At 51.6% G+C, this 64,482-nt stretch overlaps 2 protein-coding genes across 2 annotated transcripts; one reads left to right on the top strand and one right to left on the bottom strand.

Annotated features, from left to right (window-relative positions):
- The first annotated feature begins 11,111 nt into the window (after window positions 1–11,111).
- LOC128279002 (uncharacterized) lies at window positions 11,112–28,103 on the top strand. Its single transcript, XM_053017724.1, has 10 exons — window positions 11,112–11,148; window positions 11,942–12,534; window positions 12,981–14,545; window positions 14,708–14,783; window positions 17,825–17,881; window positions 17,929–20,357; window positions 20,505–22,833; window positions 23,025–23,275; window positions 24,998–25,231; window positions 25,299–28,103. Exons 1-10 carry the CDS (start codon window positions 11,112–11,114, stop codon window positions 27,424–27,426), a joined length of 9,699 nt encoding a protein of 3,232 aa, XP_052873684.1. The 3' UTR covers window positions 27,427–28,103.
- Window positions 28,104–28,320: 217 nt separating this feature from the next.
- LOC128277361 (semaphorin-1A) lies at window positions 28,321–39,864 on the bottom strand. Its single transcript, XM_053015809.1, has 6 exons — window positions 39,714–39,864; window positions 33,711–34,457; window positions 32,576–33,631; window positions 31,511–31,682; window positions 31,184–31,433; window positions 28,321–30,262 (listed from the first exon to the last, which is right to left on the bottom strand). The coding sequence occupies exons 1-6, from the start codon at window positions 39,844–39,846 to the stop codon at window positions 30,227–30,229; spliced, it is 2,394 nt and encodes a 797-aa protein (XP_052871769.1). The 5' UTR covers window positions 39,847–39,864; the 3' UTR covers window positions 28,321–30,226.
- Window positions 39,865–64,482: the final 24,618 nt, after the last annotated feature.

Genomic DNA, 64,482 nt, shown 5'->3' with positions numbered 1-64,482 from the left:
AAAGTCCAGTTTACTTCGGAACAGACCGTGTATTAGCATGTGGGCCTCATTGGAAAGCAACAGCTAGTCAGCGGGCCGCACCACATAAAGAAAATGTTTTTTCATCAAATTTTACGCACCCTGATTTAGTTTGGATTTGAAATAAATCGTATCGGCCACATCTGTGACGGCAGCTGAACCGACAAGAAGCATTTTTTGTGATTTTTTGCGACTATCCTGACTAGTATAACGTAATTATATACTCCGCGGACGTGGCCGTGGGCCGCACAAAACAGTGTGAACCACCAGTTTGAGACCACTGATCTAAACTGTATTACTCATTTTGTTCGAAAAAAATGGTGCGCTACGAAAAAAGAATCAAAAAGGTGGGAATTCAAGAGCAAAATTTATGAGTTTTTCTTAAAGCTTTAATGAAAACCCTTTCTGTTTGTCTTCCATTGTAACTGTGATGCCACACGGCGCATAACTGTAACACGTAACTTAGTGTCAAATCTGTTCTGCGCCCTGTATAACGTCGTGTTATAGGATCTGCAGAGTCATAACGCTTTTGACGCCTGGTCGCTGTACTATCGAAATTGTTATATGAGGCTGTTATATCTGCTGTTATGCACCGTGTGGCAAGCGCAGTCACGAATTCTTAAAATACTTAAAATACTCGAAGTTTTAGGAGCTCAAAACGGCAATTAGAAAGCCTAGAAATGGTAAGCTGCAAATAATGCAAATAGATGTTGAATACAGAATAAAAACTACCGATAAACTGATTAATCGGATAAGTTTTGCTGTAGCGACTAGTTGCTCATACTTTGACTCATACTATCAATCAATAAGAGTAGCCTCGCTGTCTGTCGATGCACAAACAAAATCCTACCGCAGATAATAGGCTGCAAGCGGAGAAAAACGTTGCGCGAGAATCGTGAGCGAACCCACACGATCACGAGACACGAGTTGTGTCCGTGTCGACGTTTTCCGAACGCCAAACGAAACGGCCTACCGGATGCAAGAGAGTTTTCCTTCGGTTCGTGTCACGAAAAAAGAAATCAGAACCGAGTTGGCGGAGACCATCGGACATCGGAAACCGACGACGACGAACGGTGCACGATCGGTTTCTGTTCTTCCTTTTCTTTCCTTCGATCCGGTGGCGAATCTTTTCTTTGCCTTTAATTTTTCCTCTTGATTGGATGAAATGTTAAGATTTGATGAAAAAGTTCAACGGTTGTTTTGAAAAGCCAAAAGCATCCTTTGGGATTGTTCGCGTCGCAAGGTGCCCTTTGGGAGCGTCTGCTGTCATTCGAACTTACACACTATCTCAGAATGTTTACATTTTACAATTGTTTACGCGCCATCACTTTGACATCAAATCGTCGAACTGTGTGTACCTTCGCGAGTTTCTGAAATCTTCAGCCTTATCACACTTTCTTTTACTAAATGTTCGTAATGAGCAATCATAATCATAACACACGGCAGCGCACAGCCAGCAGCGATGTCAAGCTAATGCGAATCAAGAAAGAAGAACCAGAGTTCGAGGCATTATCCGAGCAGAAACACCAACCAACAACAGAAACAATAGCAGCAACCACATCATCATCATCATCAATAGCAGCATGGCTGCCGTTGGACGCTACAAAATTACCGCAATTTGAACGGTACGCCAAGGGCAAGGAGAAGGAGTTAGGGGCCGAAACGGCTAAATACTTCAATGGCGGCCCGATCAAATTGAAAAAAATTAACAAATACGCAGAAGACATCATGAAAAAAAATTTGAACAAGTTTTTCACAAAACAACTTATTGCTGATTCTACTTTAGATAACAAATCGAAGATAAAACCCTTTCGCTTGAGTATGTTTCCAAGTACTTTGCTAGTTTTTCAACATGCAATAGGTTCTTTTCTCAGGAAGGAGTATTCGTATATAGATTTTACAAAACGGTTGCGTGGCTACACCAAACAACCGCGTGATCCGAAAACTTGAATCGGTTAGCGGAAAACTCGCGAATGAAAGCGAATGAAATACAACGTCAAAATGTTTTCAAAGATGCGTACAAGATTTATTTATTTGTCGCTGTTATCTGGTGTACCCGCTGATTGACCGTTGAGTCAGCAAGCGTTTCTGCTCTGTTCCGTTGTTTTCGCCAACTCTTTAGATGTTTCCGAGTGCGTTGCGCGTTATCGTTGGTGGCATCCGCGTCGGCATCCTGGAAAGTACACTGATTTCGTTAATCTGCTAGCATATTCGTACGTTAACCTGCAGTATTCGCGAAATTCGTATCGAAGTTTCCTGCTTCTCTGTGCGTCGCGTCCAATGAGTGTAACAATGGCCGTTTGTGGGGACTGTTCGCTAGAAATAGCCGGTGATTTTATTATCTGCAGTGGCTGGCAAGGGGGAAATTCGTGCACCCGGTTTCATCCAGGTTGCCTTAAACTGGGAAAGGCTTGCACGAAAAAGCTATTAGCAAACTAATCATCATGAATCACTAACATTTGTAGCAACCTAACGCCACAAAAAAAATCGGATATACCTAGCTCTTGGAAAATCCAATTTCGCAAATCTTTTTGATCATCCCTCGAATGTTTATGCGTATACACAAAAAACCGATTCGTAACTATTTCTGCTCAGACAATACTACACATGCCTCAAATTTTTTGGTGGAATGTATCGATTCTATCACCAAAATATACTACTATCTACTTTGGAGAAATTCAGACAATTTCATCTAACCGTTTTTATATTAGGTTGGGGAAAAAGAAATCCATTATTTTTGGGTGAAATTCAAAACATTATTTAAGATACTTCCGATGGTCCGATTTTCGTCAAATATGTATGGTTTTGTTGGAAAATTTGTTGTTTTTTCAAAGGTTAGCTTGTAATGCCTCTCTTGTAAATGGGTTAGTCGTTATTGGCGAAAATCTCGAGCAATCCATTTTCACAATCCTTTCTTGATCTCAGTTTTTCACCACTCAGGAAATTTTGTAATGTCCGAAAAAGGTGTCAATCGCTCGATGCAAGGTCCGAACTATACGGTGGATGCAATAAAACTTCCCAACCAAGCTCCCGGACTTTCTGGCGAGTCGCTAAAGACGTGCGTCACATTTCGTTGTCCTGTTGGAACACAAAACCCCTTTCGTTGGCCGATTCTGGTCGTTTCTGGTCAATTGCTAGCTTCGAACGGTACAGTAATTGACAATAGAGATCTGAATTTTATGTTTGACCACACGAAAGCAACTCACAATAAACGGTTCCTCTCAAGTCCCACCATAAACCCAATAGAACCTTACTGGCCGTAAGTTCTGGTTTGACCACCCTGTAAGCTGCTTCACCACGCTTAGACCACGATCATTTTCACACAGTATTGTCGTATGTATCCCATTTCACATCCCCAGTACTCATCCGTTTACGAAATGGGTCGATTTCATTCCGTTTGGCCAAAATTGCGCAGATGGAAATTCGCGCCATCATGTTTTTAGGTGTAAATATGGTAACGTCCAAACATCGAGCTTCTTTGTGGATCCAGCTTTGCGCAAATGGCTTAAAACTGTCTGATGGTTAATCTTTAGCTCCTGGCCGATGCTCTGACTACTAACATGCCGACCAACTTTGATTATTTCTGTGATTTTGTCAACATTTTCGATGACGTGTCTGCCTGGGTGAAATGCATCTTTAACATCAAAAATAACTGAAACGGGTCAACGAAACCAAAATTTATCACAACTAGCTGTTAGAGTATTGGCACCATAAACAATATGCAAAATTTCAGCCACCTAGCTTAAACTTTCGCCTCTTTCAAAGAAAAATTGTAAAATGTAAGTTATGTTTCTTTCGATGTGAAACGCTGATCGAAACGCACGGTTCGGCTGTTAGGACAAGACTGGTGTATTTTCTATTGCTTTGTTCTTATATAATTTTCTACTTCATCTCTAATATTCCTGTTTTTATCTAACGGTTTCTCTTATCTGTTGTGATTCATGATGTTATCGCTCTAACGTGGTTCCTGAAGTTTATCGTGACGATGATTATCTTGTTATGTACCTGATGTTGGTGATCGCTGATATTATGCTGGATGCCTGATGCATGTTGGTACCTGATGGAGATGTGTGGTGTACCCGTTCGCGTTGACTCAGAGGACTGGACGCTTGCTGTATTGCCGTTATCAGCAAGTGTTCGTCATCGTCGCTATTGGTTTCGTTGTAACTGGTGAGGCAAGCGTGAACTTGGAGAACTTGCCATAACTTGTACCGTATTTTCTCTATGGTTACTTCCATTGTTAACACCCTGTAACTCACAAACGAATAGAACAAACAATAAACAGTGACAGCATTTTTTTAAGTGGATAGTATCAGCTTTAAAACGAGCCTAAATTTGAAACTGTACGATCGATACTTCACAAGATATCGATCACTAAAGTCATCAACTGAGAAAATAATGGATTTCTTTTTCCCCAACCTAATATAATGAAGCATTTTAGAACCAAATAGTATGTGCGCGCATACAAAGAACCGATGAGGGTTAAGAGATAAACCTCTCACGGTATTCTTTTGGCTCTTGGAGATCCTCTTTGTCGTTGGTTGTCCACACGTCTAGCCCAATTGGATTTTTGAAACGATGTTTCCCACTCCTGCGGTGTTTGGTTTCGGGTTTTCCGTACACCACAAAAGGCTCACCCGTTTTAACTGAAATAAACTTTACCACTATGCCGCGGCTCACAGTATCGTCCTGGTCCGAGCCCGGTGCTAAAAATCTGCTATCTGGATCGTTATCTGGATTGTCAGAGGCTTTCAAAAGGAAATGTTTTCTGATTTTCACCATACGTCCTCCGGGATATATTACGGGATAATTATTCTCAGTCCGAGTCTTTACACGTGCACATTCCTGCTGCCACCTGCTGTACCGGCGACTCGTCCTTAGTGAGGTCAACAATGTCTTTTAGGACACTAAGGAATCCGTGGACAGCAGCGGCAGCGGCCCAAATCTCTCCACCCTCATGCACGAGATGGTGTTGGAGGTGTTGTGTTTTGCAGGTGACCATTGATGAAATGGTAGCCTTACGAAGTCTTGTAATAGCTGCTTAGTTCTTTTCCGGTAGTCTGCCCATCGGGCACGTCATGGGCTCGTCCTTACGTTTCGTTTTCGTTGAAGAAGAAAACGCATTTTCGACGGCGTTTTCCTGGAATGGTGTATTTTTGGCACCCATATTCGCTTGATTGTTGTACTGTTGATCGGGCGGCAGCATCTCCCAGCACAGTCCGTGATTTCACCTTTAGTCTTCGACCATTGGCCAATAGTGTAGCAATCAACTGAGCCACAGAATCGCACACAGAGCCAAGGGACTGGTGAATCGGTGGCTTACCCTCGCCACAAAACACGGTGAGCACAAAAGGATAGCCCGGCGGTTTTCTGGTTTCGAGTAACCTGCCTAAAATAACCCATAAAGTCAACTTAGGTTGCGATGCCTGGCTTATTATCCACTTTGACGTCCTGCTCCTCCACTTCCCACGATCCGTGGAACGCGGATCGGGCATCCCTGGACATACCAGTATAATCTGGGCCCAGTATGCACATAATCTGGCCGAGACATGCGTCAAACGGCGTACCACCTCCGCCATCCTGCCTCGCTCCTGCTCCGGGACAGATTCGAAAACTCGTCGGTAGTTATCGTTGATAGCCATCTTTGGCTCACTGTCGCTGGTATCGATCTCGTAGTATCGATCCAAATCAAGATTACTGTCGATCGATCGACACTTCGAGCTCGGAACTGACTCGATCCTCGTTTGCGTAGGGAATACAGAGACATCTGCGACAATGAGAAAAAACATTACTCTAACCATGTTAACCATTGCTAACCATTACTCGCTCACATGGTGTTGCGAATGCAACTGGTAGCCAAGTAGATGGGAAAAAAGGTAGAAAAGCGATGTTAGGTTTCTTAATCTCCGCTTAGTTTCGGGAGTTTCTGGAGTTAAAAAACTCGTGTATTTCTCGCAATTTCTAACACTTGACTCCTTCTGACTCGCTCGCTTGCCCCTCTTGGCTCGACCTTTTTATCTCCTGGTCCGAATAACACTCCCCGCGGGTCTCGCAAGCGCCCCGAACGTGGCGCCTATGGCGCTCAGTCGGAGCGCTCGGTCGGGAGCCGATCGATCGCTCGGTCGATCGGGAGCCGCTGGGTTGCATTTGCAACACATGGGTCATTAATTTATGGCGTCGCCAGTTACAGTTTACAGATCGTCTACGTTGAGAGCAAGGATTTCGTTGGAACCGAAACACGAAAGAACATGAATTTCGGGCTCCACTGAGAACAATGCGAACGGAGCAGACGGTTTTTTCTTTTTCTTGCTGTTCGAAAACACGTCAGGCTCGATTCGAGCAAGGAAAGTAATAACACACACATGTAAGAAAGAGAAATACACCAATACAGTGGACCGGGGGGGCAGTGCGCGCGCGCGCCTCGCTCTCGTTGAATTCATTCACGCAATCACGCACGCACGGCGGTACCGTGACAGCGCAGCGCATATCAACCCCCCGTCAGTTGGGGTTGCGACTGCCAGCGGTTCCGATCCGGTTGCCGATGCGTGGCTCACCGGAAGCACAGTGGTCCTGCTCGGTGCCTATGGCACAGTTCTTCATCGACAAGAATTGTACTTGCAATCGTTAGTGACACCGAACCGGAAGTGCCCTCTCGAGCACGCGAGCGGAGTGATCGGATACGAATCCCGTCGATTGTACAGTGGAAGGTGACAGTTACTACTCCGATTATCGGCTTATTTTGTTAATTAAAAGTAATAGAAATTCGAAACACCGCAGAACGAAGCAAAACCCGAGAGGATGTGGTGTCGGTGAGCGAGTGGTACGCTATAAATAAGCACCTTGGGCGACATACGCGCAACACAGCCGATAAATAGAGCGGCACCAATCGGAATCTGTAGGTTTTCCTGTTTTTTTTTTCCTACAAAGTGCCAGGACGAAATAGGACGCAGAACAACTCCGGTGACATCGGCGAGAGTGAGAAAGAGTGTGTGAGAGAGAGAGAGAGCGCCCGAGATCACGATCGTGAACGAGAAAAAAGCAGTGACACAAAAACAAAACGAAAAGTGAGGTTAATTTGGGAAAATAGCGAGAAAAATACAACCCACACCCGGTGTGCACCCTGTGCAACCGGATGGGACCCCAGCTCCGACGACGATCCGGTGGCCATCGATGAAGCGGATCGAGTAGTGCGAAAATTGTGAAAACAAAATAAACAACATGGATACCACCGACTCCGCGGCGAAAGGTAAGCGTGTGTGTTAGGTTAGGCCGGATCTCTAGCCTTTTAGTGGCCGCTTTTCCCGCTCCCCACCGGAGAAGCTTCGACCGGATTCAGCAGAGGTGGACACGACCTCTTGTGACCTTAAAACCCTTATCCTTCTCACTGTGCCCCCGATCTCCAAGAACCCCGTACGGTGCGCGGGTAGCACCTGTTGTGGGTACGATACGAACCTCTGGCCGTCTTGTGCCGTGTTGACTGATTTTCCAACATTTTCCACTCCGTGACATTATTAATAATTGCGGGAACGTCGTCGTTACTCCCACAATCCGCGGCCAGTGTGCGGGAGTGTGTCGGGCCGGTGTCATCTTCATTACACAACTCTCGCTCTCGCGCTCTCCGTGGCCCGCCCGATCTTTGGCTATATTTAACCCACACACGGTCCAACAGGGTGGCCACCCGAAAGTGAGGTTAAATCGGAACGGGCAGCTCGCCAAACGCCAGCACAGCGTGGAACACCACTAGGTCGGGGGACACAGAAAGCGGGAGGGATAACAATCTTTTTTTTTGACACAGTCCAATTTGCCCCAAAGCGCACCACTCTGGTTGATTAGTTCTAGAGGGACCCTAAGGGGGATGGAATGCAATCCAGCGCAACAGACGTTCGTCGGCACGAATCACTGCAATTGATGCACGGTGACGATCCGCCTTCGAAAAGCGATCGAACAGCCGTAAATTCCGGTGCACGCCGATCGTGTCACCGACATTCTTCGGTAAAAATAGCAGCCTAAATTCCTAAGTCCTCCTAAGTAATGTGCTGAAGACGAAGCTTGGAGAACGAAACCCCAATCGAAAACATGCAAGCGATCGAGAGTTTGCCCATTGTCAGTAGATAAACTGCTAGCTGACACCAAGCAATGCGTCGCGGCAGAATGCACGGTTCGTTGATTTATGAGTCTCCAAAGATCCCGGGCACCCAAAAAAACCTGATGCACAAAAAACGCCACGCCAGACGATCGAACCTAAGGCCGCTAACGCTGCGAAAGAAAATCTGTTTCTCCCGAAATCATCGTGCCATCTGCTGGCCGGGGGGCCGTGAAAAGCTAGGTGGCCGTCGGTCGGTGCATAAAACCCGACATCCAACCATAAGCAATCTTCGTTCCCAGCATGATCTTCGTTTCGGCGGTTATTTTCTGTGTGAATGGTCCCGAAGGTCTTCGAGTCCCGATCTGCGGACTGATTTATGTGGAGTTTCAAGTTGATCTTCGACAGTATGACAAACAGCGGCCGCGGCCGCGTTTACACTACTGTCGACCGGGACGGACGGTGGTAGTGTTTCGCAAGAATTGCGCCGACCTTGACCGCGTCAATGGCGGTTCTTGATGGGAATTTATGCGTATGCCCAATGTGACCCTTTGTCGGGGTTTTATTCGAATTAAAACTGCGTTTCGTTTCGGAGGATGGACGCACAATTATGAAAACTTGTTTTAGGATTTTGGGTAAAAAGCAATAACAGACTAACTGATCAATATGATGCGTAGAATTGATCAATCTCAACAACAGATGCAGGACAGATGCAGTTACATCTTAGAAAAAGCTTTGATTGCGGTTCTATTTGAAAGAGGAAATTTATTACTCTTTGGTCAGCTTACGGAGGCTTTTTTACTGGAGGGCCACACGAAGCGTAAATAAACGATTTGACATTAATCTTTAACGTCAAATCGTTTATAAGTCTGTGGATTCATATACGATTTGACATAAGCGGGATCGATTTGACATTTTTACGCTCGGATTTACGGTTCGTTTGGCCTCCAATTATGCTACCACTCTATGTTCTCCTGTTGCTTTTTCTTATAATTAAATTTAACGTTGGAAAGGAAACTCTCGGGACTAGATCAAGCGGGAGCGGGGAAACTCTCGGGACTAGTAACGCATTTCACGAGTAGCTATTTGACTCAAATTAATAATAAACTCTGTTTCTTTAGCTAAACATCCAGCGATTGGATTAACGGCCTAATTCAAATATTTTTTTTCGGGAATTTCCCAGACTCAAAGAGTCCTTCATCTGCCCAAGCGGACCTTCGGTTACATGGACACTATTTTCCGTCCACTGTTATGGTAACAACGGAACGCTTTTTGGGATTTACGTTCTTTTTATTCAAATACATTACCCAACCGTTCTAAAATAATACCAAGAAACGCAAGAAACTACGAAAGCCAAACATGTTTCGATCGTGTAACGCAATTTACAAAAATGTCGGTTCATTTGCCGTCATCAAACCGTCCAACGCGGCTCTGCCAACGATGCTCGGGGGAGCAGGACCAACAAAAAAAGCAAAACGCTCGGTACTTGGCCGGAAAGTAAATTATTTTTTACCATGCGCCATGACATCATGCTCGCTGGCTGTGTGAATAAATAAATAAATAGAGCCGGTCACATGCTCCAATCGCAGGGAGCAGCAACTGGTGCTCCAATCTCACTGCGCCGACCGTAACCACTTCCGGAAGATCTGGGGATCCGGGAAAACCGGCGATCATGATTTCGGATTCTAATCTTGATGGGCCACACGCTTACGGATGCATCATTAGCCGAACCTAGTTCACCGAGCGTGTTACGGTTCGATGGCTACATTGAATCGCAATTTGTTTGTCATGCCTCACCGGATCGAAGTTGAATGTTTTCCGCTTCCGCGATCATGTTGACGATCCATTCGGTAGGATCGTCCCTCTTGAAGAACCTTCCAGAAGAACTGCGATCGATACGTCTGTCGACAGTCCACTTTCGCTGCGGCGAAGATCTCGCTACTCCGACACAAACTCCGGCTGGCCGCGATGCGCCCAATTGTCATCACGACGACGATCGTGACGATCCGCTACCGGCCCAAATTCAGCACCAGCCTGTGACAAAGTGTTTTGCAAAAACGGTAACGTGTTGAGTGGCAGTTTAAAAATAGCTACCAACAGGATTCGCCCAAAAAACGGCCTCCCTCTCGGATATGTGTGCATGTTCGTTTCGTCCTACCACCCCGACGGGCGCCCTCCATGGCGCTCCGATGCAAACGACGCGTCAAGGACAGTGAGTCTACGTCACTCGGCAGCACCCACCATCCTCCGGGACGGCAGGATCCGATCGATCGGTGAAGATGGCCACAGAACCGACCACCGTTTGAGGCATTCTGTGGGACGGAGAAATAGAGAGAGAGCGAGAGAGAGCGAAAGAGAGAGCGAGAGCGAGAGCGAGAGACATCGTAATCTTTTGCTAAGAATAAGATCTTTTCTAACCAAAAAAGCGCACGCTTAGAAGTGACCGTAAGCGCAAGCGTAACGCCCGTAACGCGGGGCCCCCGTTTCGTAACACACGGAGTGAGCTTTCCGGAAGGGGCGATGCCGGCGCGCGAAACATCGATCGTTGGCGCAGTCGATCGACGGGCGTGTGTCTTTCCGGTTGGGGTGGTTCGGTCTCTCGCGAGAGGGTGTTCTGTGTGCGTCACGAGTTGTGAACTTGTCCAAAAATATATAGAAAAAAAACAGATACCAGCTGGTCGTGACGAGCCGGAGTCGTTAACGACAGACACACATACTGCGCGGCCAGGGCGCTTATCATTATGTAAATATTTGGCTGACCTACGCACCGGGCCCCGGGGCTGCATTCGCCGGTCCAATGTGCCGCGGGTTGGCCAAGACTACCCAGGAACCGCGTGTACCGAAGAACGTTTTTATCGGTGACAGCAGGTGGCATTCGGATCGGAAACGCGTGTGTGCGATATTATCGAACACAGGAAACAGTGTGTGACCAACCGAGATTTCTTCTACACGGCACGTGCACTGCTGCTGCCGCTGCGAGAGAGAGAGAGAGAGAGAGCCGAGATATGAGATGATCGTGCTGTTCTTCGTCGTGATGGCGAACTACGGTAAATGGTTACGGCTTTTCGTGGGGATCATGCGCAACACCGGCATCCCAAACCCTCGGGCCCGATAGAGAGGGATTGTCCTGTCCAGTTCCGGCCGATTGATGCATCCGCGGGGGATGCATCAGCCGAAGGTTGTGTTGTGTTTGTGTGCCCGCAAGAGCCGGCTTTTCCGGGAGTCGTAGAGCGGCAAGCGAACGGGCAACATCCGCGCGCCAAGATGAGTCCGAACGGTCGTATAGGGTTGAGGATATTTTATGCGCTTCGAAAATGTAATACTTACCGGGGGCCGTGATTGTTTACTGTGCATCCGGTGAAGTGCATCGGCATTCGGCTGGCGGTCACTCTGTGAGACGGGAACTGTGGGATTTGTTTGTCATAACTTCATCACCCAAAACACATTCGCATGCCATCGTTCGATTCTCTCTTTGTGTGCGTGTGTGTGTGCGTGATTTGGCCGCCTGGTCGGCGGAGTTCTTCCGATGTCTGTCCGACGGTGCCGGAGTTTTGAGGGCACCAAAATAAACATTCGCTCGCGCGCGCCTTGTTTTGACAGCCACAGTCAATAAATATATTAGCGCCACGGAGCCATAAACGTGCATTACGAAAATGCCCCCCCCCCCCCCCGTCCCGCGGACACTTGCTTTCCACTCCAAACACCAACGTGTTAACCACGACTTCAACACCCTTGGCACTTAACAAGCACTCATGGGGGTGTAGTAGTAGTTAGCGACCCCCCTGGTGGACATACTATTGATCCGGGTGTTCTTCTTGGTCCCATTCTTCCTTGTTACAGTGTCCCTGCGAAGCCCTGGAGAGCCGGAACAGACGGTGCTGGAAGGGCAACGGTCCGGTATCGTTAGCGAGCTGACGGCGGTGTCGGCGGTCGTCGAAGCGGCCGCATCTTCCAAGTCCACCAACGACAGTGACACCTTCGCCGGGAACCTGCAGGCCACGGTTCAATCGAAAGCCGACCCGGTTCAGAAACGGCTCTCCGAGGAGGAGGAACTAGTGGAGGAGGAAGTTGAAGAGGAGGAGGAAGTAGTGGAAGAAGAAGAAGTGGAGGAAGAGTCGGACGGAGAACTTGCGGCCGCAAAGCCTGTGGTGGTCGCTAGTGAAACGCACGAACCGAAGCCCGTCACCGAGAAGGAAGAGCAACCGCCAGCCTCAGCGATCGAAACGAAACCAGCCGCGTCCGAGGACACTCCTGCCACAGCATCGCCCGGGGAGGCAAAGCCCGGGGACGTGGAGTCCACAGGAGCGACGAGCGACGGAGGCGACACAGCAGCATCGACGACGACGACGACGGATTCCAAAGACCATGGCGAGAAACCGTCGGTGCCACCGCAGACTTATCTCTGGGAGGAGGTCAAGAAGTCCAAGGAACAGGTAAGCGATGTAAGGTATCGGCCAATTCGTAAGATGTCCCACAGGGAGTGTTTGCTGCTTTGGTCTTGGTCCAACACCCGACACTCGGAGCTCCGGAGGCGCGATCGTTAGTGTGGCGGTGGTTGAGAAGTAGGCTCACGCCGTTTAACACTTGGACGTCAAAAAGTGAACGCCTACCTTGACGCCACCGGCACTGACGACGCAACCGCCGCAGCCTCCGTCGGGTGTGAACTTTGACGCTTTTACGATAACGCAATGCCGTGCCAGCGCTCCTAACCCCTACGGAACCGGACATTCTGAACTGTTTGGCCACCTGACTGCTTCGTATTTGTAGCTTTCTCTATCTCTTGCCTGCCATTGGTATCACCACGGATCTCACAGGTGGTGCTCCGTAGTGATCCTTCAACTGATGGGTCTGTTCCGTTTCTATTCCGTTCCCTCATTAGGGAGGCTACCCGTGGACGCATCTGTACAAGGACGAGTGTGAGAGTGGAACGGAGCAAGGAGAACAGCAGCAGAAAGCAGACCAGACCGCAGACGAAGAAACCGTCCGGATGGAAAAGACGGTGCACCAGAACGGTCATCACGTTGACGGGACAACCGGTGATGATTCCGTTGCCATCGAGGTCTCGAATGGACACTGCGCCGAACAACCGACAGCCACTGGGGTAGGTGAGGCTCCCAGTACCGAGTCTCCTCGTCGAAGCCGGAAGCGGGCCGCTTCACATGAACCCGAAACATCCCGCCGTCCCGAGGGACGGCACTCGGTGAAGGACGAGATCAAGCACTTCCTCGACGAGCACCCGGCGCTGCGGAACTTCAGCAACAGTCTCACCCGGAAGGGTAAGCGGACGCGAACGTTCGTGAGCCGATCGCTCGAGCGCGCCAAGTCGATGGCCGATCGGAGTATCGATCGGGCGCGGGTCCAGGTCACGAACACGCTCCGCCGGAAGAAGGCCGCTTCGGAGCCGCCCGAGAGCTCCCGGCAGAAGATCCTTAACCTGCGCGAGTCGCCACGGCTCAACAATCGCGAAATTCCGGCCTACATCGTGCGGCAACCGAGTGACGAAGTGGTCGACCGGGAGGAAACGATCGTGAAGGTGACGGTCGAACCGGACGTGGTACCAAGTACGGTCGTGGTGCCGGACGAAATCATTCCGATTCCGTCGCCATCGGCCATCAAACCGATGGAAGTCACGGAGCCGGAACCGGAACCGGTGATGGTTGTGGAAGTGGCCGCACCGACCACGGCCGTACCTCCGCCGGTGGAGGACGATCGGTATGAAGTGATCGAAGCACCGACTGAAGCCGCCAGCCGCCAGGTGGTCCCGGTTCCGGAATCACCGATCGTACCCGTGAAGGCGATGGCACCACAGAAGGCTCCGCGAAAGAAGAAAGACCACCACTACGAGGATATCGAGGACTACAAGCCATCGGAGGTGGAAGAGGACACGGCGCCAGCGGATGCGAAACTGAAGCGCCAGGAGCACATCCAGGAGGGTGTGGATCCGATTCTCGGTGAGATGCTGGGAAACGAGAAGATCAAAATATCGCTGCAGCTGCAGGACGAGAAGTTCGTCGACGACATGTTCGGCCGACGGAAGCACCTGGACGAGATTCTGCAGCAGTCATCGGAGGAAGAGCGCGAACCGGTTAAGGCACCGATCGGCAGCAAGGGACTGCTGGCTCCGATCTCTTCCGTCGACTCGACGTCTTCCGACGAGGAAGCCAGGCGTACCGCGCTGTCGACGTTGGCTGAGGAAAGTGACACCGGCAGCGTCGATGGTGGACCTTCGCCCGCCAAGAAGCAGGACTCGCTGAAGGAAACCCTGGACCTACCGACGGTGGCCGAGTGCAGCAAGGAGCTGGAGTTGACACCGGCCGAAGAGCACCTTCTTGCGGAGCGGGAACAGCCAGAGCAACCGCAGCCAGAGTCATCCGCCGGGGCGCAAACTCCGGTGACTACCGAAACGGACCAATCGAAGGTTGACACTCGCTGGTCAAAAATGAGGTACGTACCGGGTTGTTTCCGCTCGCTTGCCCACCGCTTGCCACTGTGCTGCTGCTGTAGAGCGAACCACTAGGGGGTCGTGCGTGAAGTACCACAGGGGTCCCGGTAACGGACATATCGGGACGCTCAGGGGGGGCATCTCTTGCGTCAACATGCTTTTAGCGGAGAGTCGGTTAATCGGTCCGTGGCAGACGATCGCCCGTTACTAGACGCGACCAAGTTACTAAGAATAACCGGCGTAGGTACGCCGAATCCTCTACACAGCCGTTTCCCCCAGTTGGAGATGAGCTATTTTCGTGGTTGAGCGAAAACAAAAAACCCCTTCAAACACCCTGAACGCCAAACTTCGAGTGAGGTGCTCGAAGGTTTCCATCCTCTCGTTCTGGCGGGATGTTGTTTCGCAAAACTGGCCCTCGGCAAAGCGGGCCGAGCCAAAAGTGTTTGGTTCCGCACTCGGCGATCCTCGACGCGGTCGCTTGGTACACCCAATGAATGGGGGCTCTTTGGGGCGATCTTGCTGGTGTATCTGAGAACGTGCACATTTTGATGAACCACTGACACGGTAAGGGCTTGGCAACCCTCTCTCTCTCTCTCTTTCTCTAAGTGGAGCCCCTCTGAGCTACCTGCAACGGAAGTGTGGAGATGACTCAGCGTGCTACGAGGTGTCGGGAACGGTGCCAAAACCGGTGCCTCTGGCTGTACCGTTTCTGGCACCATTTACGCTCTGCCTGCTCCTCACGGTGGAGCACGTCTTAAAGGGTCTTTTGAGTGGTTTGCTAATTGAACGCACTAGGGCGTACCCATTCACGAGATACTGTTTTAGATAAATTACCCGCCATTTGTCAAGTCTCGGCTTACCGGCCTAAGAATGACTGTACAGAGAGCCTAATACGAATATGTTTGATGATCGTTGGTGTAGTTCTTTATATGGTACTGTTTCGTAAAATGAATGAACCTTAAACGTTAAATATTTTCTTGCAACGATTTTCTTTACGACTTTCTATCATAACCTCAAATTTTGCGAAAAATAACCGCACCGAGCGGGTCATCTGTCACCCCGCGTACAGCGTTGGCCACGGTAATTTATCAATCCGCAATCGCGTAGATCCTCGTAAAAACACAACAACGGCAGCCTGTCGGCGGCATACGGATGCACCGCCACGCGTTTCATTGTCGAGGATCGTTGTGAGCGGCGCAGGGTCGGCGCAGATTTGGCCATTCCGTGCACCGTTCGTGCACGGGAGCGTGTGTTTCCGCTCGGGAATGAATCTCTCTGAACCAAAGCACAATTAAAAAAACCCGCAAAACGAGTGGCCACGGCGCACTGTGGGGAATTTGTATGGGATAGACGGACATATTTGGTTTCGGGAAGAATCTAACGATCGAGGCGCTTTAGCCGTTGCGTTTGTGGGAATTTAAAAACAAGCAGGAAGCATCCAACCCATGAACTATTATTTAAACGTTTGATACTTATTCCTAATAGTCTATTCAAGCCTAAATCGACATTATCTACATGATGAAAGATCGCGACAATCGCGGTGAAGATAAAAAATCATAAAAGCAATATATTTTTTATGGCCATTTCACTACATAAATACCAGGCGCCTCCTTATGCATCAGGAAGAGTTTTCTTAAAATAAGTCTAGCGGACACGGACGTGCAAAACTTACTGGAAATAGTTTAAAATTACCTAAATTTTAATTACTATGCCCCGTTTAGGTGAAGCAACGCGAAGCAAGTTGAAAAAACTGTAATTTATTGTAGTTTTCTATACTAATTTCCATTAAAAATGTACAAACAAATGCCAAACGTATTTAATTATTTCATGGCAAAGAAGGATCTATTGCCTTCCTAATGACGCATAATATAGGTACATTAACCGTTGCAGAACTGTGCTAACGATCGCGTTAAAGTAGCTGAGAAATGTTAGTTTTTAAGAGCCATTTTTATAACTCTTTCGATTTTGACAGATGAATTCACGGAATCTACGCAATGCGGAAGGCTATTTTAGGAAAATATAACTAAAATCCCCATTTTTTAAGTTCGCTAATGACCGCCTGTTCCCCATAGTGCGGCGTTGCCCGTATCTCGCTTTCGCCTCAAATCCCGAGACCCGAGATCTGAGGGACGGTCCGACGGGATGTTCTTAAATATAGCTACGTACACGACGCGACTACCACCGCGCGCGAGATGGAGGCGCAAAAATCGTGAAAAACCCATTCGTTCGTTCGTTCGTTCGTGTGTCCCACACACACACACAACCTGGCGGTGGTATGGCCGGGATGGCAGTGGCCACCCCGGGACCAGTGCCAGTGTCGAACGGAAAATGTTGGCGTTCACAACAACGACAGGGCCGCTGCTACGCTGCTGCTGCTACTGAAGATCCGCGCGAACAGTCTTCGAACGATCGCTTTCCGTTTCCGTTCCGTAGTTTAATCCGTTCGAGTTTTTCCATTTGTTTTGGTTTTTCATTTGTGTGTGTGTGTTTCCGCGACTTCCGCATCCGATAGATCGGGGCCATTGGGGCCTAGTGATGTAAGGGAAGGGATTCCACCCAGTGAAGTAGTGTCCAGGGGGCTGTATCGGAGCTCGATGCAGAAGCAGTGGCACAAAATAAACAAAGTGGATGACAGTTTAGTGACACTCCCTTGGAAAGATCCTCGGATTAGCTTCGTAACTTTAATTTGTGTCCCTGGCAAACGAATCACTGCGCCCGTATTTCTGGCTGCCCGAAGCTAGATAGTAAATTGCGATCGCGTATCTTCTTCGCACTTCATCCTGTCCACGGTGCTCGACTCGCCGCTGTACTCACTCGCTCCTCACTGACGGCCGTCATTTGACGCACACTCGGAGCGCTTTCGATCAAATCGTGCGCGATCGAGTGAGAGGCGCAGCGAGTGACACACACGGACGGGAAGAGATAGTGTGGCCGCCGGCCAACGGGGGCCGGGGCCAGCCACAGAGAGCTCGGTCCTCAGCGATCCAAAAATAAGTCCCATTCTCGGTGCCCCCGGTGTGTGTCCGGTGGTTGACAAGTTTGCTTTTTGTGTGGCGAGAGCAAACGGGGCTCCGACTTTTTTTGTTGTTTCCGTTACTCTTCTGGGGGCTGGGTCACGAAAATAAAACACACCAAAGTATCGTCCATTCTTTGCCCGATGAAACGAAGCCGTGTTGGTGCACTTTATTCGATGCGATCGATCGATCAGTTTCGGGTCCCCAACTCTAGATGATTGGTTCGCTCCGTAATGTCGATCTCCGAATCTCCAAAACCCCCCACAGCACACGACAACGACCTGTTCCCCGCTATCCGCAAGTGATAGTGACAGCAGTGCCACAGTGAAGTGAAGTGAACCGACGCAAACGACACCGACATGTCCATGCAGGCCCTGAACGCACAGCAGCGTCCGTCGCTGCTGGCCCGCTACCAACCGAAGGGGGGCTCACAGGATCCACTAGGCACCCCGGCCGCCCCGGTCGGGGACAATCCGGTGCACCCGATCACGAAGTCGACGAGCCAGCGAAGTCTCCAGAACTCGTCGCTACTCCAGCGCTATCAGCCGAAACCGCTGGGAGCTGCGGCCACCACCGGTCGAACACCGAGCCAGCGTAGCCTGGACCAATCGAGGCTGCTGCGCCGTTACTACCAGCCGCACTCGCTGGATGATGGCCAGTCACCGGCCAGCCCGTCAACACCGGCCGACTCCACGCAACTGCTGCAACAACCGACGCAACCGCAACGCTACAGCAGCCAGAAGAGTCTCGAGGGCTCGAAGCTGCTGCAGCGCTACAGCAACACGGTCAACAATTCGCAGGAGTTTACGGGACTGTCAGGGCGCGAGAGTACCCCGGTGGCGGGTTTCGCCCGTGCCGCCAGCCTGGAACCGGAGCGAAGCGTCCAGCGATCGTCGCTGCTGTCAAAGTATACGCCCCGGTTTGGTAAGTCACTCGATCGGAACCAGGTGCCACCGCCGGCGGCGGCGGCTGCTGCGGGTTACGGTAGCCAGCAGCATCTGCCCCAGCGTACGGTTCCGGAGCGAGCGGCCCAGAGTTTGGCCTCATCCCGGGCCGAAATTGCCGACTACGGAGCGGACCATTTCGATCAGTACAGGGACAGTGCCGTGCGTAGCCGCTCCTCCAGTGTGTCCCGCGGTGGACCGACCCCGAAGAAAGGTGGTTCCTTGCCACGGGGCTCACTCCGTAAGCTTCCCGCAGTGGACGCGGAGTGGGCCACGCCGGTCACACCGGAAACGCTGCCGATGGTTGGTGCCGTCGAGGAACCGGTTGTTGGCAGCATTGCGTCCGCGATGCCCCTCCCGATGGTGAGCGTGATCCCACCGACACCGGCCATCGGGACGGAAGTGGGCAGTGCTGCGAGGATGCTGCCAACAACCGGCCTTACTCCGACGGTGGCACCGGTGGCAGCACCGGTGGCAGTACCCCCCATAAAGCCGGTCCGTAAGGATCTGCCGGCGCAGCACATCGTGAGTATAGCCATTCCCAACATCACCACGGCACTCGCCGCACCATCCGTCAAGCAATCCGTGTCCAAACCGAAAGAACCATCACCACCATTGTTCAGCACCCGCGACCGCCTGGACCATTACGGAAGCGCTTCGAATCCGGACCCGGCACCCTCATCCCCGGCACCGACCAAGACACCGACGACCACGAGACTGACCAAGACGACGATCACGACGCTGCAGCTGCCGGCGATCAACGACCTCAGCAGCCGGCGCAGCATCACCGACCTGCGGGGCGTGACCGGGAACGGATCATCCCCGGCGACGTTCGAAGTGTCCGAATTTACGGACCGAGCCGAGCTGAGGCAACTAGCGAACCAGCGCCATCACCACGCCCCGGTCCGCCACACTCTGGCCAGCGCGTTCGAGCAGCTGGCCGTCCTGTCGGTCCCGCAGGCAAAGCTCGACGACGAGCTGGAGGAGCGCATCGAAGCCATGCCGCCCGATCGGAAGCTCAAGAAGCGAGACTTCACCTACCACCCGTCGTTCGTGCCGAAGCAACCCGCCTCCAGTTCGTCCGCCGAAAAGCGTGCCCACGACGAGGACGAACGGCACCGACGGGAGGACGAAAAGCGCCGCCGGGAGGATGAACGACGGGTCCGCGATGAAGAGGATCGCGCCCGCAAGGACGCCGAACGCCAGCGGAAGGAAGACGAACGGCGGGCGCGCGACGAGGAGAAGCGTAAAGAGCGCGAGGAAAAGAAACGACTGAAAGATGAAAAGAAAAAACAGAAGTTGGCCGGGAAAGCTGGCCCTGCGGTCCCGTTGCCCGAAGCCGTGGAGCTGCCGGGAGCGCCCGCCGAGGAGATGATGGGCCTGGCGAGTCACCTCGATCACTACAGCGTGGCCACGATGCAGCAGACTCAGCAGCAGCAACGCAGCGTCTCCCTCGGGCGTCCGCGGGCCTCAGAAACGCCTCACGGAAGCCACGGGGCACTGGCACCAGGGCGGGGCCTTCTTTCGAGCAGCTACCAAAGTCTGGACCGAGCCAGTGCCACTTCCGGCCAGCGGCAATCGAAGTTACTTCAACGCTACGGACCGAAGGCTGGATCGCAGGAGGCTCTGGGGAGTGCTGCGGTGGTCCCCCGAGAGTTGCACCGGAGCCAGGGCAGTCTGGACCACCGGAAGCCAGCCCGGGCGTCCCTGCTGGACAAGTACACACCCCGACCGCTAAGCGCGTCGACCGCCGCGCCTCAGCCTCGATCCGCGAGCCAACGTAGCTTGGAGCGATCCTCGCTGCTGCAGCGCTACAAACCGGCCGCCACTCCGCGGCACGATCCGTACGAGCATCGGTAAGGGTGGGGAAGGGACTGGGAAGGGTGGTACATCACGTTGCACAGCGCAGTTCACTAACCTCACCCTGCTTGGCACGCTAACCTGCGTCCGATCGTGGTCCTCGAACCCTGTTACTTAATCTCTTCTTTGCCGCTCTTTTCCAGTGATCACGAGTACGAGCCCATCGGAGACCCGGTTGACGCTGCGGTTCCGCCAGCCAAACCATCGCGACTACTACCCGATGCCGAGTCTTCGGCCACCGCCACCGGACAGGAGCGGAAACTCTCGAACGCCTCGTTCCTACGCGTCCCGGCCGACGACGGCGATACGATCAGCATGGAGGAGCTCCAGCGGTCGATCGAGGATCGATACTTTAACCTACCGTCCCCGCCAGCGACGGGCACGGCTACAACCGGAACCGCCAGTGCCGGTCCGACGGAAGAAGGCGCTGCTGCCGGTGAGCAATCGGCCGAGGCTGAGCCGAGGTCACCGGGCAAAGTGAAGGCGGCCATGGCGAAAGCCCAAAGCAGTGGCCGGCAGGCGATGGCAAAGGCCCAGACCAGTGGCCGACAGGCGATGGCCAAAGCGCAGGAGGGCGGCAAAAACCTGCAGAAGAAGCTGCTCCAGCAGACCGATCGGTTCAAGACGAAGATGTCCCACATGAAGGCGAAGAAACCGGGCGAAGTGGAGGTACAGGACGTGGCCGCGCCACTGGCTAGCCCGGAGGCCGTCACCACGCCGGAGCTGGAGCAGCTCGACTTTACGCTCGCCACACCACAGGACGACGAAGAAGAACCGAAGCCGGAAGCCTCCGATCCCACGAAGCCGGGCCACAAGTTTGCCAACCGCATGAAGAACATGCACATGCCCAAGCTGCAGCGGCCCGACTTCAAGCGGCCCGAGTTCACGAAGAAGCTGCCGAAGCTGCGCGGTCCGGACATTAGCATGCCCAAGTTCAAGCGCCCCGAGATGCCCAAGTTCCTCACCGAGCGGCCCGACTTTGGCAAGATGTCGGACCGGATGAAGTTGACGCGCAGTCGGTCGATGAAGGAGACGGCGCCGGATAGCCGTGCCAGTGCGGCCTCACCATCCGACGTGTCGACGATCGGACCGCAGGACGATCCTGTGGACCTGCGGACGACGAAGGTCAACTACACTGACTTCCGCACGTACCCGCGGCTGTTCGACAAGCTCAAGAAGAAGGCACCGGCCCCAAGCGGGCAGACCAGTGTCCGGGCAGGCACGCCACCACCGCTCGAGTTTACCAAGGCGTCCGCGAAAACGACGCCCCAAGTCACGGCCCGCTGGACATCCGACAAGTCGTCGGAAGACGCCACGGGAAGCAACAGGTTCCTGGCGGGCAGCGAGCTGGACGAACGTGAGACGTCCGTCGAGCGGCGGATGCGCCAGGAGTTGGAGCGGGCCGAGTTCGAGGGCCCCGAGCTGGCCGTCACCGCCGAGCAGCGGCAGCTGGAGGAGTACGATAAGGAGAACCGTGCGATCCACCAGGTGTCGGCGGCCCGGCACGATGAGTTCTTGCGCCGCAAACCACCGATGGAACGCCAGGAGTCGGATCTGGCTTCGGAGGAGGAGAAACAGTTCTGGGCGAGCTCGCTGGGGCAGAAAATCCGCCAGAACATTGACATGAACAGCAACGATCTGGACTTTCTGGATGAGGAGGAACGCCTGCTTGTGACGCGCGAGAACCGGGAAGCGGAAGTGGACCGGGAGGCGCGCGAGCAGGCTCAGTACCTGCTCGAGCTAAGCCGGCAGCGGGAGGCAGCGGAAGCGGGTCGCTTGGACGAGCGGCGCTCTTCGACCCCGTACACCAACCAGGAATGCCAGTCGTCCGGTAGCTCGGGCGTACGACGCCGGAAGGGCGTGCTGGAGGAGATTGACGACGACGAGTTCTTCCTGCGCCAGAAGGGCATCTCGAAGGACAACATCCAGATGGGCGAGTACATTAGCAGCGCCATCAAGGAGGGCCTTAGCCAGCAGCCGAAGAATGCGTTGGCCGACCTGGACCGCTACGACCGCTACTACGACGACGACGAAAGGGAAGGGGGGCTGCGGCGCTACTATCAACCCAGCTTCGAGTCGGATGACGTGTCGAGCCGACAGGAAGACCTTCCCTCGAGCTACGGGCGAACGTTCCCTCCCGATCGACCGAACCGGCGGGCCAAGAAGGGTGGCCAGATGTACGGCGACGAGTACGGGGACGAGGAGGGCGACGAGGACTTGTCGTTCTACGATCGTCCGCGCCGCTCGAATCGCTACGGCAGTGAACAGCCGGAGCTCCTGCGGACGGCCCGCTACATGGACGAAGACTTGGAGTTCGAGGACGACCAGCTGGCGGCGGGCTCCGTGGTGCCGCCGACTCCGCCGACGCGCCGCCGCAAGAAGCGCTTCCGTGATGTGACACCCTCCGACGTCGACCTAGAGGTGGTGCAGGCCACCTCCAATCACTTCATCACCGCCGGCTCGCTCCCCACGGTAATCGTCCACTCATCCACACTGACTGACCCCGTGTACCTAACCTCCTCCCTCCCATTAGCGCATTGGACCCATACCCTGGTAACCTCCCTCGACCGTGTTGGGGTCACTAATCGCATTCTCTGTTCTTTCTCACCCTTCATCCACACCCTTTCATCCTCTTGGGGTGGGCTCTCCGTTTCTTCACACAGCGCGTCGCGACGTACCGTGCGGCGGAGGAAGTTCCGTTGGCACGGGAGGAGAGTTTCGGCACCATACCGACGTCCGCGACACCGAGCCGGGAACGGTTGCGGTCCCAGCTGGACGCGAAGGGGCTGCGCGATGACAACGATGACGGTGCGGACCGAGTGTCGCGGGGGGCCGAGTCGCTGATCGGGGGCATCATCGATGCCGCGCCCGGCGCAAGAGGAGCGTACCCGTACGAAGTTTCCGAAAACAACGGGTAAGTGCACGGCGGCACGGGCTTCGGTTCCTGACTACCCTAAAGTTTTTGAATATATCCATCAAACAAAGTGTCAAACTTTTAGATGAATGTCTGCCATTTTAGAAAAGGAATCATTTAACAACGGAACAACAATTACTAAAACTTACTAAAAAACTGCAGGTTCTAATGTAAATACATTTCGAGCCATTAGAAGTGACTTTGGTCGTCATTAGATATTCGTTTTAGATATTCAGCGGTCTTTACATCATCGTAACGTACGCACAGCTGAAAATATTTCCGCTGTAAGTTGCACGTGTGGCCGAAAACCCAAATTTGTCGATCGCATGTCGTGCTCAAAAAATGAACTTTTCTTACCGGTCGTTATGGTGAATTTTGCATCTGGAATTGCATTAGTATGAAGTCCAGCTAACACAACAATTGAAGTCTACAATTGAAGGTTATCAATAACGAAGACAATAAGCCGATTTCTGGGTTCTTGCGCAACAGACCAACAATGCTAATTTTTCCAACAAAATGTTCTTTAGCGACGAGAGAAATTTTTAACTTGGGGGCCACGCAGACAAGTAAAATTGACGCATCTGGAGCACTGAAAAACCTTATCGATAGAAGAGGGGCCGTTATATCTAGAAAAGGTGACTGTATGGTGCGCATTATGAGCTGGTGATGTCATAGGACCCCATTTTTTGGAACACAAAACGAAGGGATCAGTACCGTCAATTCCGAGCTGTACCGTGAGATGATAACAAGTGTTTTTTGGCCAGCAATTGAAGATATGGACTTAAAAGATATGGTTTGGTGATGTCAATTGGCCACCAAGACAATGGGAATTGACACCGTTGTACTTTTTCTTGCGGGGCTACGCAAAAGATCGTCTTTATGCTGGTACTTCTGTAACTTTGAAGCTTTGCTTGTAACTTTGCCATAGATGCCGAGACAGCCATCTGAACGATATTATATAGGGTAGTTCATCTAGTGTTTGGATTCCGAAGGCGGGGCGCAAACAATCGATCGTGGCTGTCGCTGAATGGCACGTAGCGCCGTCCTGTTGAAACCAAACGTCGTCCAAGTCTTCAGCTTCAATGTCGTCGAACCAATCAACATTTCTCGGTAGCGTACGCCATCGACGGCTCCTTCTTCATTTTCGAAGAAAAATGGGCCGATGATCCCACCAGACCAAAATCCGCACCAAACAGTCAGTCAGTCAGTCAGTCATTTTGGGTGTATTGGCTTCTCTTGCACGACTTGTAAAGGTTACCAAATCCCAAAACATAACCACCGAGGTGAAAACTAGCTTTTCAAATTTCGTTCAGTTTGAGTTGAAGACTCACCACTTTGGACTTACAGGGTTGTTAGGTTGCTACACATGTCAGTGACTTATGGTGTCTTCACCATGGTGGTGGTCGGCCATTTTGAGTAATCGGTCAATTTTTGGTAGCTGATTTGCTTGGATAAGATTTGGCTCATCGGTGATGCCGTCTTTAACTCCTAAATCTTTCATGCCCTCCTTAAGTTTCCGGAAAAAGAAAAAGTCACAGGGGACCAGATCTAGGGAATAGGGTAGCTTTGGCATCATTAGAGTGCTGTTTTTTGCCACAAAATCGCGCAAAACCACGATGTGTTAGCAGGAGGGCGACAACCAATTTTGGGTTTCCCACAAATCCGAGCAGTCGGATCGGATGGGAACACTTCTGACAATTTCGTTTCCCCTTCCTCCGCCAGCTATGCCATCGTACGCAAGGAAGCTCCACCGCGGCCACCGGCTCCGATGCGCCGCCGCAAGTCGACCCGCTCGCTCGACGCCCCACCAAGCGCACCGGTGCGCCAGTTCCACACGCTGCCCAGTTACTCGGTGTCGCCGGTGCGCCCGCAGCGCAACTACAGCACGATCAGCCCGAACCGACCGCCGCGCCGGAAGTCCGTCTCGAGTCTCACCGGTAGCCAGCAGCAGCTGGGGTAAGTCCTTCGCCGTCGCCGGAACTATCCCTTCGGCCGATTGTTGCTAACTACCGTTCCATTCCAGGAAGTCCACGCTCGGCGAAGTGGCACCGTACGAGGATGTGCTGGACGCAGGTCCGACACAGGCACCAGCTCCACCACGACCACCGCCACCGGCGACCAAGCTGAAATCGGGTGACGTGGTCAACCGGATGAAGGACCGTCCACTGCCGGCACCGCCTCGTCCAACGAGGAAAACGCGTCGCCCCGACGGTACGTTCGACCACCACCAAGACTTGGACGGTGGAGCGGAACGCATGGTGTCCGCGGGCGAAGTGGAAACGGCCACCCAAACCGACCCGCTGTCGGACGACTTTGGGCTGGACGCGGAAATAGCGGCCGTGACGGCCGCCGCCAGTCGGGCCACCGACACGGAGGTGCTCGAGGGAGCCCTGAGTCGGTTCCGCGACGGTAACGCCCGGGCGCTATCCGACCGGCCCAAGTCGTCCCGCTCCGGAAGCCGCCCGGAGACACCCGCGTCGATCCTAATCGAACGCAAGGTGTCGACGCCTTCGCTGACGCACGAGTCCGTCGTCGAGGCGTCACTCACGGTGCAGCCGCTCGATGGCGAGTTCGATGACGACCAATACATTGCGGAGCTGGTCAAAAAGTACGTCTCGGACGAGGCCCGCAAACCGGAGCCCCGCAAAACCGAGCGAAGCGATCGCTTCCGCAAGAGCACCAGCAGTCTGGGGCGCTCCGAGGATCCAATCGATCCGGTCGCTGTGGGTGGTAGTTCCGCCCTGCGTCCAGCCTCGCTCCGGTCGACGAGCCGCAGCTCGGTCGACGGGCGACTCTTGGCGATCACACCGGAGCCTCTGCGCAACGTGGAGATCTCGCCGACCGTCATCGAGGAGATCGTGGAACGGTTGCGGACCACCGAGCAGCTCCATATCGACGAGTTACACCGGCTGCACCAGCAGCAGCTCGAGGACCTGCGCCGGCAGCACGAGGACCAGAAGCGCCAGCAGGAGCAACGGCTCGAGCAGCAACAGCGCCAGCTGCTGGACCAGCAAAGCCAGCAGCTGAACGAAACGCAAAAGCTAAAGGAACAGATCGTCCAGCAGCAGAACCAACAACAGTTGCTGCTGACCCAGCAACAGAACCAACAGCAACTGTTGCTGGTCGCCCAGCAGCAACAGCAGCTACTGATGGAGCAGCAGGACAAGGAGCGCGAGTTGCAGCGCGAAAAGGAGCGCGAGCTGCTGCGGGAACGCGAGCTGGAGCTAGAGCGGGCCCGGGAGCGGGAACGGGAGCTGCACCTCGCACGGGAAGCGGAACTGCAGCGGGCCCGCGAAGTGGAACAGCAGCGGCTGCGCGACCTGGAGCTGCAGCGTGCGATCGAGGCGGAAAAAGTCCGCCAGGATCGGGGCCTGCGTGAGCTCGAGCTGCAGCGGGCCATCGAGGCGGAACAGGCCCGTCACCGGGAGGCAGCCCAAGCCCAAGCAGCCCATGAAGCTGCGGTTGCCAGGGAACAAGCAGGAGCAGCAGCCCATGAATCGCAGGTTGCCAAGGAAACGGCGCCCACAGCAAGCGAACCCCCGACAGAGGGCGCCACCGTGGATGTGGTCGATGGAGCTACCGTCCCCGTGGTTACCCCGCAGGAACAGCCACCGGTGCCCGTGCGTCCGCCACTACCACTGCCACCCTTCGCCTACCATCCGGACTACCTGGCGTACGGTGTTTCACCGTCTGCGGCCGCCGCAGCTGCCGCTGCCGCTTCGTCCTACCTCATGCGAGCCAATGCACCGCCGTCGGAGGAGGACGGTATGGCTCCGCTGGCACCGCAGCGCCGCCGCCGGCATCATCGCTCGCGGCGCGAGTCCACCTCGGAGGAGGACCAGCAGCTCCACCGGGAGCGGGAGCGCCGTCAGCACCGGCACGCAACCCGCTCACCCGAACCCTCGATCCAGTCGCTCGGCGGCCAGCTGATGCGGGCGTGCGGGACGTCCCTGCGTCAGACCGGCGACGACCTGATGTCGATGCTGCGGGCCAGCAGCAAGGACGAGAACAAGCGCGATCTGCACATTGCCATCATCGTCCTGATCGTGATCGTGGCCGGCCTGATGGCGCTCGGTATGAGCGGCGAGAAGGCGGTCCACCACCACCACTGGGACTACTTCAGCCCACCCGGGCACGGTAGCAGCGCTTAGGGCTCGGGTTCCCATTTTCGTTTTGTTTTGTTTTGTTTGTTGAAGCACTGCATTTCACACGATCGCATCGCACTCACACACACACACACGCAACAGATTTGATCTTTACTCTAGTAGCACCGTGCACCGTGCGATTGTCATTAGGAGTTCTTAGTCTCGTTCATACCCACCACCCAGTGTTGGATCGTTGGGTGGTGATCTTTCGACAGCTACGATACCAAATAGGACTCCAGCCCCAGCAGCCTCCAGCCCGGTGGTGTGGGTTCCGTTCCGTTTTCGTCCCCCCAAGTTTTGCCTTTGCGTTCCCGGAGTGACCGGAAACGGTCGAGAGTTTGTGTCTAGTCATGTCATGTAGCCAGTTAGCACCACTGTTATCGTGCGCGCCAAGTTAGGTGTTAGTGTGTTTACGTTCACGTTGGTCCCGCCGTCTGCCCTCCCGATCATCCGCCCTACGCCATTCTTCGCCTTTGGTTTTTGATTTTAATCTTTGTTTTGCGTTAACCTCCCCCACCTCTTATTTATTGGCCGTCCTTTTTCGAAGGGGAACTCGGTCGGCCGAACGCGCCACCGTCAGAGCGTGTTCGGGAAGCCGAAGCGAAGGGAACTAGTTTTAAACATAAATAGTTGCATTCTTACCAATGATTCATTGACGATGAAATACAGAACGATAATTGTTACTTTTACTAAACGTCTACCGGCTCTTTATTGAACGTCCGTCGATCCGTCCGAAAATGAGGGTGATTCTCAAGTGATGGTCCAATGGCCGAACCAACCCAAGGGCGAAAAGTGCATTCAGTACACTCACTCACTGTAAGGAAGAACGTTTTGTACACTTTTGTCTGCTTTTTATTCTCTTTATTTCATTTTATTAAATCGAATATATACAATTCGTCGTTTTTATTGTTTTTTTTTTCAGGCACAACAGCTAACTTATTTACCTCGCTGAAAAGGCCAAGGTCGATGCCAGTTTGTCGGATCGATCTGTCCTTCCCTCTTCTAACCCTAATTCCATTCGCGATCTGGCTCTACTAGGCTACGCTTACGCTAGAGTAAAGTTAAAATAGCAAACAAAATAAAAATACAGCAAACCGGACGCGCACCCTCTGCCACGGGGGGCGCATCCGTTCGTCCCTCGAGCTCCCCTGGCGGGATAAAAGAAATAAAATCGCAAAATAATTAAATACTCATTTTTATCACATGTTTTGCCTCGTTTCTCGCATAAGCTTAAAAAAAACTGCGCCCCAGACGACGCTGGGGCACTGATAATATTGCTCCATTTTGTTCGATAAGTTCCGGGTTCTTTCAGTAGCTGCATTTTTAGGGTCGGGGTCTCTACACTCTATAGCACAATATATCATCGGTGGTTGGCGGTCATTAAAAAAACTCAAATTAATACCGTTATAACACTATTCTGAGTCGTTGGCGGCGTATTGGACCTCGATCGTAGTCAAACGATCAGCAAACAAGGTGGGATACTACACGTATATAACTGAACTTTTCCGTTTAAAATGTCAAATCATTAAAAAAGTTGCGGTTGGTTGGCGCTTGCTTCGTTATCCAAAGCACACGGTCGAGAGTGAGTATTGGTCGGTTTGTGGACGGCGACCGTGTTTTGTTCGACAGGAGATTCTTGGGCGTTTGCCGGCCCCTTTCCGATGCTTCATTTCTTATGGGCGTAAGGCTAACGATTGTATACCTACATTAGATCTAAGTTCCTAGTTCCTAGCCTAGCGAGTTCGTCAGCGAATGTCACGGGGAAAGAGAAAAAATTTCAAAATATTTAGCTAAAACTCCCCGTTTCGCGATCTCTCACTCACTACCTCTCTCTTTCTCTTTTGTTTCCCTATGTACAATATCCTCTACTTCTGTCACTCATCATCGTGAATGAATGTCATTAATGTAATGAAAAATAAAAGATCAATTCGATGATTGCTTCTAATACGTGGTCGCTCACGGTTGGAAGCTCATTTGAACGTTTCGTGTGTTTCGATTTTTAACAACGCTACAACGAGATCCTCTCCGTCCTCGAGGTGTTCCGTTTTTTTTGCAGTTACACTTAATTCATTACCCTACGTACGAGCTCGGCTCGCGTTTTGATTGGAACGCATAAATTTACGACGGACACGGCGAGGAAGAATTAGCCGGCCCCGGTCCCTATTCTCGCCGCTCGGATGATCGTGGTGCATCCTATTTAACTATCATTGATCAACGACCGAACGAGCGATCATCTGTTTCGTTTGCAACCGCACTCTAATCGAATCGTATCTCCGTCGTTCCTTAAGGCCACTTCTGGTCGAGCTCAGGCGGTCGTCCTGCCGTTCGGCGTCACATTCTAAGGCGTGTCCGATTGCTCTCTGTCACTGATTGCCCTACCACCGTAACAGGGGTCAGTGCCGATCGAACGTGGCTTCTTGATCGGAAAATATCTAGGGCAGGCCACCGTAAGGTTTGTGCTAGGCACACAGTCTCACTCTCGTGTCACTAACCGTGTACACATTGTTTCCCTATCGATCGTATCGTGGTTCGTTGTGTAGGGTTTTCTTTCTTCATCATCTTCCTCTCGTCTTTCATCGGTTATTGGGGGCGATGTGTCGTGTCCCTGTCGTGTTGATGTACCACCCACTCCTCCTCTTCTCTCCTTCGCCGGTGATCTCTGTTTCCCCTTTCTTTCACACTACACACTGCCGTTCCGGCTTCCCTAAGCCAGTCCGTGCGGAACAATGGGACCGGGAAATGGCAACAACAATTGGTATCTCCTTTTCGGAGGGACGATTCGTTCGGTTTCGATGGTGGCCATTTTCTACGGCTTAAACGTCTTCAAGTGGCGCGTCTGCGTCTGGTGGTGGTGTATGTAACGGGATGGAGAAACAAAACGAGTGGATTTGTAAAAAAAACGATGGGATTCAAAGGCTCTTGTCATGCATCCGTCCGCGCCGCATTATTATTATTGCACGTGAGACAAACCACCACAGTAGTGAAGGCAATCCGAAGGAGAGCATCGGTGGCCATTAGTTGCAGGGCCTTTCCTCGGTTGGCACAAGGAAGAAGGAAGTGCTGATACCGATCGGACGGAGGGCACATAAAAAGCGTAAGGATGAAGCACAGTGATCAGGTGGTGGTTAGCGAACACCGCAGTTGGACGGAGAGAGGTCCTGCCTCCCTTTTCGGGCATGTCGATCCACGATCCACGGCACGGGACAAACGCGTTATCCAACCGGAGGCGGAAAGGCAGAGGTTCATGCATTCGGTTTTGAAGCAGATAGAATGATTCCTTCGTCGATCGTGCTTCGTGCGTTTGGTGACGACGATCAGTCTCGGACCATTCGATTCTCTTCCTCCGGTCATAGAGTTAAACTAAAACACGCAGGAGGGCATACAGCTTTTGTGTGTGTGTGTGTGTTAAAGACGCGTAACAACAAGTACCAACCACCAGAAAAAGCGCCAGATTTGTTCCGTTTTGCAGTAGTGTAGAGATTGCACCGAAATAGTGGCCGAATCGCTGTTTCTGCTCAGCAGGAAGGAACCGGCAGGAAGAGAGAGCGAGCGAGCGAGAGAAAGAGAGAGGTAGGTGGGACAGACATGAGAGACCAACGGACCAACAACCCAACCCAACACCCGGATCGATCTCCGCCGCCAGCAGCGGATCGTTCCGCGCGCGCGCGCGCTTACGCACTCAGACGGGCGGTGGCACCGACGAGACGAGACGGTCGGTATTGTGTTTTAACCCGCAACCGAATCATATGTACGTCTTCTTCACCTTCTGCAGTGTGCCCATCCCTTTGCTGATGTCCTTCTCGAGGTTTTCGGTCGAGTTTTTGCACTCCACGCTCCGATCCTTGTAGTCGAAGTCGATGTTGTCCTTGCAGTTGTTCTGATGGTGCTGCTGGAGCTGCTGCACGATCGCTTGCTGCTGCGTGTGGTACTGGTTCGTGGTGTTCATCAGCAGATTGACGTCCTTACCGCTGGTGCGACTCTGGGACAGCACACCTATGCTCTTCTCGTTGAGCCTGTGAACAATTTTGCTAGAAGACCCGAAGTTAGCGACCCGGAATTTGCAACAACTCCAACAACGTGTCTCACTTACCTATTCAGCTGATTGCGCTGCCGCTCGCCTACGGGGAGAGACTTTTTTGTGATACTATGCCGGGTAAGCATACAGCCGACCAGTATGCCGATCACCAGTATGATAAAGGCGGCCACCAAATAGATCGCCCAGTTGATCGAGGCTATCTGCACGTTCTCTTTCACGAACGTATCTGCGTGTGGGGACATAAAACTCAATTAATAAACCGATTCACGAAACACACGCGCAGTAGGCTATTGCACCGCTGCACCGTCTGTACCGTTTGGGAAGCGAATTGGGAGCAGCAGCGAGCGCATATAACGCGCGGTGGGGTGGGCTCATGACCCAAAAAAAGCGGCACCACACCGCCAAAGAGCATGTCAAACGAATGGGCGGTTTCGTGTTTTGCAAATAAATATTGTGACAGAAAAGAAGAAAAAAAACCGTACCCGGGGCCCTAGGTGCATGAATTAACGAATCGGTTCTACATTTGCATTGCGCGTTGCCAAACGGAACGGAAAAACGAAACCAAAGCAACCCGGCAATCGGCATGCAATCGATAGGAAGTTTGTGGCTGCTAAAAAACAAACCCGAGGGCACTGTATTTAACTCGCAAGTGCATAAACGCCACTTTTCTGGCCCGTTGGATCGCTCCCCGACCAAAAGTGGGCCACTCACTCGGGGCGCTCGGGGTGGCAAACCACAACAAACCTACGCCGGAGCTGGGGCTTTGCATACAAAACAGGCCCACAGGTGAGCCGTGTTTCGTGTTTGCAAACCACTCGCCGGCCCGGGTGGAGCTGGTTTTAGGGTGTGCGGACACACCGTTTTTCATTCATGCCAGGCCGAAAAACCGGACCGCGGTGGAACCTACCCTTCGAGCGCCGTTTAAAGTAGGTAGATGGTGAAAGAGAAGGTGTTAAAACCCGGCCCACAACAAAAATGAGCTCGAGTTGACAAAACGTAATTGTAGCAGCGCACCTTTGGCCGACTTTCATCCGCGCTCGCGTCGGAAAGTGTCACGCCACACCCTGGCCATCAATCATCAGCCCGGGGCCGTGATGCTTGCGCCGCCCAGACACTTACCCGTCTTGCTGTGGTACTGGTGCGTGTTGACGATCCGGTTCGTCAGATCGTCACTTTCGATCGACGACATCGATATCTCGTTGTCGATGTCCTCCGGCCCGACGGACGCCACCGTGCCGTGGTTCGAGTGCACGATCAGCACGTTCCGCTGGTCGTACGTTTTGTCCGGCTTCTCGACCGCACCCGACCCATCGATCCGCGTGTAGATGTCGTTGTCCTCGTACGCGTGCACCGTCGGCTCCTGGTGGTCGTACTTCCGGCAGATCTCACCGATGCGCTCCCCGTCCAGCCGCTGGTAGAACTGATCGATGGGCGCTCCCGACGCGTGCACCTCGTCGATCGTCTTGCACTCCCGGTTCACGTCGTCCCACGCGCAGTACGGGTCCTGAAGATCCAAACACTTGCGGCACGTCTTGAACCCATGCTCGTGGCACGTGTGCAGTGGCAGCGAAACGATCTTGCCCGCACTGAGCACCACCAGGACCGCGTTGCGCTTCGAGATGGTCAACTCGTTGATCTTGGTGCCGGGTGGGAACGCTTGCGTTTCGCTGATCACCACCGTCCGCACGTCCTCCGAGCTGTTCGCCGACAGGATGTTCACGAACTTGATCACCTTGCCGTCGTTCGTGCCAACGAAGATCACATCGTACCGGTGGCCGTCGAGCGCTTTCACCTGCGTATCGACAGCGATCGCCGTCAGCCGATAGTACAAGCTGACGCGCGTAAAGACGGGCCTCGAGTGTAGCGATCGCACCGCACTGTCCATCAGGTTGTTGGTCTTGACGAAGTTCACCGAAGCCTTCGGGAGTGTGCGGCTATCGTCGACACACTTGCCGGGCCGCGGTTCGGGCACCGCGGCCGGCGGAACCTGCAGCCAGTTGGAGTGCATATCCCGTTGCGCTTTGAATGGTCCCTCGAACGCGTCCAGAATGTCCCGGATGGAGAAGGCGCACACGGCCGACCCGCCGATCGCGTTCTCCGGTGTCGTCATGATCGCGTAGATGATCTTGTTCCGCTCGCCCCCGTACAGTCCACTGATTGCGCCCGTCGTTGCCTCTGTTCGTGGAAGAATAGGGAGAAACATCAGTCAGTGGTCAGAATCAGAGTCGTTGGGTCACACACACGGGCTACTTACGGATCTCATCGAAGTAGAACGGGTACTCGCCCGGGATGGAACAATTGAGGCGCGCCTTCAGGTACGAGGTCCACCGGTCCTGGAAGGGGTACGGTCCCCCCTTGTCGTTCTTGCAGACGCGCGCCACGCGCGAGTAGATTGCCTTGCCGCAGTTCATGTACTCGATCGCGACCTCGCGGAAGAAGAACATCACGTAGCCGCCGTACTCGATCGCGTTCACGAACGCCGGCTGATTCAGCTGCTTGCTGTCGTACTGTTCGGTGCGCTGCGTTTCGCGGTAGATCAGCGCATCGGCGCCGGAAAAGTCGGCCACCGTCGCCGAGTACAGCTGACCGTCGCCCGTGTACACGTAGGTGCTGTTGTGCTGCGGGTTGTACGGGCAGCGTCCCTGCGCCTCCAGCTCGTTGTTGTCGAACACGACCGTCCCGTTGCCGGGCAGCACGTTGTAGTACCGGCAGAGCGGCTTGTACGAGTTCGTGCCACAGATCATGATCCGGTTGCCGCCGACGCGTGCAAACACCCGGATGTAGTTCTGACAGTCGGGCTCCTGCTTGCCCTTCAGCGTGCACAGCTCGCGGTGTGCGTCCGACGATGGCCAGGAGATGCGCTGCCCGCTGATCTCCACCAGGTGGTCGATCGAAATGTTGTACACCGCGTTCCGCGCCCCGATCAGCAGCGTGTTCTCGTTCTGATCCAGCAGCTTGAAGTGGTCGCTGTTGTTGCCGAAAAATGACGGCACTGTCGCATCTGCACCCGAGGAAAAAAGCATAAAAAAGGGTCAGACATTGATAGAGGATAGAAGGAATAGAAAAATGGTAAAACAAAATAAATAAAGGGAAGAATCGGACGGGACGTGTTTAGTTCAAAAGGAATTCATCATTTGGAATTTCCGTGGGTTAGATATATATTTTTATGTTGGTACTTATTTGTCACTCATTTATGATGACAAGTTCAGCCATTTTGAGTAAACAAGTTTTGTCTCATCGTCGATTTTTGTCTGCTCCAAAAAATGAATGGCAAAGAATCTGTATCAAATTTTGTGTGAATGACAGAATTAATTAAGTGAACATTCCGAATGTTGACTGTGGCTTATGGTGAATCTATTTTGGCCCAAAAGTAGCGTTTATCGATGGTTCAAAGTTTTTTCAGAGGGTCGAGAAGATGTGAACGTCGAAGAGTCAAGTTCGGTCGAATTCGAAGGTTTTGTTTACAGTTTTCTTCGATTGCAGGGGCGTGGTGCATCATGAGTTGTTGCCAAAGGATAGAACGGTCAATAAGGAATATTACCTGCAACTTATCATTGCTTTTGTCCGAATTTTTGACCAAAACAACACACTAATGATGCTTAAACCATATTCCCCAGATCCACTGTGACTTTTTCTTGTTCCGGAAACTGAAGGAGCCCATAAAAGGACAGCGTTACGCTACGATTGAGGACATAAAGACGAAGCATCGCATCGCAAGCAAGCATCGAAGAAGGAACTGGACAAGATCAGAAGAAATGATTTTTTGAAGTGCTTCGAGGGGGGATTATTATCTGAGGGGATTACTTTAAAGAGGAAAAAAGTAATTCATGAATAAACCAATAATTTTTTATTAAACACAAAATTCCGAACACTTTTTGAATAAATCACGTACAAGTGCGATCTCCACGAAAAGGCCACAAAATTAAAAAGATAAAAAGAGCCGGACACTAAAAATTTACGATTACCGTATTTTTCAATGTATAACGCGCACCCGTGTATAACGCGCACCCATATTTTAAGAGAAAAAATTTGGAAAAAAAGTTTTTTATTGTACATTTTTCAGATATGTGATATCCAACAAATACCCAATGATAATAATGTATTATGCTAAATAATCTAAAAAAAATCTATATTATTCTATAAATATTCTAAAGTAGACTAAAGATAAAATGCGTATACATTGCAAAAGACATACTACAGGGTGTTTCTTTACCGATAGATGATTTCATTTGGTTATAAAGCAAAAACGGCTGAATATTTTTTATTGGTTGAACTTTTATTTGAAAGGTTTATTCCTTCCATTTGATCAGAAAAGAACAATTTTGGTACAATGTTTACCACGATTGACAGATGTTTACCACGGAATACGACCATAAAAATGTACCTAAAAGGGCACATTTGTAAGTTTAGAGGAGACAAAATTTTTACTACCCTTGTATAACGCGCACCCAGATTTTAGAGCTAAAAAACTTGGGAAAAAGGTGCGCGTTATACATTGAAAAATACGGTAATAACCCAAAAATAGGATCATAACAATGAATCAAAGAGATAAATGAAAATGGGCGCAACCTGATCGGGCTCATAAATTGGAAGAAACAATCCGAAGAAACAAAACCAAGCCTCCACTAAGCCCAATAAACAGCGGGCTAATAAAACCGCAAATGAGCCACCCGAAAGGGCAAACACGTCATTAGAACACGGTCAGATGCGGGGGGTGGTGGTGCGTTATGATGAGACCCCAGCGTGCAATTTCCGGTTCCCATCGGAGCTTCGAAGCGCCCACTCTGGAGTCCCGCTGCGTTCCCCACTAGATTCCCGGCACCACAGATCGGTGTCAAATATCGCCAGTACCGCCAGTCGTTGCAAAATCGTGCATAGGTCGAATAGGTTACGCCGGCTGCTTTAGACCACTGCGAGGCTGCGCTCGCATCTTTCGGGTGGGCTCTTCATTCACCTTTTTGGGCCCCTCGAATGTTTCTCAAATCGGACTGAATGCGAAGTGAAAAACTGGAAACTAATCGACTAAAAAACTGGAAAGTCCCGATTAATATTCAACGAATCAGGTTCTTCTTCTTCGTTAACGATCGCGTCGAAGACGCCACCAGGCCGCCGGCACCGATCAGGTGAGGTGATTAGTATTCAAAATCGGCCTTCCTATGGCCCGGGCGTTGCGTGACACGACCGGAGGCCAGCTAGCAGAATTGAGCAGAAGTCAAAAGACCCCGAAAAAGAAAACCCATGCGATGCGCGACACACCGGTGGCCCCGGTGGAAAGGCACCTTCTCTCTCTCGTCGTGAGATACTACCGAAGCTGATGACATTTGACAAACAAACCGGACTCGCGGGGCGTAGCGGATCGTAGCAGCCCCGACGATAACGCCGCTGGATGAGCAGATGAGATATGGCCACCGGTGCCCACCCCACATTGGCACATATATTACATTTTTCTCCGGCGGCCAATCTCGGACGGGACGAGAACGTGTGGACGAGCGGGCGCGTCACGTCTAATGGGTCACGGTTTTGGTTACGGCCAGGCGAAAGGTGAAAGTAGAAAGGAGCCCGGGAACACCCCATGCTTCTATGCTAAATCCGGGGCCGATTGGGGCGACGCGATCTTCGAGAGACAACGTCGCCATCCACAGCATCCACCGGGGACGGGACGGGTTAGACTTGGTGTCACGTGACCTACTTGGCGCGGTGCCTGCCGTAGCATAGCCGGGACGTCCGGGACTTTTTCTCACGTCTGTGGAGGTGTGGTGTTCCTGTCCTCTGCCGATTCTTTCGCCCGATTATCGTTATGGACTGCTTCTGCGGGGTCTCTGAGACAAAGATGACTGATAGACATCGCCCCACGATAGGAGCAGCGGGTTCTGAAGTCGGAGTGGAATGAAGCAGACACACAGTTACACGCCAGAACGCTAATGAGGCCAACGCGCATTACGACGCGAAGATGAAGCCAAGGGGCTCGGGTTAATCACGGCTGCCGTGTGTGTATGTCCCGGGAGTGGGCATAAAATTGCGTCATGTTCTGCTGCTGCGAGTTCCGTTAGGAGGTCCATTTCATAGGGCTTAGGGGGCCCTGCGTTCTACATTCGAGGTTGTGGGTAATTTTTTACTTCTCTATCGTGCCCGTTACTTCCGGGGCTTCGTATCTTTATCGCATCACGAACCTGTATCTTCACCCTCTATCATGGCCATCATATCGGGGCTCAGTTTCGCAAGCCTTCCACTTCAGTGCAATGACACCGAAGGCTTCGAGTATGTTTACACCTTTCGCATTGCAAAAGCATCACACTCCGACTTCGTGGCGGTCGAGAGTTCGACAATCTCTCTATCTTATCCCCAGAGCCAGGCGCCCCGAGTGGCGTCTTGGGCGTGAAGATGTTTTCCTTTCGCACCTGTCCGCAGGTTTAAACAAATAGACAAACATTGACCACCCCACAATCACCATCAGCGGGACACAATCGGTCACGGTTGATCTGACTGTGAGCTCTGGGGGCGCCAGAGAGAGCGAGATTGTCTTGCCGAATGGAAATGGACCCCCAGCTTTACGACACTACTAAAACCCGAAATGTGAGTGCCAAGCGATGTCCCTGGCGCTGCCCGTGTCAAGTGGCGGCACCACTTCTCTATTGCTCTATCGCAGATCCAAGCCGACTGTGAGGCCGATTGTGTCATTGTACGGCAGCAAAGCAACATTCACATGTGCGCCCCGTCGTCGAACGATTGCTTAATGGCGGCCCAGGTCCAACCCGTTCCTCAACGCTCAAAACACGACCACGTGGCCGCGCGCGCGCGCCATTTTGCCAATGTTTAGCGCGATCGTAACGTTTGGTAAGAAAATATCTACAATCCACGCCCGGGAAACGGCCATTTCTCGTGTAAACAAAAAGCGAGAAGAACATCGGCGGGAACCAAGCGCCCGTTATGTTGCGTCTTATGTTTTGTAAGGTTCGGTGGGGGGACACCACGCTGATGTGTTGTCCAAATAATGGGCCGGTTGGTTGGCGGAGGAGGCACTTCGGCGTCTTGCGCTGGGCTGTCCCAATAGCGTGGCGCTTTTTATGTTTCACCACAAGAAAGAGGGCGCCGTAGTGTCCACTCTGTTGTTGTTGTATGGACGCGGCGCGCGTGAAACGATTTTTGGATGGATCGACACACTCGACCCAAAGGCGAGAGAGCCGGATTGCGGTCGATAATCAAAGTTGGAACTTTGACGTAGTCTGGGCCGCGAGGAAGTAAATATTTACTACACCCAGCACACCCAACAGACCCAACAATGTTCGGTAGTAAACAATCGTCGAAAGTGGAATGTGATGCCCTACGCCATCATAATAACATGGAGCGATGCAACAGGGCTGAGAAGGACCCTGCGAACTGATTGCATGATCTCGCGTCTTCTGCGGCAGCCCGAGGTCATTAACATTGGCAGGCGTAACGTCGGGAATCGATGCGAACGGATGGGGACACCACTCCGGATTGTCACTAATTTTTGGGCGAACCCAGGCATGTTTTGGCCATGCTCCAAGATCACCAAGAACACGCAAGCCGTCGATTGTTTTAGACCGAACGTCAGGGACCATGGGTATGGAAAGAAAAACAAACATTAGTTCCATACCGTGCGCCCCCGAGCCCGCTGATGGCGTGAGTTTGGAGCGCGTGTGAATTTTATGTGGTCACGCGAACACCGAAATTACACTAATTACTGTGACGCGAACGATTTGACGGTGCACCACAAGCGACACTCGGCTGCATTTCCACAACCCTTCCAGGGTGACGGGCGTCGCCGTGAAGGATCGATACAAATTAACCCATCGTGCTTCCGAATCGATACTCCGGGCCTTCGGGCACCCGGAAATCAATCTCCCTTCACACGCGCGCGGACGACTCCCGGTTTCAGTTTTACAATTCAAATTCTGCTCGCTCCCCCTCGCAGCCAACCAACTCCACGATATTCGATACCGCACGAGGGTGGCACAGCTGGCCGGGACATCGGTCCCCGCCGTTCTGTCTAATTCGCTTTGACGCCAATTAATTAAAATTATTCGAAACCAAACAAACGTCGGCCGCCGCCGCCGTTCGGTGCTCTGACAGGTACAGGAGGTCAGCGTTGCGGTATTAGTTACCGTTTGGCCGATGTGGCCATAAATTGACAGGTCGCCTCCGCGGTCCTACAACGAGTCGTAAATATAGAGAGCGGAAAACAACCGACCGGAGGGAGGTTCGCATTTGTCACCCCGGCGCAAGGAACTCTTACCGTATGGGATGCGTAGCTTGCTCTGGACATCTGGCACCCAGCTGTCAACGCGCGCGATGCACTGACTGATGACGAGGATCGTCGTCGGCACCAGCAGCCCCCAGAGCCGGCGGCCCGTCAGGTGCACCATCATCGTTGGCCGCGTTTGTCTGCCGGTTCTTCTTCGTTGCACTTCACTGTCACTTAGCGAGCTCCGCTGTAGCATTGTGTGGACCCGCAGGCGGCACTTGTGTTGCTTCACCTGCAGCGGAGCACCTGATGCTGAAGTTTGAGGTTCGTCCGATATTTTCCCCCGGCAGGGTTAGGACCCCGGTTGCGGTTAGGACGGTGGATGCCTCTTCACGACTTTACACTCATGTTCCTTCCCGGTTGCTGCTTCACTTTAACCACTCGCTGCGTCACGAACACGATCATTAATTAACATCCAATCGCACGGAACACTACCGACCGGCACTTTAGTGTCATAACCGTGTCTGCGTCACCATCTCGAACGTCGTCGTCTTCGTTGGCGTACTCTGAAACGGGAGGGAAACAATTTACACAAAAACCGATTAGTGACCGGTGGCCGGTTAGAAACCTGTCGGGTCTCCCCCGAGACCCACACCCGAGAGGGTTCGTTTTCATTTCCAATCATTTTTCGTACAGTAGCGCTGCCGCTACATTTCGCTACATGCAGATGGAATGTGGAACCATTAGAGGGTCGCGACCGCCAGGTTGCCGTCAGGTTTCGTTCGAATCGTAGTGGTTCTCTCGAAGTAATTGAATCGGATCTAGAGCACTCTGGAGGTGCAGAATTTAGGAGTTGTCAAGAAAGTCAAATCAACGGGCTGGGTGGATTGTCCTACAGCACACCTTGTGAGGGTCAGTAATTGGTGCTGTGTTTCGATTGTGATACAGATCAGCAGGCGCCCGTGAGAATACATGACGACCGTGACATAAGCCGAGAATAATGGAAGCGAGTGGACCTCACCTAGAAGCGACGGACATCTTGCTAAGCCGATTAGACGGTGGTTCGACGATGCTCGGAAACGCTGTAAGCCTTCCTCAGTGGATCGTAAACTGCAATCACTGTCCGAGGCTCAAAGCTGACCAACAAATAGGACATAAACAATCAACTAACAAACCCCTCTAGAAGAGATTAAAGAAGGTCCAGGTTCAAAATCTCTCAAATGATAATGTAGAAATCTTGTAATTTCCTAATATTTATATTTGTGATCGGGAGATAAAAAATTGTATGTCCGAATTCGTTGAGAGTCACCAATAAACTGCTTTGAATAATCTTCGATTGCACGGAGAATGCACGGTCAATGAATACTTGATAATATTTTTTAACGCTGCTCGACCTAGCTGCTCGATGGTGGTGCTCGATGGTGGCTCGATTATTTGATATTCTTATGACGAGGTCGCTACAATAATAACTACCACAACAAAGGCGCAATAAAAAGACCGATGTAAGTGCGATATCTTGAGGAGAGGCCCATCTGAAAGTGGCCCAAGTAACTGTACCACACGACTGATAAGGAAAAAAGGCGCTACATGCAGGGATCATTAAATACCATACGTCAGACCGCCAGCCGATCGATTAATAATTCGGCTTCTGGCTTCTACGAGCGGCCGAATGTGTAATTGAAAGACTGCACCAAATCCAGTTGTTCTTTTTTTCACACCTCCAACGTTCCACTTATCGACGAGACGGATGAGCATCACTTTCTACTGCCCACGGGTTGTGCCGGAAGAAATGGGAACACGTGAGCGTGTCTCCGGAGGGCGAGGAAGAGCCACCCCAAATTAGTACTCCCCATAATTGCCGCCGCCACTAGCTGCTACTGCCCTGGTCTGCCGGTCTGCGGACTAATTGCACTGGATCTGGTGGAAAATCGAAGCCCAGTGAAAGGCACATCCGAGCGCATCCTAAATTTGCAAAGATAAAAACACACTCGCTGTCTCCGGAGGAAGCCGAACCGGTCCGGTCAGCATAATGTGGTGGTGGTGGTAGGAGGTACCTTTCGAGGAGGTACCGTCCGGTACCGAGCCGAAGTGGGCCAACGACACTGACCCGGGAAAGATGTGGGTCGTGCCGAGCCGGCCCGCCGTTGCCGGCCACGTGCTGGAGCGACAACACCGGCGATCGCCGCCTACTTCTTGTCCTTTGCCGCCGACGGTGACACGTTTCTACGGTGTCGTCACAAAATCACGACCACGGGGCGGCCCGGGGGGGACTCCGCAGCTTTATCCAATTGAAATCGATTACGTTCCGATTACACACCGCTCAGAGCGTCACCATTGTTCTACGGTCCCGACATTTGACATTTGACATTCCGTGTCGGGCGCAGGACATTTGTAGGGTTTCGTTGGTAATTCCTGCGCGTCACACGTACACCTCTGACCTTGGCCGTGCGAGGCTACCCTTTCATCCGAAAGGGACACCGAAATGCACGTCACGGGGCGTCCACGAAAGGGGGGCCCACGTGTCCCCGCGGTTGACCGTGAAACGTACGTGCGTTCAATCGCTCCACGGGCGAATCTCGATCTCGGGTAGGTGTAGCAGAGAGCCGAGGGCGGAGTTACCCATCAGTCATCCGGAACGCCCAACAGCACAAGTGCACGGGAGCAGCTCTTTGTCACCGGAGTGTCCTTAGCCTCAAAAAAGCACCAAAAAGTCGCAGAAAAAGGTAGCTTCGAGTTGGTTGTAACTCGATATCCACGTCCGTGACACGTGAGGTGAATAATGTTCCAATTCAATGTCAGGTGTGTCAGGTCTTGGGGACCCACAGACCCTGTGACCTTCCAGAAATGGCTCACGAAAGAATTTGCTTCGTATTGAAGAGAATAAATAAAGTTAAACGGCTTGGCATTGACTTAATTAATACGCAAGTGCCAGTCGATGCAATCAAAATGCATTTAGAGTTTTACTTTTTATTCTACTTAATGCTTAACGTTATTTCTCCAATTTTAAAGACGGTATTATTCGCGGCTACGTTCGGCTGTTTGAAAATCATTAAATATCTGAGCTCTAAGTAGACATAAAACGAATGACATTTGGATGAAGAATGCGTCAGACATTCAGAACAGTTTTCAACTCTCTTCAAAGCCTTCTGGGATTGATCCGGAGTAAGCCTCATCGAAGAGTTTAACAAAGTAACCTGAGACCATTTTTGTAATCTGGTTTTTTTTTTTTTTTTTTTTTTTTTTAGTAGAACGGACCGGGCCGTATTTATAAATCTGTTGTGTAACCGTGTAACCGTATTTATAGTAATCTGGTTGTGTTGTATAAAATCCCAGCAGCACTTGTAGCGGACATAAAGATTTAGGAAAAACAAAACCTGAATGTTGAACAAAAGTTAATGATCTCTTCAATATTTAAACCGTTAAACCGTTTTTTCCAATAGTAACACTCTAATTTTACATTTGTAAGCAAAATCCCAGTCAGTTAGAATTTTTATCATAAAAACATGGCCATTACGGATTGTTTCAACCATTCATCGCAGGTAGTACTTTTCCAGTTCCTCCGATGCACAAGTAAAACGTTGTTCTTCGTGTGCTATAATCGGCACCCTCTTCCGTGTCCCGTGTCTCACTCACGCTTCACCAAACACAACCCTCGGCAGGGGTGCATTTTAATTAGCATGTTAAATTTGATCTTAGCATTGCGCCTGCAGCCCAAAGGATTACCATTTCTCTGTCCCGTTGGCGAAAGGGTCAAAGTGCGTCACCGTGCGTGTGTTAGATATGTGAGAAACGGTGTTTTCCGACCCATCGAAGGGTTCAAAACAAAGGTCCATCCATCCATCTTCTTCCACAGCACACATTATGCATCACTACTTTTTTATGCTGTTTTATGCCGCATGTTCCGAAGGGCCTAAAGGGGGACGAGCAGACCGAAAAAAACTGAAACCCTTTCTGTCGCGTCCGCAACCGGAGGCCGGTGGTGGTCCCTCTTCGGCGAGGGAACTGCGCAAAATGATGATGGCGTAATTTAAATTTATGTTACGACTACACGACCCTTTGCATCACTTGCCGGGGACCCTTCTGGCAACCCCAGACACGATGCGCCGAAGCCCCCGAGAGAGAGCGTTCAGAGGAAGCGCATCGTCAAGGTTCAAGCAAACGCTCATTAGGATTAATTTATCCCTGCCATTCGTGTACTGACGGGGTGGCAGAAGCGCCACAAGTCGCAAGCAGCGCGCCCGATGTGACGCCGGAGATCGTCGAAGATCGGCGAGTAGCACGTGGAGTTTCTCAATTGGAGGTACCCGATGGCATCGCAGCTGGGAATAGGTAACTTTAAACGACTTGTTGCAGAAATTGGTAACATATTTGGGGACTTCATTTTGGAAACATCCCCGTTCCATACCTGCGCGCAGTGTCGTCATCTTCGACCCACTCGCCACCGGGCCTCCAAATCTTCACCGGCTGTCTGTTACATGAGAACGGAGCCATCCCCTTAGCGTCCACCAAAAGGGCCTCTCTCGGTTGTAACGGTTGTAAACCTGCCGGGCCACAGGCACACCACCTGATCACTATCGTGCCGTGTCCGCCGATTGTGGGCCAAAATAATAAACACAAAAATGCAACCCGAAACGGCCGTTCGGCCGACGGCGGCACGCACTTTTTAACGATTCCAAGCCCACTTTTAGTATTCTCATTTCCACTTTAATGAGCCACAGTTTCCCGGTGGCTCTCGCGGCGGCTGCGGCGCCGCTTACGAAAGCAGAAGGAGTCTTTATTAAACAAATTACGCCACATTTGAATATCCGCCGGTGGCGAACGGGGCACATCGAACGCACGCAGGTTGTGTGCGACTTGAGACAGCAACACTAAATAGAAGGTTGGAAACAACATTAAAACAAAGCCCCTCGCGACACGCAATGTGCGGTGCGTTGCTGTGGCAGTGATCGCTTCGAACCGCGTCTTTCGTGACCGCGGTCTCCGGTGTTACTTTCACCGTTACAGGGACCGCAGCACATCATCGCAGTCCATATCATAATTTTTATCGCCGGCGGGAGCCTTCGGGAGCTGCCGCCACTTTGCTTCGCGCACTTGAAATTGAAGCAAAACACTTTGATTGTTTCCATTTCATTTCTTTCCTTTTTTACACTTCCTTCCCTCGAAAACAGTGCGCGTGAGTTTCCGGCGCATAAGATTTATGTCGGCGCGCGTCTAATGAACCGGGGGATAGTAGCAATGCTCGCTGCTCTCGAAAGTGCAACGAACATTAACACGCAGTTCAATGGCAAATGGCGCGCACCACCCGCCGGGGGGGTTCGACGGCTTCGCAACGCAACCTTCCAAAGTACTCCTCTTCAGGCGCTGGCTGGCGTTTGTGGGAAACTTTAAGTTGATTACATTTGCGTCTCTGTTTGGTTGGGCAAATGGCTGAATTACGGGTTGGTGTTTTACTCAAAGTGATGCCACGTTCGTTTGTTTGGAAAGTTTAATGTTTGTTTTTCCCCTAAAGGTGAAACAATTACAACATCCGCCGTGTTTACACGTTTTGTTAGGATACCATTTTATGCAATAGTTTCATAATTCTTAGGTGTTGTCTGCGCAGCTTTCATCAATGGTATCATTGATGGCACAATAATCTGTTGAATTAATAGTAAAAAATTATAATTTTAATTTAATATGCTAATTTGAACTTTGTTTGTTCAAGTTAGAGCGATAGAAGGACATGGTAGACACGACCAGACATGAGCCAAGCACCGCGTTGAGCTCAAACGATCCGGTTCCCTTCGCAGGCTATTAGGGGCAGGAAGCCAGACAGTTTCACACATTGAAGATCAAATAGAAGTCAAATTCTAATTCGCCCCAGAAAAAATCCGAAATTGAATATTAAAAGGCCGCTCCACAATGGCACCTCACTGTCGGGCGCTGAGCAAATTCGTTACAAATTCGTTCCCGTTTTAACGAGCGTTTTATGGTCCGACGGCCTATTTGTAACCTCTCGGGCCACCTGTAGCCGGGGCGTTTAAAAGGTCGTAAAACCGTTTAGAGCACGAAATTAGATCGGTGCCACACGGAAACACAGCCCCCCACCGGCAGATCCTTCGATCGTGCGGTGAATCGGGCCAAAGACAAATCGCTTCGAGTGCAGGACTCAAGAACCAGGAGGCCGGGGCCAGTGGCTGACCATTTTTGATCGATGATGATGATGATCATGATGGTGATGAGCTGGAACGGAGCACCGAGCACCGCTACACGGGCCGGGCCGGACCGCGGGGCGGTGTGATTGAATCCACCCGAGACCACCGGAAAATGGGTTGCATTCCGCCAGACGAAAAAAGAACCACATTCAGACCGGAACCACGGCAAATCCGTTACGGCAAAAAACAGACCCGCCGCTTTTCGACCGCACAGTCTGGAGCAGGGCAGGCAAAAACGGTGCCAAAAATATGTTTCACGCTCGCATTTTCGATCGACATTTAAACGGAGCGAGCGAATTGCTCGCCTCGCGGTTTGGTCGATTCGGGTGCCAGAGAACCAGAGAAAATGCAAATCAGCATCGGCCGAATGGCGACTAAAAATAGTCCACCGATTGGCCCCTGGACGGCCCCACACATATAACCTTTGGGGCGGCGAGACAGGCGACAGAAAGAGCGAGACAAGAAGAACAAAAAGGCTGCACAACTTCCGATGCGCCGTGACACGTGAGTGAGAAATGGCGGCCAGACGCCGTGACACAGTTGGCAGTAAATCAAGGGCCCGGTTTACGGCGATCCGTAAACTCACCCAAAGTCGGTCGCCGGAGAGCACGATGGCGCTTCTTGCAGAGCCCATTCATACATTGCAGCAGCCGCGCAAAAGCGCGGAACATAAAACACACAACGGGATTTTGCTCTGCTCCCTTCCCAGGTTCGCACGGCGGCTTGTGGCGCAAAGCCGGCCACGGAACACATGTTGGGATTGCAATTATCTCACCTTCAACAAAGCTTTCGGTGTGTGCGTGTGTGTCAATAGAGTGCCAATCCATTGTTTCGTTGGTTCCCGGGGTGCCCGGGGTGTATGATTGTTCGACAATATCGACAAATTTGCGCTTCCGATTGGTGGCGTATGCGTAGTTACGTAGCGCATGGAACAGCAAGGCTTAATTTGAAACATCGTCAATTTATGCGGGTCTCCAAAAATACTAAATACAAACATTGCCCTATTGTATTTAATTTTTGTTGGTACTGTTTTTCTTCTATTCTTCGTCTTCACGAACATAAGCATAACAATTGAATAATTCATAAACAGCGGTGGAGAGAATCTATTAGGTTGGTCAAAAAAGAAAAACTATGTTTAAGGTGTTCCGATGGTCCGAAATATGCACCGTTTTGTTGGAAAATGTGTTGCCTTTTTCAATGTAGGTTCATACTGCCTCTCTTGTAGACCTCTCTTGCGTCTCTTGGTCGTTATTGGTGAAAAACTCGAGCAATCCATTTAACAATCTTTTGTTGAACTCAATATCGAGCTTCTTTCTAAATCCAGCTATGCCCAAATGGCTTAAAACTGTCAGATGGTTAATCTCTAGCTCCTGGGCCTTGCTCTTAATACTAACATGTCGGTCAATTTAGATTATTTCTGTAGTTTTATCGACATTTTTGACGACGGGTCGGCCTGTGCGATGTGAGTCTTTACCATAGAAAAAGCTGAAACAGGTTGAAGAAACCAAAATTGCACGTAACTAAAGCATTGTCCACTTACAATCGATAAAAGTTGTATGTTTTCTAGCAGCGCCTCTGGTGGTCGGATTTCAAATGTTTTGACAGCTATGTCTTCAGCAAACATTCGTTCATCTTGGTACGCGGAGTTTATAGAAAGTTATGCTTAATGGAACTCGAAAAAAAAAATAATTCTGCACAGTCACGTCGATAACCCCACGTGGTCTGCTTTAAAAATCGCTAAAACACAAAAATTCGCAAAATCAACTGTGTATGCTGTGCTGTACCGTTTCCGGGAACGCAATACCGTAGACCGAAAGATTCAGAATAGACGTCGTTGTGGAACATACGAACGGCAGCTGAATTCGAAGGTTTTGAGATCAATCAAGGCAAATCCTGGACTTTCGGGTTGGGATATTGCAAAAAAATATGGTGCCAGCAGAAGTACTGTCCGGACGATCTGTCTACGAAGAGGCTTCTGTTCTTTCCTTGCATGTAAGCATCCAAACAGGACACTGAAGGAAAACCTAGTCGCTAAAATACGCCTAGAAAGTTGTACGAGAAGCTTCTGAAGAGGTAAAAAGGATGCTTGCTTATGGACGACGAAATTATTGGGCCGAGATAGAGCTAATTCAATTTTTCCCGATTCTAAGTAGACCAAGCTTCAACTGTTAGAGTATTGGCACCATAAACATCATTTACAATATCAGCAGCCTGAATTTTGAGAGCTTAAATTTTCGCCTTTGTGAAAGAAAAATTATAAAATGTACTAAATTTTCTCTTTGTCGACTTCCAATGTTAACATCCTGCAACTCACAAACGAATGGAACAAAAAAACAGTGAAATTATATTAACAAGTGTAAAATATGGCTCAGGATATCATTTTTAAAAGGAGCATAAACTTGAAACTGTACGGTCGATACTTCACGAGACATCGATCACTAAAGGCATCTACCGTGAAAAGAATCGATTTCTTTTAAGACTATCTTATGTATTAGTTTACTATTATTATATGCTAGTAAACAATTGAATAATAAGTAAACAGTGGTGGAGGGAATCTATGATGCAAGCCAAGACCGATTGTAGCCGGATAAAAAGAATTACTGATTCAATTGATTTCAAATAATTTCAATCTTCAATGCACCAATCTTTGAACTTGAGATCTTTTCCGATACGCGAACCGTTCAATCCACACACCCATATTGATAATTTACATACACATCCTCGGCCCCAGGAGCTCGATGTTCGAACTGCGGTCCGATTTGTGATCATCCGAACAAAATGGAGTGGCTTATGTTGTGACATTGCTTTCGGGACTGTAGAGTCGTTAACTTTACGACCCAAAACCGTTGTCTTTCCTTGTCCCACCTTTTTGGGGGGCTTTCTACGAGCAAGCGCAATTGAATACAACCCAAAACCTCACGCAGCAGCAGCAGCAGCATAAGCGATGTTGTGCCATGCGGCCAGAGACCAACGCCCTCCGGATTGGACGCGCCGAAGGTAAACAAACCACGAACCATTATTTATTTACATCTGCCGCTCGGACGGAACGGACGGAGCATTAATGGGTGACCACGGGGGTTGCATTAAAAATGACGAAGTGGTTAGAGGGGGGGGGGGGAGGGGTTGGCCCGAAAAGAGTGTGTCGCGACAGGTGATTTACATCGCGCCGTCGTGTGTTATGCTGCGAGCTATGCTACCAATTTCTCGCACTCCACGCGATCGGCCGACGATTGGGATTGGGATGCGATTGACAATCGAATGTGGCCGCGCACGGTTTAGGGGGATGTGGCCACGGAGCCACGTGATCATCAGCGATGCAGGTGTCGTTCCGGGAGACGACGACGACGAACCTCATTTACATGTGCGCCGCGCCTCTTTCAATTCACTGTTGTGGCCATGTTGTGTTCGGCATGAAGTAATTGGAAGGGTTCTCTCTATTGTGCGTCATTTGTTTTTGTCCCTCTCTCCCTTTCCCGATCGAGTCTCGCGGGTCGCGGGAATTCACAATCCAGGTAATTAAATAATAAAGCAAAACCAAATAATACCGACACATCATCATCACATCAGCGGGTCGGGGCGATCGCATAGTTATGTAAATCGCCGACCGGCAAATCAAGGGCTTCTTGCGCCGCCACCATCATTGTTGTCGGCAGGCGTGACACTGAAACGGACCCAGCAGCAGCAGCTGTGGCGTGAGTAAAATCCGTTTTTCGTTACGCAAAACACGCAAACGACCAGCCCCCTCCCGCTTTTAGAAGAACCGTTCCGCCGCCCGGTAGTGCCCCAACCTGTTGTGTTTGTTTTATGTGGCCACCCGGCTTTTCGCTAAAGCGCAATCTGTTCCGGGACTGTCTGGGGTTTGACTGACGGGTTGCATTAAAAATGGCGCACTGGCGCAATGGCGATGGGATGTCGGGTCGGCGTTTTTTGTTTGCGCTTGGCGCACGCATTTTCAAAGTCACCTCCCCAACGCAACGTGCCCAGCACGCAGACATGGGCAAATGGTGGTTAGCAGTCGCTGCAAAATCTGGGTGAGCGATTCTGGGGCTCAATTTCGAGGTCAACACTGTCGTCCGGCCCGACACGGCCCCGCAACATGTGTGTTTGGCGCGTGATGCTAATTGGGTGTGAATGTAAAGCGCGGCGATGTTCTAAAACCACGTAATGGCAGATGCGATGTGTTTGAGTTTCCGCATTTGACTGTTTTCTCGAACCATGGAGCCAACGCAACAAAGTGGCGAAGTGATTGGGAAAATTGACGTTTTTTGTAACAGCGGAAAAAATGATACCAATTAGACAATTAATGTAATATCAACGCATAACTCACAATACTAAACTATATTGCTTCAACAACGAGAAAATAGTTCCATCTCTTTCGCCAACGACAGCTCAATTAAAATTAAAATGAAGAAAATACAGTAGTAAATAAATAATAAAAGTGACAGTAGTAAATTACGAAAACAAATAATTTGCAAATCCAAGATTTATGAAACTAGCGATAAACGGGGGAAAAATAAAACGAATTCAAGTAAAATATTCCCACACAACGTATTAAAATAAACAAAACAGTATAACAAAACCATGCCTAATTAGCATTGAAGTAAATACTCAAAATGGAGCAGTGTCTCTACTGGTTCGATTAATACCTGATTCAAATGAAAAAAGTATTAGTAATACAAGTAAATAGTCAAACTAAAAAAGGAGTCATTTTATCACCAAAGCCAAAGATGATAACAAGGCTCGAGTGAAAAACAAGAGGCATAAAGTAGTTAAAACAATAAAGGTAAACACTGTTCCCATCAATGATCGTATCAACTGGAATACAGAAAATATAAAGGTCTAAAATGGAAGAGTGACAACAATAAACATTTCCAAAAAGGTTATAAAAACAAACTTTACAAAAACACAACACAAAGTTTTCTGTAAAGCGTTTTAGTCAATCAAATTAGTTGACGCCACTAAGTTGCGGAAGTGGAAGACGCAATCACGACTCACTTCCGTGAAGGTGACACACACACACTGCTGCCAAAAACGCGCAAAACAATCCCCGGGCTGGACGATGGGCCAATATGGGCCCCCCGGTCGGAGCGATCCTTTGTTTAGCATAAAAAGACAACACGCAAACGGCCACAAAAACCGATCATTTGTTTGCCGTGTTAGGGCTTTGAAAAACAAAAAAGCGGTAAACAACAATAGGTTGGCCGAGTGAGACGCACAAAATTGCGCGAAGTGCGCAAATTTCGACACAGCTCTGTCAGGAAATTGGGCGGAACTTTGAGGCGCACCGCGCTTTGTTTGGCAACTTAATGTCGCGCACTTATTTGGGGTTGGTGGTTGTTGGTGGGGACCCCGTAAAGCTCCAGCCGACAGATAATATTTGCCTGTGTCCGGTTTGGGACCGCCGCTAAACTTCCGCCATGAACTTCTCGCTAATGCACCCCGCCACGGTCATTATCAGTTGCTGAGGTGAAGAAAGAGAGCAGTAGAGCATTCCCAGGAACCGAGAGAATGCACTGGAATCGGGGCCACCACTGACCGCGGGTTGGGAACTGCACGAATTTGTTGACCCACTGGCTTAGGCTTAGCGGTGGCTTAGGGGTCCTCAACCCAGTGCCGCCTAAAATAGCGCCCAGCGTGCAGTGTGTGTGAGCCATTTTCACATTTCACAGTCCACTGAAGGATCGTGTCTACTGCAGCACTCCAAGTGCACTTCGGAGTGCTTTCATCACTTTGCGGTTTCGCAATTCGCGCCCGCCGCCACCGCCATCATCATCATCATCATCATTTCCATCACGATTAACCGTAATAATCCGATAATTGTGCCCGTCCTGCGCGGAGGGGAGAATAAATTGTACCCAAAACCAAACAACAGAGAGCTGCCTTCGGCATGGAAAATCCGCTTTTCCTCCGTTCGCTGCTGACGAAATAAAGCCGCGGCGACGGCGGCTGTAGACGGTTGAGCAACTCCTCGCCCGTGGCGGACCACATAAAACAGAGAGCAGGTGAAAATTAAATCATATTAGCCCGGGGGGTGCGGTCGGTAATCGGCATTCTGGGCACTGCCACAAGTCCCACGCCCATCGCCCGCGGAAGGAAGGAAAATGGACCTAACAAATTGGGTCATCGGTGGCGGCGATGGTTCCGCGTTCTGCTCACCAAGATTTGTCGTTACTTACCGTCAGTTCGGGCCGGATTTTCGGGCTAGTTCCTCAAGATGCTTCCCGGGGAGCTCGTACGCTGCAAAGAAGACGAGAAGAAAATTAAACACCGTGCCAACCGCAACCTAAATCAACAGCCGCATCAACCGTGCCGTGTGGACTCCGAAAGAAGCGAGAGAATTGGGCCAGCAGCAAATGGAAAAACTATTATTCTGTTTGCTTTGACTCAAAATGGCTGCCCCGGAATGGGTCTGCACCTGGACCGGGGAGCACGCGGGAAGCCGATAAGTTCTATCGTCCACGCAGGTGCTCCTTACGCCAACAGACACTGACGTCTGCAGAGTGCACCGGGCGGGCGAAAGGCTTGCGCCAAAGAGGTGCATCTGGCAACGACGGGCACACGCCACGCCAATGTCCTCCGAGCGGGGCACGTGATCGGTTTATGTTGCGCAGCTGCACACGCCAGCAGCATACGAAATGCACTTTCAACCATCTCGCTCTCTCTCTCGCGCGCGCTTTCGTTTTGCCATGTTGCACAAAAATTATGATTCCTGTCGCGTGCTCGGTGTCGCTCGGTTCATCCCGAAAAGTGTGCAGAGCAAACACACATAACCTCCGAAAAACAAATGGACGCCGGGCAGGATGACGGATGACGACGCGATGATGATTATCGTGCCACACGGTCGAAGGGGACGGAACCCCACCCGTTGTCATTCGATACGATTGTCGCGTGCTGTTGCACTTAACCGCGCTGCGTGCCTCGTGTGCGCATCATTTCCGGCGTCGTCGCGGGATGAGTTCCATGATTCGCGCCCGTCTGCATGCACATGTTTTCTGAAGCTGTTCAATCAATCATTCGGTCGGCGGCGGTTCCGACCGAAAACCAACAACAGAGAGACAGAGAACCGAACCGGAGAATGGAATTAGATTTATGCCGCCTTTATTTTTTGTAATGTCTTCGTATCAACACCAGCGTAGCGATATTTTGTTTTTGCTGTTGCTGCTGCATCAAGAACTCCGCCCGGGTAATGAGTGGTAAACTGCCCGGCCAAGGAGCCAGGACATAAACTGGGCGTCATAAAAGCGAAGACAGCCACGTCCGTTACAAAACCGGGAATGCAGCCTTCGGCGAGGCCTATCGCCTATCAACTTTTATCTCTATCGGTGCGCATTGGAGTTGTGGAAACGAAACTATAAAGGTTCATTAAACGATTCATTACACGCGACCCGGGCGGACGGACTCCTTTAATGAAGTGCGCGGTCCGTTTCGTTCGATTTTGCGCCACTTCGGCGTCGTGGGAGCTTTCGGAGGCTCTCGGCGCCCGGTCGCCTGTCACAACTGATTAAAAAGTTAACCGACCGTAAGAACACACTTTACGTCGGTAGTAAAATTATAAATATGATCGTAAACGGTCGCCGGCTGCCCGCCAGAGTGCTGTGTGTGCCAATAATTATGGCCAACCACTCGCCGCTTCAGATCATCAGAATGGAAGACGCCTACACTGTGGACGTCGCGCAGACACTCATTTCAGATTTGGACAGCACATCGGCTACAAAGAAGCACTCGAGGCGGGGGCTATTAAAATGCTTCTCGCGATCACTTGCGATCGCTAAAAATAGCGACACCATTGAATGGCACCCAAGCTCTGTACAACGGTTACGAGTAATTGATTGACTTATTACAAATCCATACCACACCATTAGCCGTCCCGGCGATCCTCTTCTGGAGCGCCGATCGGTGCTCGATTCATGTCAGTCAAACCCGCGGCGGCGCGGTACCATCACAGGTGCCGATCCAGTAATATGCCAGCAGTGAAGCGAGACCAGAACTCCGAAAACCGCAGCACACCGAAGCGGATTGAATGTCAAACCGAAATAGAGGCATCTCTTGGGCATCCCAGAAATGAATTGGCCCAGTCCAGTAACTGGAGCGCACCGAATGTGCGGAAAACCGCACCACGGAAACTACGGCCGAGTCCGGGAGTCGGTTTCACGCCCTGCAGCGCCACTGAGTAATTCAATTAGCCCCCCTTCCCGCAAACTTGGGGAAGTCACGCAGATCCAAGACCCGGCGTTCCGGGAGCAAGAAAACGCGCTCAGCTGACCGCGATTCGGACCGGGCTGAAGATACAAAACATGGAAAGTCATTGTGGCAATTGTTCTAATTTTGTTTTTATCGAACTTTTTCCGGTCCTCACTTTTGGTCCCCGGTATTTGCGCGTCACGCACTAATGTTTGACCCGAGGCCCCCCGGGGAGGATGCCCGGCACGACGCCTCCATGCCGAAGTGGATTTCCGGGTACCGTGGCGCGAATCTAAGTCCATAAATCATCCAACGACACACTTACGCACACCGAAAAGGGCACAAATTTTCGCGTGGGACACCACAAACGAGCGGTTGAATTGGGAGTTAACACGTCCTACGCGGACATTAGCGCACGGTCCGCGCGAATCGCCCGCTGATCGGTCTCTCGAATTATCTTATCAAGAAGCCGAGGAACCGAGGGACGGAAGCGTACTTACGCGAGTGCGTAGCGCAGCGATCAGAACTGTCACTCTCAATTTCTCACTGACCTCGGTATCTCTCGCGGTTGAAACGGAAAGTTGTCAAAGGTCCACACGGCAGGGCTGGCTACTCTTGAGTGAGGTTATCGAGTTATCGTCCGGACTTCCAGCGATCGACACTTGTGGACTCATCGGCTCCACGCGATCACTCTGCCATTGTCAATTGTCAGGCGCAAACTGTCACGAGATGGCGACTCACACAGCAGCAGCCTTCTATGATCTCGGCTCGATTCTCTCGGCTCTGGGCAAGTGCACCTCGGAGTCAATTGCGCCGACACGCACTTCAAACCTCGGCGGTGAATGGGGCGGCGTTGAAGTGGCTGGCTTAGAACAACCCAGACTTAGTGGCGTGCCGTGGCGTGTGGGATAAACCGGTGACGGGCGGCGAGCGATTGCCCAGCGAGCTCTGGCCCACAACAACACGGAACGCCTTCAATCACTGCCTGCCACTTATCTCATCGGAACCGATTCGATTCCCGGGGGCTCTGGGACGGGGGCTACGGTGACGAACGGTTTCCTGCCTCTCCGGGTGGATTTGTGTGGGAACACATCCGAGTACCGAGTACCGAGTACTATTGTCAAGTGACGGTGTGTGACAACGAGCGATTGTTTTATGCATTTCGCCTTGATCTCTGTCACCGGGTCCGCGGTTCGATTGCCACTTTATATTGGGGAGGTCAATAAGTTTTGCGCTTCAATAACAGAGAGTGCTGCTACTAGCGCATGTTGTCTGTGTTGGTACACTCTTCATATGAACGTAGGTGACGTTTCATCTCAAATCTGTCAACCTTTGTTTACAAGCCATTTAGTATCGGTGTCATAGGGTTTAGGTGTCATAGGTTTCGAAGGTCGAGGTTTAAAGGCAACGGAAATTTATGAACGAATGTTGAAAGTATAAGGACTCCTAACTGAGACTTGAGTCTAGCCGGGATCAATGATCCTGGATCAAAACAAGAGGCTAAAGAATGATGTGAACATTCTTCGGCTCCAAACCGAATTCATTGCCAGGAATCCGCCCAGAAGGTGTTAGCGTAAGTTTTTTGGGATGCGAAAGGAATTTTGTTTGTAGATTACTAGCAAATTTATCACACACAAAATTCTGAATATTTTTGTAGCCTTTTAGACCCTCTTAATCGTTTTTCACCAGGACAATGCACCTTATTACAAGAACATTTTGAAAATAGTAAAAACCCATGAGTTAAAGTTGGAATGGTAGGAGCATCCACCATATTCACCAGATTTGGTCTCTAGCGACTTCCATCTGTTTCCAGATCTGAAAAGTTTCATGCGTGGTCATAACAACTGAGGAAGTGTATCCGACCTTCCAGATTCTCACTTCAGCAATGGAATTCACAAATTATAATTTCGTTGAAACAAGTGCATTGATGTTCAGGGAGACTAAAGTGAATAATAAAGTGTACTTCAACCCGTAAAATTGAACCGCAAAAACTTATTGAACAGCCCGGTATAGCTCTCCCATCGTAAATCTGGCGACTCCACGACTGGTGCAGCTCAGTGCGATCTCCGCGGTTGGCCTTTTGCTAAAGGCTTACTAAAGGCGGACGCTCAAGGACCTGCGTCGCTCGCTGGTGCGCAGTAAAATTCTAATTCCTCGCCGAATTGAAACGTCATAAAGGCGTCACCATTTTGGCAGTCACAATTTCAAATCCCAAACCACGGTGTTATGATGTGTCCGTGGAGGCTGCCCAAAACCTGCCCAAAAAATTAGCATCAAAGCGCGCGAACTCTTGCGCCATTTTCTTTTCCCCCTCTGCGGAATTGGCTGCGGAATCCCGTTACGATACGATAAGCGGTGGAATATTTAATGCCGCGTTTCGCCATTCCAGCGCCAGTTATCTACATGGTTTATGACCGACCGACGGCGCTGAGAACTGGCGGCCATTTCATTCACATTCGCCGAAACCGATCCAGCACCATCTAGCGGCCGTAGATCGGGTATCGGTAGATCGGTCAGACCACGCAGCGAACCATACTTCGGGGGCAGGTTGCATCTATTTACCCATGCTAAACGCTCGACATTAGATGTCGCTTGTCAACAAATTATATCTCACCTCGGCACACCTGTGGGGAGGGCACGGCCTACTCCAATCTAGCCTCGATGGCCTCGAAGCCGAACAGGCAGGTTTCTACACCGATTAAATCTTATACCACTTATACACGTCGAAAATACACCACTAGTAGCGGCCAGGGGGCTCTGGGTGTTTATTTTGCTTGTGGTTGTGCAATAAATAAAATTAATCACTATTCTGGCACACGACTTACGAGAGTGGGTCCTGGCTGGCCCTCCGACTAGTGATGTATGCCACGGCACGGTATCATACACGCGTCAATCTGCGGGTGCCGTTTTGTAAATTCTGCATTCCACTCGATCTGACACTCCGATCAGAGGTACCTCTAGCGAGGCCACTGCACACACACGGGACCTCCAATCAAGTCGATTGATGCCGCACGATCAAACCCGCGCACTTTGCGAGTGCCGCAATTATTCACCGCCGACCACTGGGCTGCTGCTACACACTTTGCGAACGATCAGCACCGACTGAGCCGGCGCACGGCGAGACAGTTTGTCACCTCCAGGTCCGAGGCAGGTTCTCGGGGAGCTTTGGCGGTCCGATGGGAGACCCCAGCGGAACGATGATCGATCGAGGCTTAAGTGGACCCTCCTCTATCCATCTCTCTTTCTCTCTTCTTATCCGACAGGAGGGTGATGTAACCCGGGCCCGGACGTGGACGTGGGGATTCGTATCAGTAATTAGCCGTGTATTCTACGTGTGTGAACCACTTGGAACCATGTCCATATCGAAGTGTCCCTAACGAGACTCGGGAAAACACAGTTCGGGGCCACAGTGGTTGATTCACTTCCAGACCCACAGCTAACCCACGCCTGGGGCCTACACGCTACGAAAGGTCTTCGAAGCAGCTCCATCCACCGGAGACACCGTGTCTGGGACGCCTAATAACTGCGCAAAACACTGGCGGATCGTCGCGAGCGCGGATCAACCTGTCGCACAGACCCGAGGGGACCCAAGAACTGCCCACCGTGCGACCAACCGTGCGGCCAACAACCGGCTTGCCATTTCGACGCAGAAGGTTCTCGCGCGCGCGGAGGGGTCTCGGGTCGCACGGCTCGGCGTTTTTGTATGCATAATTTATTGAACGGGAACCAGAACGGGTCGTTTCAGGTCGCATAAAGGTGTCCGGTTTGGCCGGTTTTTTTTTTTGCCAACTTCCAAAGGCTCCAGCGAAAAACATCGACGTGGACCAAAAAGAAGACAGCAAGCCAGTCAGCCAGCCAGCCCCCAAAAAGCCACCCGAAAAACCTGATCCGCCACCACTGTGCAGGAGGAACCTTACTGGGGGGACTGAAACGATGCGAAGAAACACTACAAACACAGCACAATGGTTGCCACTGACTTTATGATGGATTAATTGTTGCCTCGGGGTCTGCGGCGATGCGACTCCTCTACCTGGACCTGGAAAACGGAAGACTTTAGGTCGCCCCCGGTGAGCAAAAAATTAGATTTGCAGTTCATCATCAACTTCAGAGGCCAAGTTCCTGGGCACCTTTGAACATCTCCATACCGAGATCCCCCAAAGTAACCCAACGCCGCGGCTTCGACCTGATGACGACGACGGTGGCCAACCCTGATTTTTGATTGATGGATGTGATCGCTGCTGCTGCGTCAGCGTTTTGATTATTTAGCGATTGTTGCCTTTGTGAGAGGCTCTTCCACCACCCTCAGGTCCGTGACAAAACCCTCAAATATTATGTTTTGTTTCCTGCGTCTGAATGCGTCCATGTTGTGGGGTGATGTGGTGTGTGGCATTGCTTTCGATTTCTGGCCATTATAAAGATTAATTCGCTCCCATCTCGAGCGGTGTCCCTCCTCTCACAGGTGCGCCCTCTGGGGAAGAAATATTGTATTATACACCACCTTCATGGCTGTAGAGGTGCATCGGCGGACGGACACAGTTCGACAGCTGATTTCAATCAGCAATTAACCTTCGCGCAGGTGACGAACTGGAGGCGATGTCGATGGAGCCAGTGTGAACTCCACTTGCCGGTCACTTCCTCGGAGCACAGATTCATATGATTAAGCAGCATCGTGCGTAACCCCTGACACCGGGCGGAATACCCAAGACCGCCACTACTACGCGGTATGTTTGTTGATTGCGGTTCGGGGTCACCACGAGCCACGAGATGTCGACTGGCGACCACTCGTCTGCGGCAGAAAAAGGTTGCTTACATGCAGCAGCTGAGCAGCAACCCTTCTGACTACTAATGACCCGACCGGCTCTCGATCGCTCGTGTGGAATGCGGAATGTGATCTTGAGAGCGCGCGATCGTATCCAAATCGAATGGTAATAAAAACGCGACATTACTACTATATAAACCTGCTCATTACCTGCCGCTCTTCCAGCTTCGCAGCTTCAAGGATCGTCCAGCACCTGATCAGGTCAGCGATTTTTTATTGCATCTCCTCCGCGCCGCGTACAAGGCCAACCACGCACACATAACCCTCACCGGGTACGTCACCGGGTCGTGATAAGTAGCAGCCGAGCTAGCCACGGACTCCCCCACGGACCCTTTTATAGGGTGGCCACCTAAGGTAAGGCACCTCCTGCAGCGATCGTGTCCTACGCAGCCGCGGGTTTTGCACGTTAATTGACAACGCCAAACTAACACCCCACACAGCACCGGGACACGGCGGAAGCAGCGGCAGTATTTAAAGTGGTAATTAACATCCGCCAACCCTTTTATCAGACCAATTAGGAGGGGCCCTCCGAAGCTCGCCAACTCACTGCGGGACCACCAGTTACACAGAATGCATAAATCTCTGGCCTGCGGTGCCTCTGCCCTGGGAGGATCATCTGGCTGGCTAATTTGATAGTTAAATAACAACGCACCGCTCGTGTAGCTCACGATCCACGTGTCTCGTTGATGGTCAGCATCAATCAACTCGGCTCGGCTCGGCTCGGCTTGGCCGTCCGCCGTTTGATAGTGTGGTTTGAAGGATACCCTAACCTTCACCCTCGCTCGCTTCAGTGTGTCCGGTGCGTCGCACGAGCTTCTAACGCGTATTACAAATCGAAGCGTACATCATTAGGCACAGCAGCGAGTCGTGCAACATAGTTTCCGACTGAATGCCGACCTGGCGGACCGGTATTTCTACATTCAAAAAATGTAGGGGGGAGGCCCCCACTAAGTACCCTCACACAATCAGCAACCTGTTCCGTGCCGCCGCGAATCTGTGGCCACACTGCTCCACTTTCCAACACCCCCCGGGGGTGTTGGACACACCGATGGCTTGTGAAACCTCGCTCTCTCGTGTACCGGTTATCGGACGGACGGACAAAAAAGCGCGCGCGCGCGCGCATGTTCACCGGCCGCCCTAAGACATTTCCTACTAATTAAGATAAATCGGCCAGGAAGCCACCAAGGAATTGAGGACCTGAGGAATCTCTTCGTTATCGGTCGTCCAGTTCGAGATCCGACATCTGAACTATCGATCGGGGGTTTTAATCAAACTGCGCCGCTTGGTCCACACTGGACGGGACCGGTCAACAATGTTGTTGCTGTGACCGCATTGTTGCTGGTGATAAATATTTATGAAAAAGAAAAAGTTCTCCACATTCCCTGAGGCTCCTCTACCGCTTTTGCAGCGTCGAATGAAGTCATTGAGCGATTGATTGAGCCGCAGCCGGTTAGCAGCGATCGAAAGGAGTGGTCTCCCCGCGAACTACAAGAGAGGCCACTCCCGTGGTTCGATCGCGACTCGATCTCGGCCCTCGGTCATACCGGATAGTCGGTGTAGCCTGTGGTTCACCGATGCGCATAAAATGTGCGACACGCGACTCGCGAGACGGGAAGTAGATTGGCTCGGTAGGTCACCCTTCCACGGGGGCCGGCGGGGGGGTGCGAGGAGCATGTTGTGCTTTACCTTCAACTTTTCCGCCTCTGTCAGCATAGCACGCGAAGCGAACCATTGACAGTTGATGGGAGTGGAACCTCGTGGAACCTCGACGCGGTGTTTTTTGCACCAGGCCAGGCCAAAACGCATCGATCGCGCAGCTCTCGCTGTCCTCACGTTGATCTGCCACTTCCGGTGGCGACCGCACCAGACAGAGAGACGCTTTGCGCGAGAGACGCGAGGTCACCCAGCGGCATTTCCCTCCCCCGGGGCGGATTTGGATCGCACGTGAGAGGCTGGTTATTTTTAATTTATTTCCTTTCGTGCCGACGAGGGTTCCGTTCACCGAGCCACGATCGGAAACGAGAAACTTCGAGGTTAGCTCGGGGAATTGGAATAGTGACAGTGATTCACAAATTAATATTGGGCCACTTTTGAACACCGTGGGGATGTGGTGGTGTGAAATCGGTACCGCCTCCTGTCAAAACGGTCAGTGGCGTGTTGACACAACGAACGACACAGCCCCGGGGGGAAATTAGGTTTGGCCGCAAAATTGCAGGCGAACGTTGTCTAAAAAACCAACTGCAATCGACCGAAAACATTCTCACGCGAATCGATGTCGGTGCCATTTTATCCACAGAGGTCTAAGTAGCCAGCGCACAACACGAAAGCAGAATAAACCTTCCACATCGACTATCGATCAAGAAGTTGACGTTTGCCACTACCCTAAGCCTACTACTACGCGAGGTGTGATTTTTTCCATTTGTGTGAACTACGCCGAGGTCTGACAGGCGCGCGGCTTCGATGTGTTCCAAAAATACACATTCATTTGCCAGTTTGCCAGCCAGTGGCGAATCGGATCGAGCGCAGGAAGCACAAACGACAAGACAGGCGCGAAATGCAGCCATGTTGGTGATGGCGTTTAATAAATTTAAAGTTTAACTCAAACGCCACACCACATAGCGTCGAGAGTCTTGTCGAAAACAGAAGACACACCCGACACAGACCGTGACAAGGCCCTGCCAATCTGCAGAATGATCTGAGACGCCAAACCCCGAAATTGCGACTGTAAATGCCATCAACAACGTCACACATGTGTCGGTAGCTCACATGTGTGTTTCGCCTTAGTCGGGAGTGTACGGGAAACACGGGGTAGCGATGTCTCAGACAGACAGGGTTGGCAAAACATATAAAAATCCCCTCCGACTCCCGGGGGTGTCGGCAGATCCGTATCGTATGTGGAACCCCGCAGCTATCGGGGCCCGCGCCCGTACATCATCCTGTCCATTTGAGTGGCTGGCAGTCCTTTAAATTGCCTATCACGTTTACTTTATTTTAGTGTGCCCTCACCCGAGAATTGGATATCCACGGCCAGCCAGCACTCCACAGCAAGTGGAAAGTTTCTCACGTCATGGACCACGCATGCAACGCAGCATAATGCAGTTCTGCGTGCATCAGAAACACACAGTGACACTGACCTTCCCTAGCCCTCTATTTGCAACGTACGCTTTTTAATTTATTTCCCCAAACAATTGGATGGATTTGTTTGCTCTGCGCAGAGTGTGCAGTTGGTAAGTGTGTCAGCTGCAGTTGGCTTCCTTCCCCCGAGGTCCCAGAGTTAATCACTTCGAGGCGTGGCCGCGGCATCCTACTACTGACCAGAGGCCCCTTCATCCCTAATGAGGCTCATCTTTGTGTTGCTTTCTAGGACACGTCCATAACCACCGGTTTGCAAACGGAACACCATCGCGCAATGGTGTCCCCGTTTGTGACCTCAAGGTTTGTACCTCCAGACCGACATGAAGACCATTAGACGCCGACCCAGACAGAATTACGCAAATGTCACCCATCGGTGACTGTTTTGACTTCGTGTTCGCTGCTGCTCAGGGGCGTCGTTCTAACGTCAAGGTCCGTCTCGCTATGAAAACCGCAAACTCATAGAATTTTCCCGCCAGGCCTTCGAAGTGGAAAGTAAAGAAAAGCAATGAAGCGAGTGCGTCCACAAGAACTGGAGGGCATCACTCGGCCAGACCTCGCGTTCCTGGGTTCTCCCAAAAGTTCATGGTCCGCCGTGGATGAAGTAAATCATTCGATACCGTGGGATACGCACCGCCGAGAGAGGCAGGATCCGCCAGCTGGCCGCATTGTCGGCCGCGATCAATTTCCTCGGCCGATACACATTTGCCGCTCGCTCGGCCTGTTGGAGGACACCCCAACGAGCGCTCCCGGGGGCCATGACATTCCAGAAACCAGCCAACAGCCAAGCCACGCAGCAGACCACGGGGTCGACGCGATACGAAGAAGTAATTAAACAATCGACAAGCCGCTTGCGGAAGTGCGCTCTGTCGTTCCCCCTCTTCACGGGGAATGTGAGCCAAGCCGATGCCAAGCGTTTGCCAAATGGTTTAGCGCATTCGCCCGCGGGAGCACCGTCAAAGCTGGAATGGCTTCAACATCTGGATGGACCTCTGCGGTGCGGAGTCTGGTGTCGATCATGTGTGTGTGTCTGGACACAGCCGTTGCGCCACCGGCCGAAGAAATGGGTCAAATAGTTTAGATTATCCCTTCGCGAGCGGGCGAGGGCTTAGCCCGGGAACCCTGTTGGCTAACCTCGGCCCACAGCCTGGACCGAGAAGAGAAATTGAGTAGGACTATGGGCCAGGAACAGGTTTCCCGCTGGCACCTCACACAGTTCCAACTTCAGGTGGTTCCAGGAGATTCAGGAATGGGTGGATAATTGCCGCTGTAAAGAGTTGACCCCAAAAAAGACCTGTCGCGCGCGCTCTCTCTCCTCTCCCTCTGTGTCTCTTACGCATCAGCCGCATCCTTTAAATATTTTATTCCCACGAAGAGCACAAGACGTAACGGTTCACGTAAGCACGCTGGGGTCCGGATCGAAAGCATCACTTCCTGTTGTGGTGCAATCCGGGTCCTTCCGGTCTCCGAACACTTGTCATTATGCGGTGTGACGCATTTACATAAACACATACACTGCAAGTGGACCAACCATTACTAAACCATCAGAGAGTTGGGTCGGGACCTGGACCCAAGATGGCGTCCGCCTGGCCCGCCCGCGAGCGATGGGAGGAGAAAACCTTAAAGATACATAAATTAAACGCTTACACAGCTTCCCAGCCAGCCGCCAGCTGGGTCCGGGTGGTCCAAAAAGGGCAACAACGCAAACATACCGCCCCGGAGCAGCACTGCCGATACTACTACGCTACTGACCATCTTGGGGAGCGGGAGGACCTGGTGGCCCGGTGTGGCGGTAATTGCACCTTACAGAAACCGCTGAACGCTGATTTCTTGGCGCAGTTTTTGCCCACCACTACCACCACCAGCATTTCCAGGGCCGCGGCTGGGCAAAGTGCAGCGCCCACTTACTTCCCGTGGCCCCCGTGCCACGAAGCTGGCGGATGGCCAGCACCCAGATACGAGTCGTAAGATGATGCGGGTACGCCAAGAAATATGAATGGCGAAAAGCGCGGTTGTTGCGAAAACATGCTTTCGTTTCTTGTCACATCGACCCGACTGACCACCACCAGCAGGTCCAGAGCACCACCTCTAGACCCTCCATTTCCGTTCCAGGGGCAGCGTGTGTGAAAGTTGTTGATTGATAAAATCGACCGCCTGGCTTCCCTTTTCGAAGGAGCACCCAAGGGGCACCTACTTTCCAATCGCCAAGCCCTAAGGGCTCAGGATATTGGGCACTGGCTCCTCTCGCTCGCCAAACTCGTTTCGAACGCGTCCCCCGGGGGGTCTCCGTTTGCCAAAAATGGTACCACAAACGGTTCCCCTCCGGTGTGCGCCATCGACAACTTCATCACAGCGCCGCCGGAGGAGTGTCGTCCGAAACGAGTTTTCGCGCATGTTGTGCGCTGCTGATGGATGGTCACTTTTTTGGGGCGGTTGCTGTTTTTTTTTGGCGCACCCCTTCGGCGATTCGAATACCAATCTCGGCTGGCCGTGG

The sequence above is a fragment of the Anopheles cruzii genome, chromosome 2 (genome assembly GCF_943734635.1).
Source record: "Anopheles cruzii chromosome 2, idAnoCruzAS_RS32_06, whole genome shotgun sequence".
Lineage (NCBI taxonomy): Eukaryota > Metazoa > Arthropoda > Insecta > Diptera > Culicidae > Anopheles > Anopheles cruzii.
This window is presented reverse-complemented; position numbering and strand designations above follow the sequence as displayed.

Excerpts from the sequence above, each read along its gene's own strand:
- LOC128279002 (XM_053017724.1), top strand. The coding sequence starts at position 11,112 with ATGATCGTGCTGTTCTTCGTCGTGATGGCGAACTACG. Across the intron at positions 11,149-11,941 it reads CGTCGTGATGGCGAACTACG|TGTCCCTGCGAAGCCCTGGA; the intron begins GTAAATGGTTAC and ends TCCTTGTTACAG. Across the intron at positions 25,232-25,298 it reads GGTAGCCAGCAGCAGCTGGG|GAAGTCCACGCTCGGCGAAG; the intron begins GTAAGTCCTTCG and ends GTTCCATTCCAG.
- LOC128277361 (XM_053015809.1), bottom strand. The coding sequence starts at position 39,846 with ATGATGGTGCACCTGACGGGCCGCCGGCTCTGGGGGCTGCTGGTGCCG. Across the intron at positions 31,683-32,575 it reads CCAGTACCACAGCAAGACGG|ATACGTTCGTGAAAGAGAAC; the intron begins GTAAGTGTCTGG and ends CCCCACACGCAG. Across the intron at positions 30,263-31,183 it reads GGATGGGCACACTGCAGAAG|ACGCAGACGCGCCACTTGAA; the intron begins GTGAAGAAGACG and ends CACCACCACCAG.